Below are 70,666 nucleotides of genomic sequence, written 5' to 3' on the forward strand. Positions count from 1 at the left end.
TTTAATGCCTGATGTTTTATTGTGCTTTTAATTCTGTTGGGAGCCTCCCAGAGTTGCTGGGGAAACCCAGCCAGATGGGTTGGGTATTTGTGTCCCACTCTTCCTCGGTAGAGGGCCCTCGTATTTACGGGACCGCCTCTCCTGGTCTGCCCCACAGAGGACCTTAAGGTCCATGAATAACCATAGGTTAGAGGTCCCCGGCCCTAAAAAAAATCAGATTATCCTCCACCAGGGCCAGGGCCTTCTCAGTGATGGCTCCGACCTGGTGGAATGCTCTGTCCCATGAGACCAGGGCCCTGCAGGATTTAACCTCCTTCCACAGGGCCTGTAAGACAGAGCTATTCCGCCTGGCTTTCAGTTTGAACTTAGTCTGATCTTTTATTCCCCTTCCTTCCCTCCCCCTCCCCTTTTTATGAAGATTCCCCGCTCTGGGATCCCGCAGCTAATTCTCCCCTGATCTCCTCTCTGGCCCAAATAGGACTAACTTAGCCAGCTAGCCCTGGTGATCATCTAACGTTTATTGGATGGATTTTCCTCCTAAATTGATTTTTGAATTCTGAATTTATTGTTATTCACGTTTCATACTGTATTTTATGCTGTTTTTTGTTGCATCAATTAAGTGCTTTAAATTTGTTGTTAGCCGCCCTGAGCCCGGTTTTCTGAAACGGGAAGGGCGGAGTATAAATAAAAAAAAATTATTATTATTATTATGATTAGGCGTCAAAGTGTTTGAGATGGCTTCCACAGCATTTGGTCTAATTCCATAGAATTGTAGAGTTGGAAGGGGTCCCATGTGTCATCTAGTCCAGCCCTCTGCAATGCAGGAGTCATGGCTAAAGCATCCTTATTGTGTTACAAACATGGTGACTCGGGACTGTCACCTTCCCGTGATGAAGGATTGAGGATTGCAGAGGTCGTTTTGTGGTATTATGGCAGAGGACAAAGCTTTTGAATAAATGTGTTTTTAATTAAATATAGAAGTGTCGGCTCCCACAGCTCTTGATTTAGTATAGTTCAAGGCTGCTTTCAAATCTCGTTTTTGAAATGTACAAAAAAAATATGTAATTGATTTGATTTAGGCCATGTAATTATAAAACACACATGCTTTGGGTATGTTTCATGATTGACTCAGTAAATATGCTATCCTTATTCACTGGCAAGTGTGACATCTGATTAAAAAAGCAAATTTTTATTTCGTTTTTTCTGGTTGCTGTTGGTTTTTTGTTTGTTTGTTGTTTTGTTTTGTTTTTTGCTGTACCTGCCTGTCGTTATTAAAACTCAACAAAGATTAAAAAATAATAATAGTAATAAATTGTCCAGTAGCACCTTAAAGACCAACTAAAAAAAGCTTATACGAAAGCTTATACCAGAACAGACTTAGTTGGTCAATCAGGTGCTACTAGTAGAGACATCACCTTGCCAACAAAGGTCCGTATAGTTAAAACTATGGTTTTCCCAGTAATGATGTATGGAAGTGAGAGCTGGACCATAAAGAAGGCTGATCGCCGAAGAATTGAGGCTTTTGAATTGTGGTGCTGGAGGAGACTCTTGAGAGTCCCGTGAACTGCAAGAAGATCAAACCTATTCTGAAGGAAATCAGCCCTGAGTGCTCCCTGGAAGGACAGATCCTGAAGCTGAGGCTCTAATACTTTGGCCACCTCATGAGAAGAGAAGACTCCCTGGAAAAGACCCTGATGTTGGGAAAGATGGAGGGCACAAGGAGAAGGGGATGACAGAGGACGAGATGGTTGGACAGCGTTCTTGAAGCTACGAACATAAGTTTGACCAAACTGCGGGAGGCAGTGGAAGACAGGAGTGCCTGGCGTGCTCTGGTCCAGGGGGTCACGAAGAGTAGGACCAACACAGCTACCTACCTGAAAATAAAAAAATAAAGAATTTGAAGGGAAGGAACTCTGGGTGGCAAACGAGTGATAAAACATTTCATCGTAGCTGTGACTCAGAGCCTCAAAGGAACCTCCATGTTTAGGAACAGTGTATCTCTGAATGTCGCTCCCTGGAGGTGGCGAACAGGCAGAGAACCCTCTTGCCTTGATTACCTGCTTGCCGCTGTTGGGCAGCAGAAGCTGGGCAGGAGGATCTTTGGCCTGATCCTGCACAGTTCTTCTTATGACTCCTGAGATGACCCAAAACCACAGGGCTTTGCATAACTGCACCCCGTTGGAAAGGTCAGCAGGTGTACCGTGATGCTGCAGAGACCTTGCACACCTCTGAGTAGCAATTACTGGAAAAACCACTCCTGCAGCTTCCACAGGGCAGGGCAGGCACCTCAAGCCAGACATTGCACTTCAGTCAATCACAATATCCCAGGACTAGAAGTCGAAGTCGGTGGTGTGATCGTGGTGGGTGAATAAAGCAACCATCCAGGGTATTTTGAAATTCTGCAAATGCCGATTCCCCTCTGGAAAGAAAAGAATCGGAGGATTCAGATTTCAATCTGCTTTAATATTTTAACTTTTGCACATCAGCGGTAATTTTTATTTTATCTTTTGATAAGAAGCTTTTTGGGACGCGGGTGGCGCTGTGGGTTAAACCACAGAGCCTAGGACTTGCCGATCAGAAGGTCGGCGGTTCAAATCCCCGCGACGGGGTGAGCTCCCGTTGCTCGGTCCCTGCTCCTGCCAACCTAGCAGTTCGAAAGCACGTCAAAGTGCAAGTAGATAAATAGGTACCGCTCTGGCGGGAAGGTAAACGGGTTTCCGTGCTCTGCTCTGGTTCGCCAGAAGTGGCTTAGTCATGCTGGCCACATGACCCAGAAGCTGTACGCCGGCTCCCTCGGCCAATAATGTGAGATGAGTGCCGCAACCCCAGAGTCGGCCACGACTGGACCTAATGGTCAGGGGTCCCTTTACCTTTACCTTTTAAGAAGCTTTTGAGGCTGCTGGGTTTTTCTAGCATTTTTACAACCGAGCAGCATTTAGGTTTCCTAAAGTAAATGAATAAAATAAAAGCCACAGCCCCACCCAATGAAGCGATCGCCTCCTTTCAGACCAGGACGAAAGGAGAGATCCCATGAGGTCATTTCAGGCCGTTCCGTGAAACTGACAGGGTGTGGATTCAGGAGAGATTGAAGAAAGGATCCATTTGCTCAGCTTCGTGACTTGCAGAGAGTTTTGTTCGTAGGAACATTGGTAGCTGCCCTACAGTGAATCAGACTATCCATAGGAACATAAGAAGAGCGTGGATGGGGTATAAATCATCATCATCATCACCATCTCCTGGGTGATGTGGATGTAATTAGGTAGTTGAATGTGCATGTGTACTCTGCCCATTTCCCATCCACTCTGTACAGCCCCGGGCACTGGCAACCCATGTTATGCCACTGAAGCCATGCAAGTTTGAGACCACCACTGCCCTCCTGCAGGAGTGAGTTCTGCAGGTTACCTACGCACTGCGTGAAGAAGGGCTTTCTTAGGAGAAAGGAGTGGGAAGCGAGGATGCTGGCACAGATCGCAGTGCATGCATTGCACTCCTTCCTTGCATGTGTCTTTTGGCACCCAGCAACCATTTATTTCCTGGCAAACACAGGCTCGAAGGAACATGTAACAGGCACGCGGCAGTTTCTCGCTCCCAGCAGTTGCATCTGGTTTCACCTCAACAGGTAACATTGCACAAGCGAAGTGTGAATAGCTGAATCAAATCAACACCAAATGTCTCTTTCTTCTTTCATTTATTTCCCCCTGCTTTGGAAGAACATCTAAGCACGACATGAGTCTGCTTTTCTTCTGTCACCAGCATCCTGCATAATACACTGATTTACTTTTACTTTGAACTTTTGTGTTAAGATAAACTTTTGCGTTATGATTCCCCTGGGACGACTGCGTTAGTTAAGAGTTATCAGCAGGGCTGAATCCGAAGAAGGAGCATCAGGATTGCACCCCAAAGTGAGCAATGATCCGCATGAAGCAGCATGTAGAAACCTAGGACTGGATCATCTGGCCCAACCCTCTGCAACGCAGGGATCTTTTCGCCCAACGACCCTGAGATTCAAACCCAGGACCCTGAAATTAAGAGTCGCATCTTGTATAACACTATGGTTATACAACAGAGAAGGAACTTCTAGTGGGTGGACCAGTGTGGGGGTGAAAACGATTTCTGTACCAAGAGGATACCTGCTCATTTCTGGAACAATTAAGAATTCAATGGTTTTGTGAGTTAATTAAGATTTAAGAATCTTTACAACAGCCACCTAATTTATGTTCTGGAAGCTAGAGCAAGCTTTCTTTGGAAGAGTGCTTGTTGCATCCCAAGCTTTTGAATGTGATAAAAAGAAATAGTAAATGGGATGTGATACCATTCCTGTTATACGTTATCATTCCTGCACTGCAGGGGGTTGGACTAGATGACCCTTGGTGCCCTGTCCAACTCTGCAATTCTGTGATTCTATGATCAAACCAAATTCTCATGGGTAAGATTTCAGGCAAGATTTCACATCACACCGAATGCTTGGGGAGAGTAGGGAGGTAGCTACAGACCACAACTGGGTTAACCTGGAAACATTCCTAGTTAAGGTCTGCAGAAAACATGAAAACTCACAGCCTAGGACCCTCGTATCTATGGGACCCCTCTCCTGGCATGCCCCGCGAAGGACCTTAAGGTCCATACATAGCAACACCCTAGAGGTCCTGCGCCCTAAGGAAGTCAGATTAGCCTCAACCAGAGCCAGGGCCTTTTCAACACTGGCCCCGGCCTGGTGGAACGCTCTGTCTCATGAGACCAGGGCCCTGCAGGATCTGATCTCTTTCTGCAGGGCCTGTAAGACAGAGTTGTTCCGCCTGGCCTTTGGCTTGGAATCAACTTTCCCCTCTTTCCTTTCTCCTTCTGTGATGGAACTCCTATTTGGGGACTTCCCTGGCTTTTTTCTGGCCCACGTAGGACCAGTCTGGATAGTTGGCCTTGGTGAAGATTTGACGTTTTCATCCCCAAAAAGTTTTTGATTTGAGTTTCTACTGAAATGAGGCTGCATTTTAATGTTCTGCTTAATCTTGTTTTAAAGTTGTATTTTAATCAATGGTTTTTATACCTGGTGTTAGCCGCCCTGAGCCCGGTCTTGGCTGGGGAGGGCGGGGTATAAATAATTTATTATTATTATTATTATTATTATTATTATTATTATTATTATTTGTTAGCCAAGGTTACAATCTGCCTTTCGGCCGCTCGTGTGCATAAAAATGCATATATTCATGAAAATGACATCCAAAAAATCTTTATACGGGGGGAAGGGAATTGCTTGCAAAAAATGTGTGCGCGTGAGGAAATATGTGATAAAATGTCGATAAAAGTTTTGAGAGGGCTTTTTAAAAATCACAGGCGAATGCAGCAATGCGGAGAACTAAATTTAAGGTTGGGAAAGCGAGGAAACAAGATCGACAGGCTCGTGGATCCCTCTCCAAAAGAGGCCCCAAAGATTGTCAAGCTTACATCCACTTCCCACTACTGGACCCCTGTGTTTTATTGATGAAAACACACTTTTCACACACAGATTATAACCGATCGAGGCTGGGAATTAAAACAAGACTGGAGAATCCTAAGGAGGCTCAAATTTCGTTGTATCAAATCCACAGGACTTTAACTTCAGAGAAAATGCACTTAGGGCAGCAATGTTCCTTTGAAATGCACTTAGAATTCAATTTTCCAGCCCCCGGTGCCCCCTAATGAATGTGATCTATAATTTTATAGCCCCACAAATAGAAAAGGAGAACCATCTGGGTGAAAGTTCTTTGCCTGAAGCTTCAAGGTGCAACCCAGAGAATTGCGCTGGCAAGAGGAACCACGATGGCCAGCTCCACGTTGCCGAGCCACGTTCTGGCTGCTCCGTTCCGGTTGCAAAAGTCTCTCTGGCAGCAGGATGTGGAAACGCCGTGGTGGTTGGTTTCGGTGCATTCCGCCGCGCACGTCTTGGAGACATGTGCCGTGCTTGAGGAGCCTTGATCAATGAAGAAATAGCAAGAGAGAGGGAGGGGAGTTAAGGAGAAGTCTCACCCATTCCTGGTATGCTGTTCTGGCTCCCCACATCCTAATCCATAATCAATAGGCAACCTTGCAGCCTGTGACCTCGTCTGAGAACGGAGGGATGTTGGCACATGTTGTTGCTAGGAAACCAAACCCTACCCAGAAGACTTAATCCTACCGAGAAGTTCCAGAGAAATGTGATCATGCGTTCCAGCTGTCCCCATTGACAAGGATATTCCCTGTTTCCTGATACAGTGGTACCTCGGGTTAAGAACTTAATTCGTTCTGGAGGTCTGTTCTTAACCTGAAACTGTTCTTAACCTGAAGCACCACTTTAGCTAATGGGGCCTCCCACTGCTGCTAAGCCGCTGGAGCACAATTTCTGTTCTCATCCTGAAGCAAATTTCTTAACCTGAGGTACTATTTCTGGGTTAGCAGAGTCTGTAACCTGAAGCGTCTGTAACCTGAAGCATATGTAACCCGAGGTACCACTGTACAGTCATACCCCATGTTACGTTTGCTTCGGGTTGCGCGTTTTCAGGTTGTGTCCTGCGGCGACCCAGAAGTACCGGAAAGGGTTACTTCCGGGTTTCGCCACTCGCGCATGCACAACTGCACAAAATGACACACACATGCGCAGAAGTGGCGAATCGCGACCCGCACGTGTGCAGACGTGCAGATATGGGTTGCGTTCCTTTCAGTTTGCTCTGGAACAGATCCCATTCGCAACCAGAGGTACCACTGTAACTCTCCCTGATGAACCATTGTCTCTACTAGCAAGAGGGGGTTCTGCTGTAGCAGGCCAAGAGCCAGCAAGGGAATTTGACTCTGAGCTTTCAGGACGTTTTTAAAGTAAGTTTCTAGCCCTTGCAGAAGGAAAGTTAGGAAGCAAAAGGTGAAGGCACTATTGGCAGCACCTGCTTACTGAGAAGTGAGCTTGCTCTTCACCCCCTTGTAGTGGGACGTAGGAAGTTGCCGTCTTCTGAGTCAGACCATTGGTCCATCTGACCCAGTATTGTCTACACTGACTGGCAGCTACCAGGAGATGCTGGCAAAGAGTGAACCCGGGACCCTTTGCTTGCAAAGCAGATCCTCTACGATAGTACGATAGTCGTACACACATTCCAAGGAAGATGTAAGCAGTTTCCAAATGACCCAAGACATCCCTTCTCCAGACCATAATGAAGGGACCTCCTGGTTCATTGGTAGTTGTTGTTTTTTCATCTTCTCTCATGGAGAATAATAATAATAATAATAATAATAATAATAATAATAACAACAACAACAACAACAACAACAACAACTTATTATTTATATCCCGCCCATCTGGCTGGGTTTCCCCAGCCACTCTGGGCGGCTTCCAACAAAACACTAAAATACAATACCTGTTAAACATTAAAAGCTTCCCTAAACAGGGCTGCCTTCAGATGTCTTCTAAAAGTTTGAGAAGCGGTTGTTGTACAGGCAAAATAGCCGAGAAACCCAGAATTTAAGTCCAAAATTCCAAAACTTAGCACCAAAGAACAGAGCTCATGTTCATGCAAAAACAAGTTGTTGTTGTTGTTACTACATAAATAAATTTGTACAGTGCTTTTTTTCTTTAAAAAATGTTTAGGGGTACTCTCATTTTGACTCAAGAAAATCACCATTTTACTGTATAGTTCAAACTGGGAAAAGTAAATACAGTAAATGGACAAAAGTACAAAGATTCACAAAATGTTTAGGGGTATGCGTACCCCTGCGTCGCCCCCAGAAAAAAAAGCACTGAATTTGTATACCATTTTTTCTATCCGTAGATCTCAGGGCAGTTCACAATATAAAAAGCACAAAATACATACTAAAAACAAGAACAAAGGAAACGAATTATTATGCTAATGCTAATGCAAATGCAAATGCAAATAAACCCCATCTTTAGCATATCCATGTTGCAAGGAAGGCACCGCTAAGGCAGAGAGTGAGAGCAATGTAAGCCTTGCACTTGCGAAATGTTTAAGACATTTTTATGGCGACGCTGGGCAAGTTCAGTATCAGGTGCCTTGGCTGCTCGCCCCTCTTCCTTACTGCTCATTTCACGTGCTGATATTAGATGCAAACCAGCTGCCGGGAGCATGGCTGCTTTCCCGAAGGCGTGACTCAACTTACCCGTCTCCGATGTCCCAACCGTGGTCTTGCAGTACTTGTCAAGCTCTGAGCACACCGTGGGGACCATGCAGTGGGAGCTGTTGGAATGCGTGCTGCAAGAGTAGCATTTCAGCGAGAGAGCTGGAGAAGGAAGACGAGGAGAATTAATGAAAAGCCCCCCATTGCTCACAGTAAAATATATTGTCGTCCACTAAAGATGTACCTCCACTGACAGGGGCAGTCTACCCCATGAGAACAGGATAACGGACTAGGAGGCCTGATCCAACAGCTCTTCTTACACCACTTGGACTGGGGCTATTATCCTGGTCCAACAGGCTTGCAAACGCTGGATTCTGTCTGCCATGCTCAACCCACTTCTCAATCACCAGATTTCTCCCCGGCAAGAACTCTATCCATAAGTTATCGCATTCTTCCCTGCCTCCAGATTAATTAGATTCCAGTTTTGCTCCGTCTCTCTGACTGCCAGATTCTTCCCCGAATCCACCGCCTTTGAAAAGCTGCGTGTCGGGCAGAAATTCAAACAGGTGAGTCTTTCTCCCACCACATCATCAGGGTTTCTTCAGCTGTGATTTCTGCACTGCATGGGGTTGGACTAGATGACCGCATGGGGTCCCTTCTCAATCCCACAATTCTACGATTCTGTGATCCACGCTGGGAATCATTTTACTTTTTACTCCCTGCTGTGCAGTTCTCAAAGCAAGGCGAGGGATCCTTGTGGCGGTGTGTATGGACAAAGAAAACAGTCTCCTTTCTCACCTTTGCCTGACCAAAGGACGGCAGCCAAAACTGTAACCAGAAGGATCCTCATCTTCTTCTGATGACAAGAGGAAGCTCCTTCGCAGAATATATACAGGCACGCCCTAAATTCAGCTTCGGTCACCGTAAAGTCTGGCGTTCACAGGACCGGGATCTAAATCAGGATTGCATCACTCACAATAGCCTCAGCGTTGCTTTTAAATAGTTTTCGGGTGTCGCGGTCTTCTACAGTCAGCGCCTAATTCCTGCGTCAAGAGATGCTGGGCTCAAGCCTCTCCGGCTATTGCTTGCAAGCCCTTCTCGCTGGTATAATAAAGTCCTTGGAGTCTGTAATTTTTGTTGCTGTCATCAACATCATTATCCTCATTCTTTCATCGCTTTTTACGGTGCCTCGTGCAGGGTAAAAATAGAAACAGGATGCAGAGAGCCCAATATAAAAATACAGCAATAAAACAAGACCCAAAGCGCTCGTCCCAAAATAAAAAAAATGAGAAAATAATGCATCCTCTCTGGAGAGGAGTGGCAAACCAAGCTGTTAAGACTACTCCGAAATGGCAAAACTGACTGGAAAGCTCAGGGACCAAGAATTCAAAAACTTCAAGAAAGAATGGGGGGGGATTATAATTTATTTAGGAAAACACTGTAAGCAGATGAAAACATTGTTGTTTTGTTGTTTAGTCGCTTAGTCGTGTCGGACTCTTTGTGACCCCCTGGACCAGAGCACGCCAGGCACTCCTGTCTTCCACTGCCTCCCGCAGTTTGGTCAAATTCATGCTGGTAGCTTCAAGAACACTGTCCCACCATCTCGTCCTCTGTTGTCCCCTTCTCCTTGTGCCCTCCATCTTTCCCAACATCAGGGTCTTTTCCAGGGAGTCTTCTCTTCTCATGAGGTGGCCAAAGTATTGGAGCCTTAGCTTCAGGATCTGTCCTTCCAGTGAGCACTCAGGGCTGATTTCCTTCAGAATGGAGAGGTTTGATCTTCTTGCAGTCCATGGGACTCTCAAGAGTCTCCTTCAACACCAGAATTCAAAAGCATCCATTCTTCGGCGATCAGCCTTCTTGATGGTCCAGCTCTCACTTCCATACATCACTACTGGGAAAACCATAGCTTGAACTATACGGACCTTTGTTGGCAAGGTGATGTCTCTACATTTTAAGATGCTGTCATTGCTTTTCTCCCAAGAAGCAAGCATCTTTTAATTTCGTGGCTGCTGTCACCATCTGCAGTGAAACATTAGCAGGATTTTAATCACACTTGTAATGTAACAAATACTATGGACGATACGGAGAGATAGAAAATATAGATTATGAAACGCAGTTGCAGAAGTTGACAGTAGGACCCGTGGAGGGGAATGGGGGAGGGGGGAGTCTCGAGATTCAGAGTAATCTCTTTATATGTATTTGGTTTTGTTATAAATTTATATTTGTAAAATCAAATAAAAACGATTTCCAAAAAAAAAAAGGAAAAAGAAAAGAATGAGGAGCCTGGACAGAGGCTGAAGGCATAACTGGTTAACCTCCAAATCAAAGACTGAAGGCCTGTGGGTTTTGTCTGCTGCCTCACAACTGACAATGGGGAAAACGGCATGCTGCCCTGGGGAGCGCATGCACAAGTGCGGGGCCACCACTGAAAAGGCCCTTTCTCAGGTTGCCTCTCTGTGCGTTTCCCTCAAATATCGTGGAGAAGGCAATTGCTCAGGACTTCGGGTTGACCATAATGACCAGGGACCGGTCTCAAGTAGAATCAGGCCCCACATTTCTGCTCTTTGCAATGTGTTTGTGTGTGTCTATGAATTGATATAGGTAAAGGTAAAGGGACCCCTGACTATTAGGTCCAGTCGTGGCAGACTCTAGAGTTGCGGCGCTCATCTCGCTTTATTGGCCAAGGGAGCTGACGTACAGCTTCCGGGTCATGTGGCCAGCAGGACTAAGCCGCTTCTGGCGAACCAGAGCAGTGCACAGAAACGCTGTTTACCTTCCTGCCGGAGTGGTACCTATTTATCTACTTGCACTTTGACGTGCTTTTGAACTGCTAGGTTGGCAGGAGCAGGGACCGAGCAACAGGAGCTTACCCCATCATTGCGGGGATTCGAACCGCCGACCTTCTGATCGGCAAGTCCTAGGCTCTGTGGTTTAACCCACAGCGCCACCCACGTCCCTATGAATTGATATAGCTACATGTATTTATTGCGTTAATATCTCACCTTTAGTCCTCCAAGGAACTCAACGCGGCACTCATGGTTCTGTTGACATTTCCATTCCACCGTAAGGAACAGACATGGGATTGTTACATGTCACATGTCTGTTTACATTCCAGCACAGTATGCTGGGAACTTTCGTTGTGTGTATTGCTTTTACTTTTCCCGTTCTCTCTGAGACGACACGAGAGAGAGACGACATGTTTCTTTGTCCTGATTTATGATTAATAAATCTGTAGTTGTAGTATGCTTCCACAAGCCTCACGCCTATTCCGTGCCGCAGTTCTCTCTGCTGATAGCGTGCCCTGGCTTTGAAGCCCAGGTCGTTGATTTACATCGGAGCACGGGCCGATGGATGGAGACGGCGCAGCTGGGGCTTTCCAGCTGGCCTCCTGGCCCTCTGCATGTCGACAGCTTCTTCTCCTCCCTATTCAGTCCCCACAACAACCTCCCTGCAAGGTAGGATAGGCTGAGAGCGAGTGACTGTCCCAAGGTCACCTGGTGAGCTTCATGGCCGCAGAATTTACACAAAAGTAGACTTACAACGGAGTTCTCCTAGTTTGTTGCCATCTGGCACAGTAGTAAACAGCGCTCCCAAATTCCAGCCAATTTTTGGTTCTGTAAATAAAGATCACCTGGTACAAAAAATAAATTCCTCGAAATCTATTGCTTTTTGTCACTGCGCTGTTCTTTTTTTCTTCATTCCAGTCAATGTCAACATGTTAGGGTTATGGAAAAAAAAGCCCCGTGTGTTTTTTCCATTATATTATTCCATTGTTATTGTTATTGTTTATTTATTGTTATTGTTATTTATTTATTTATTTATTATTCCATTGTTGTTGTTGTTGTTACCTGACTTGCTGGTTTTTAATTTAATTTTTACACATAGAACAAGCTTCCTGCTTTTAATTTTCATGTACAACCCCATGAAGGGCTCTAAACTGGGGAGATACGTCAAGGTACGGTACGACAAATGACTGAGGGGGGAAAAACCTGCCTTCCTTTTTCTTATGTGATATAACAAGAATCCCCTCCCCTAATGAGTCAGAAACTAAGGACTTAAGCTGTGGATTTAAGGCTGTGTGGAGATAAACTTTCGAACCAAAGCAATGTTTCAAGATGAAGCTGGAAAGCTAAGAGTTTTGGAATGACGCAGTTAAAAATGCCGTCGCCATTTTGGGAGGCATTGTTGGAGCTCTTGGGTCTGGGAGGAGAAAGAGAGAAATAGAGTTGTTTACATATCGTGGATCAACTTCTCGGTGGGACTTAAGAGCGACAAATGCCAAATTTATGATGGAAAAAGCGATGTTATCCACGAAGGAGATATATGGAAACCATCTGGACTTAGTGGAGGAACGGGAAATCCACACAGGATTATTATTTTGCTTATCGGCTTAAGGAGACTAACAGAAGAGATCGTAAAGGAAAAATAGAAATTATATGAACAAGATATAATGTGGAAACACCAAGATGAGACTGGATAGAATTATGAATTTTGTTTGGACTGATTGGGACTGATTTGGACATTAACGCAGTAATAAGAAGATGATTTGAATCCCCCTTTGGATCTTGAAGTATGGGTTCCCCCAACAAAATTTAAAAATTTGGCTTTGTAATTTGGAATTTATGTGATGTGATTTAATTTGATGTGATTGGCCAGCTAATAAAAATTATTTAAAAAAAAAATAAACTGGGGAGAGAGTTTACTGACACTCAAGGAGATTCGACACCCAAATAAGGCATAAAGTATTGATGGAAACCAAAGAAAGGTAAGATTTTGGAGCAAGTTGCTCCCACCTTTGGTTTCAGCATTCGAAAAACCCGAAGTCCGTCGTAGACAAAAATACTCATATTTTAATGAACAGCTTTCCAGGCAACATAACATCAAATATACCATAAACAATCCATTACCCAAGAACCTGAGTTCCTTGAATGTGACTTTAGAAAATTACTAGACTCCAGAGCACTTTTGAGAAGCCGGAATTGCGTTACAGGCATGTTTGGTTCATGTGTGGCAAAAAGCACCAGTTACCATTTTGTATGGAAACAAAACTCCATTTGTAGCACCGCACCACTCTCAATTTGTAGGAATACACAAGCAAACTAGAAGTAATATTATCAGGATTGTGGCGTAGTAGTATCATTCTTCCAGTAGAAATCTTTGAACCACACACCGCGATAACGTTTAAATATTATTATTATTATTATTATTATTATTATTATTATTATTATTAAAATAATTTTTATTGAGATTTAAGATCACCCACCAACACCCACCAACACCAATAAAACATCACATCTTATTACATATATCCTACTTTATGCTCCGTAGAGCTGTTGACTTCCGTCCTTCCCTTCCACCAGTTTTCCTATTCCATTCTATAATTCACAGTTTCTTTAATTAGATATTACATGACATAAGATTTACTTCAATCCTGCCAGCGTTTTCAAATTTGTACCGTTCTCACTTATATAAATCAAAAATTTACTCCATTGTTTTTGGTACTTTGTCTCCTGATTGCGAATTCTGTGTGTCAATTTAGCCATCTCAGCGTATTCAACCAGCTTTATCTGCCATTCTCCTATTGTCGGCATCTCCTGTTGCTTCCACTTTTGAGCTATCAGAACTCTAGCTGCTGTTGTTGCATACAGATATAATCTTTGATCAATCTTCTTAATATCTTCTCCCACCAAACCTAGCAAGAATTCTTCTGGCTTTTTGGGAAAGCTATACTTAAACATCTTAACGTCGAAATATTATTTAAGAGTTCTTTGCATGGATAAACTTCCACTCCAGACTGACAGCACTAATCTTTGAAATCACCCTGTTCCCTCCAACCCCAATTTCATGGCTAATGTTGTGCCTGCAAACAGGAATTTTCTGAACAAGGATGCCTTCTTAAATCAAAGCACAATGATTACACTGAAATTGAACCAAGTGCTATAGGTTTTGTCAGTACACAGTGTAAACCAAAGGTTCTTGTGTGATTTCAGGTGACAGCCACCAAATGCTCTGGCAGGTAATGGTGGCGCTTTTCCAACTTTTTCATAAACGTAACTTCTCCTGCCTTCTGGTGCAGGAGGTGGCGATTTGGGCATTTCTTCCTGTGGGGTTTGGAGAAAATTTGTTGTTTCGAAGGACTCTCCTGTCTGCTCTCCATCTTTGCCCAACCGCCTAGAATCTTTTGACTACAGATAGAGTTGCTCACTTCAACATATGCCCTAACACATGGATAGGCAAACTAAGGCCCAGGGGCCGGATCCGGCCCAATCGCCTTCTAAATCCAGCCAGCGGACGGTCTGGGAATCAGTGTGTTTTTACCTGAGTAGAATGTGTGCTTCTATTTAAAATGCATCTCTGGGTTCGTTCTCAGGAATTCGTTCATATTTTTTTTCCAAAATATAGTCCGGCCCCCCACAAGGTCTGAGGGACAGTGGACCGGCCCCCTGCTGGAAAAGTTTGCTGACCCCTACCCTAACAGGACCCAGGAGCTTTCAAAGCACAGCCAGAGATTCCCAAACTTGCAAAATTCGTGAAGCAAGGCATGGGATGAAGAGTATCTCTGATACAGAGGGCACAGACAGGATTAGGAAAACCTAACCAAAGTTTTCGCCAGAGTCTTCTTTCAGAAAACAGTCCCTGCACTATTTCTGGCCAGCTTTAGCGTGCCTCCATTTAAAAAAGGGGGGTAGACTATGCACCCTTTAAAAAGGTCGGATATGTGAGGCTGCTTATGACTCCCACATTCAGAGCCCCCAAAATTTATTGCAACACCCACAACCATAGTCTAAGCAAAATGGTGAAAGCACACTTTTACTCTGGGCTCTCGCAATGACCTGATCATCTCATAAAGTCAGGCAAAATACAGGTGAAACTCGAAAAATTAGAATATTGTGGAAAAGTTCATTTATTTCAGTAATTCAACTTAAAAGGTGAAACTAATATATGAGATAGACTCATGACATGCAAAGCGAGATATGTCAAGCCTTTGTTTGTTATAATTGTGATGACTGAGAGACCATTTAAAGGCTCAGGAACCCAATGCAGGGGTTATGGGTTGAATATCTACTGCACCTTTTCACAATATTCTAATTGTCTAAGATTGTTAATTTGGGGTTTTCATCAGCTGTACGCCATAATCATCACAATTATAACAAATAAAGGCTTGACATATCTTGCTTTGCATGTCATGAGTCTCTCTCATATATTAGTTTCACCTTTTAAGTTGAATTACTGAAATAAATGAACTTTTCCACGATATTCAAATTTTCCGACTTTCACCTGTACAATGGCTAGTGATACCTCTACTGTATCAAAGCATGAATTGGCTTATATCATTATGGCTTCCCTCAAATAACCCTGGGATTATTATTATTATTATTTTCCATGTTTACAGACACACCTCGTCCCCACTGCAGAACTGTACAGTCAAACCTAGGATCCTCAACGCTCTGTTTCAGAATGTTTTGGCTCCCAAACGCCAAAAACCCGAAAGTAAATGCTCCGGTTTTCAAACGTTTTTCAGAAGCCAAACGTCCAACATGGCTTCGGCTGAGTGCAGGAAGCTCCTGAAACCAATCGGAAGCCAAGCCTCAGTTGTAGAACATTTCGGAAGCCGAATTGGCTTCTGGAGCGGATTACGTTTGACAACCGAGGTTCGACTGGATCTGCTAAGGTCTTTTAAGGAGCAGAGGGAGCCACGAGTGGGGGAAATCAGTTTAAATCTGTGCTGCAGAAAGGACCAAAGACCCCCCTGTTGCAGCCGCAGAGCCCCCAAGAAGAGACTGGCAATTTGGCCCCCCATCTTAGACCTTTTTGCACAAAACACAGGCACCACGCCTTCCTTTAGAGATGTATTTTTTGCTTGCAAAAGAAACGAATCGGGTCACAACGAAGGCACGAAAATGAGGTAGCCGGGATCTCCTCAGAATACAAAATCTTCGTCTGCCATATCTATCGCCCACGCAAACTTTTCCCTCTGGGTCTTGTTAAAAATCTTCTCAATGGGCACGCAAAACCTTTTACACCTGTGGGCAGAAAAAGCACGTCAGGGTGCCTTTTTGGTATCAGACCAGGGCTTCTTGGGCTTTGGGTTCAGGTCTCACGCAACCCCCTGCTTTTAAAACAGCTGTGGTGGTTGGAAGTTCATTTCCGGGCCCAATTCAAGATACTCGTATGGGTGTTTGGAAGCCCGGAATAACTCAGGTCCCGAATAACTGAAGGCCGCCTTCTTCCCTTCGGACCCTCTCAGGTGCCGAGATCAGGAGAGGGGGCCCTCTTGGTAGCTCCTCCACCCTCAGAGACTCAGAGGGTGGTGGCCCAGGGGGACAGGGCCTTCTCTGTGGTGGCCCCTAAGCTGTGCAACTCCCTCCCCACAGCATTGCGCCTGGCACCTTCATTGTACAGCTTCCGGAGGATGCTGAAGATGCACCTCTTTGCCCTGGCCTTTGAGGTGTATGTTTTTAGGACCCTGTGCCCGTAAGCTGTTCCAAACAGTTTTTAAGACTGCATTTTAATTGTTGCAACCCGAACCCTGGGACTTTAGGGCGGAGGGCAGGCAAATCCTAGCAATCATGACCGGGCTTCCGCTTTTGTACCAAACTCACAGCAGGACCGTCCTTCCCCAGGCATGTCAACCCACCAGGCCACACTGATGCGCGGGTCCAGGTAATTCAGCTTGGAGGTGCCCAGAGCGATCTGCTTGTTCTCCTCTTTGTCCGTGGCTTGCAGGACCAGCTTCTCCAGCTGCTCTTCCAACTTCTCCACGTGCTTCTGCTTCTTTTCTAAAGCGCTGGTTCGGAAGAGAGGCACCGCTTCACGTGAGAACGCAACAGCGACCGACAAAGCGAGCCACTAGTCCTCATGGTTCGCTACCAGAATAGCTTGGCAGGTTTCCTTATTAACATTCTGACTGTGCCGTCTGTCCCTGTAGTCCAGGCATAGGCAAATTCGGCCCTCCAGCTGTTTGGGGACTACAGTTCCCATCATCCCTGACCACTGGTCCTGTTAGCTAGGGGTGATGGGAGTTGTAGTCCCCAAACAGCTGGAGGGCCGAGTTTGCCTATGCCTGCTATAGTCTAAGATTTCAGGCTGCTTGTCTGTTTATTTATTTAACAAAACTTAAAGGTAAAGGGACCCCTGACCATTAGGTCCAGTCGTGGCCGACTCTTGGGTTGCGGCGCTCATCTTGCTTTATTGGCCGAGGGAGCCGGCGTACAGCTTCCGGGTCATGTAGGCAGCATGACTAAGCCACTTATGGCAAACCAGAGCAGCGCATGGAAACGCCGTTTACCTTCCTGCCGGAGCAGTACCTATTTATCTACTTGCACTTTGAGGTCCTTTCAAACTGCTAGGTTGGCAGGAGCAGGGACCGAGCAACGGGAGCTCACCCCATCGTGGGGATTCGAACCGCTGACCTTCTGATCAGCAAGCCCTGGGCTCTGTGGTTTAACCCACAGCGCCACCCACGTCCCACTAACAAAACTTATATACAGCTTAATTGTAAAAACAAACCGCCACCGCAAAGTAATTTACAAAAATAAAATACCTTTCTAATTTTAAAAGGCCTGTGAAATTAGGACATGGCACGAGGTTCGTAACATTTTGCACAGCAAGCTTGGCTGGCAGCCAATTTAGGATAGATGAAAAGGAGTGGGGTGGTATTCATAAAACACAGGCTTAATTTCTGGAATTCAATCTGCTGAGTTGTGGCGATGAGCGCTGGCTTAGACGAAGGAGGAAAGGTCCACTAACAACCATGAAGGCCATAAAAAACCTCCAGTGTCAGGGGCAGTATACCTGCTGGGAAGCAACAGAAGGGGAGAGGGCGGTGGCTGCCTTCATAACCTGCTTGCTGGTTTCCAGGAGGCATTTGGTTGGCAGGGCACTGGACCAAAAGAGGCCATTGGTCTGATCCAGAATCCTGGCTCTCCTTTTGTTTTGTTTTTCTTTTGTTTTGTTTTTCGTTCAGCCCGGACACTGAGGTCCAGCGGCGAGGGCCTTCCGGCGGTTCCCTCGCTGTGCGAAGCCAAGTTACCTGCCCTGTGGAACGCCCTCCCACCAGATGTCAAAGAGAAAAATAACTACCAAACTTTTAGAAGCCATCTGAAGGCAGCCCTGTTTAAGGAAGCGTTTAATGTTTAATAGGTTGTTGTATTTTAGTGTGGCTGGAGAAACCCAGCCAGATGGGTGGGGTATAAATAATAAATTATTATTATTATTATTATTATTATTATTATTATTATTATTAGGGGAGAGACAACTCTAGCATATAACGTTTATCACATAAGTGACCGCTTTGCCAAGGTTACCCTGCAAGCACCTGCATATGGGAAAAACCACCATCCTGCATTAGTTCCCCACATGCCAGTTCTATGACAAACCTCATAACAGTTAATTGAAAGGATAACCCAGGACGCAAAAGGAACTGGCTTCACTCACGCTTTAGATTTCACATCCCTTTTAGTTCTGCAATCTGCCTTCGCCTTCTTGAGCTCCAGCTTTGCATCGCACAACTGGTCCCTTTTGACGTTGATCTGGAAGGGCAAAAAGCACGGTGGGTTCAGGTCTTGTCTTTGTAGGCAAGCGTGGATGGGCTACAAGTTCTTCTCCGTATTCCTGTCTTGCATCCAGCTTAACTGTCTCACCAGAGTGGTGCATGATCTAGTTATCTCCCGCTTGGGCTATTGCCATGCGCTCTACGTGGGGCTACCTTTGAAGACGAACCGGAAACTGCAACTAATCCAGAACGCGGCAGCTAGACTGGGGACTGGGAGCGGCCGCCGAGAACATATATCACCAGTCTTGAAAGACCTACACTGGCTCCCAGTACGTTTCCGAGCACAATTCAAAGTGTTGGTGCTGACCTTTAAAGCCCTAAACGGCCTTGGTCCAGAATATCTGAAGGAGCGTCTCCACCCCCATCGTTCAGCCCGAACATTGAGGTCCAGCTCCGAGGGCCTTCTGGCGGTTCCCTCCCTGCGAGAAGTGAGATTGCAGGGAACCAGGCAGAGGGCCTTCTCGGTGGTGGCGCCCACCCTGTGGAACGCCCTCCCATCAGATGTCAAGGAAATAAACAACTATCCAACTTTTAGAAGCCATCTGAAGGCAGCCCTGTTTAGGGAAGTTTTTAATGTTTGATGTTTTTAATTTTATCGTGTTTTTAATATTCTATTGGGAGCTGCCCAGAGTGGCCAGATGGATGGGGTATAAATAAATTATTGTTGTTGTTGTTGTTGTTGTTGTTGTTATTATTATTATTATTATTATTATTATTATTATTATTATTATTAGCCACCCAGCTGTTCGGCCCCAACAGCGCACCAGGAAAGCTTTGTGCAAGAAAATCAGGAGGGCTGGATCAGCAAGACAGATGGAGATAAGCCCTTGGATTGTCTCAGCAACCCCCTCTGCTGGGTTACCTTAGCCTGGAGGTTTTGCATGGACTTCTCGAAGGTTTTTGGAGTTGCCCGCTGGTGGTTGCAAAGGATGGCAACTGCGCGGTTGGCTCGGTTGTAGGAGAGGAGCTTGGCAGACATGTTGTCGTCCTCTGTCAGGAACCAAAAGGCAAGTCTGAGGTCGGCATTTGTGTAGGTGTATCTGTGTTTCTGCAGGGACTCGGGTGGTGCTGTGGGTTAAACCACAGAGCCTAGGACTTGCCGATCAGAAGGTCGCAGTTCGAATCCCCGCAACGGGGTGAACTCCCGTTGCTCAGTCCCTGCTCCTGCCAACCTAGCAGTTCGAAAGCACGTCAGAGTGCAAGTAGATAAATAGGTACCACTCCGGCGGGAAGGTAAACGGCATTTCCGTGCGCTGCTCTGGTTCGCCAGAAGCAGCTTAGTCCTGCTGGCCACATGACCTGGAAGCTGTACGCCAGCTCCCTCGGCCAATAAAGCGAGATGAGTGCTGCAACCCCAGAGGTGTCCGTGACTGGACCTAATGGTCAGGGGTCCCTTTACCTTTACCTTTATCTGTGTTTCTGACATAGGGGCTATCAGAAGCCAGCGCTATCGCACCAGGCACCAGCCTCGTTGCAAATGCAAGAATTCATAGGAACACAGGATTTTTTCTGATAAGACCGGTAGTCCCTTCAATGCCAACACTGACTTGCAGCTACAAGGGTCGAGGCTGCAACCTTCCCCATCTATGCCAGGGGCTCTCCCAGTTTCTGACAACAGACCCCACCCTCTTGCGCCTCTGAATACCAGTTGCTCGTAGGGCCGGGCAATATATCGACATATCGTCCCAAACTGGTTTGAAGTCGGTATCGCGAGAACATTTCCTAAACATCTGACCTGGCAAATCGTGGTCTGTGTGTGTGTGTGTGCTATGCAAAAATCGCAATGTGGGGAAAACCGTGAAGCCAGCCAATGCATCGACATGGCTCCATCCTTATTTCAGACCTCGTGATGTATCACAATGTTTAGCTGGTGATATATCGCGATGTTGAAAACCAGGTATCACCTAGTCACTAGGGATCGTAAGATCTCTCCCCTTGTGGCCTTCACAGAGGATAAAGTTCTCAAGGTCTCCTAGTCACAACAGCTACATTCTGCCTTGACTGATGGAGCAGGAATGTTCCCGAAGGCTAGGTTCTGGAAACACAAGCAGGAAAAAGTGATCTTGTGCTCAAACCCTGCTTGGGGGCTTCCCAGAGACATCTGCTTGGCCACGGTGAGGACAGGAGAATGGATCCGATAGGACCTTGTCCTGATCCTGCAGCCAGACCCTTCTTACATTCTCCTAAACTTGAACACCACCAAAATTCAAGAGTGATTTGACGTTGCATTCCCCATTTGGAACAGGAGCACATCTCCCTCCCATCTCAAAAATGTGTGTACAGCGGTACCTCGGGTTATGAACTTAATTTGTTCCGTAGGTCCGTTCTTAACCTGAAACCGTTCTTAACCTGAGGCGCACTTTTGCTAATGGGGCCGGCCACCGCGCGATTTCCGTTCGCATCCTGGGGCAAAGTTCTCAACCTGAGGTACTACTTCCGGGTTAGCGGAGTTTGTAACCCAAAGCGTTTGTAACCCGAAGCGTTTGAAACCCGAGGTACCGCTGTATTAGTATTTACAGTCATACCTTGGGTTACAGCCGCTTCAGGTTGTGTTTTTTCTGGTTATGGACCGCCGAAACCCGGAAGTACCGGAACGGGTTACTTCCAGGATTTGGCGGTCGCGCATGCGCGGAAGTGCTAAATCGCGCTTTGCAGATGCGCAGAAGCGCCGAATTGCAACCCGCACGTGCGCAGACGCAGGTTGCGAACGTGCATCCCGCACGGATCACATTCGCAACCCGAGCGTGCACTGTATTCTGGACGACCCAGCCAGACGGGTGGGGTATTATTATTACTGTTACTAACTACTGCTATTCTAGAGACCCTGCAGAGACTTGCTGGAATTAAATCCAGCCTGTGCAGCAGAAAAGTTTGCCCTGAGCCTGTTTACCATTTGTCAGGGTATCCAGCTGCTCCTGCAGGGTGATGGAGGCATTGTAGGTCCTGAAGACCTTGGCTGTCAAACCTTCCATCAGGTCCTGGAGATGTTTGTTCAGGGTTGAGGTCTGGAAAGGAAAGGAAGTTAGTTAGTTAGTTAGTTAATTGATTGATTGATTGATTGACAAAGTAATAATCATAAATAAATAAGAATAAAAACGTGCTGGCCAAAAGTCCAGAGGTAGCATTATTATCAATTTACGATGGGTGTGGAAGGTTCGCAGGCTATGAAGGTCTCGCTCCCAAATTTATTGACAGCCGCACGAATTATTATAATCCAGGAAGTGGAAGGGGCAAGAAGAATATAAGAATGGAAGAATGGTACAAAGAGGTTTGGGATATAGCTATTAACGATAAATTAACATGTGCCATTAAGGTAAGATGGGGAATACGCAGGGGAAATTATTTTGAGGAGATAATGGAGGGTGTCTGTAGAATTTGTACTGTTGAAAACAGAAAGGGGTTAAACCATCGCAAGGGGTGTTGAAATTTTGGGAGGTTGGATGGTTAGAACGGAATGGTCTCGGTGGTGAGGTGCACATTTTTTATTCAGGATTTGAAGTTTAGGGGGGGAATGGCAGGGGAACTCCACTTAAGGAACTCACAGCAGTGGAAATGGGGTTGTTCCTAAGTCAGGCATCCCCAAACTCAGCCCTCCAGCTGTTTTGGGACTACAATTCCCATCATCCCTGACCACTGGTCCTGTTAGCTAGGGATCACGGGAGCTGTAGTCCGAAAACTGCTGGAGGGCCGAGTTTGGGGGTGCGTGTCCTAAGTGATGACTCATTTATGTGCTGACCAGACCCAGGCTTACTTAGCTTAATAATAGAATTGTAGAGTTTGAAGGGGCTCTGAGCATCCTCCAGTCCAACCGCCTGCAATGCAGGAATCTCATCAAAAGCATCCCTGACAGTTGGCCCTCCAACCTCTGCTTAAAAAGCTCCAAGGAAGGAGAGCCTGCCATCTCTCGTAGGAGTCCATTCCACCGTCGAACAGCTCTTACCGTCAGAAATACTATTATAATAATTTATCACTTGTAGACAGCTTCTTAAAAAGCAGAGACATCACCTTGCCAACAAAGGTCCGTATAGTTAAAGCTATGGTTTTCCCAGTAGTGATGTATGGAAGTGAGAGCTGGACCATCAAGAAGGCTGATCGCCAAAGAATGGATGCTTTTGAATTCTGGTGCTGGAGGAGACTCTTGAGAGTCCCATGGACTGCAAGAAGATCAAACCTCTCCATTCTGAAGGAAATCAGCCCTGAGTGCTCACTGGAAGGACAGATCCTGAAGCTGAGGCCAGAGCACGCCAGGCACTCCTGTGTTCCACTGCCTCCCGCTGTTTGGTCAAACGCATGCTGGTTGCTTCGAGAACACTGTCCCACCATCTTGTCCTCTGTCGTCCCCTTCTCCTGGTGCCCTCCATCTTTCCCAACATCAGGGTCTTTTCCAGGGAGTCTTCTCTTCTCATGAGGTGGCCAAAGTCTTGGAGCCTCAGCTTCAGGATCTGTCTAGGTTTGTCATTGCTTTTCTCCCTCTGCTATTGCCTGGAGAATTTGGGCATTCAAAAATACCCAGGATCAAAACATCCATGAAGGTGAGCTCAAACTTACAGACAGCCTGTCGAAAAGATCGTCCCCAGGTCCTTTGTTCTCCATGAACAGCTGCAAATTCTTGAACACCTGCAATGATCAAGAAGGAAATTCTGAGAGCAAGGTCAGCTCAGGAGAACGGCAGGAGTAAGCAAAGCGACTCACAAGTAAAGGCTGGCAAGAAGGATAGAAGCCAAACATACTTTTGCGGGAGATCACTGGAGCTTTACATCATTTACAAATTATCCAGAAGCCCAAAGGCCAGTTCCAAAGGTTGATACTAACTTGTGGATCACTTAATAAGGGCATTCTTTATAGATGTAAACTGATTTTTTTAAAAAAGGTTTTATTCAGGATTTTCTTTTGTTACAAAACAAGCAAATAAACAAGGAAAAGCACATATAGCATCTCTCTTATAAGTTATGGGGTATGTAGAGGAATAAGGGACGTGGTGGCGCTGTGGGTTAAACCACAGAGCCTAGGACTTGCCGATCAGAAGGTCGGCGGTTCAACAGGGCGAGCTCCCATTGCTCGGTCCCTGCTTCCCTGCTCCTGCCAACCTAGCAGTTCGAAAGCACATCAAAGTGCAAGTAGATAAATAGGTACCGCTCCGGCAGGAAGGTAAACGGCATTTCCATGCGCTGCTCTGGTTCGCCAGAAGCAGCTTAGTCATGCTGGCCACATGACCCGGAAGCTGTGCACCGGCTCCCTCGGCCAATAAAGCAAGATGAGCACCGCAACTCCAGAGTCGGCCACGACTGGACCTAATGGTCAGGGGTCCCTTTACCTTTTCTATGTAGAGGAATACAGGTTTTTTTGTGTCCTCCAGGGAAATTTAAAGAACAAAAATAAGATTTTTTTTTTAAAAAAGAGGACGGGCTTTCTGGGAACACTGTTGTAGAAACAGCTCCAAACGCCTCAAAGGAAAGTCAAATTCACAATCCCCCAACATGAGCAAGACAACTCTGTCATTTTCACTGCTGGGAAGCTGCAAAGAGCTGGGCTTTTAAGGAGATAACTTTCAGCATCTGCATTACAGGTGGTTTTAGATGTTGTAACTGCTTTATCTATTTTATCACCAGGCTATCTGCTTTTTATTATTATTTTTTATCATTGCCTGCATCCCTCCTCTCCAGCGACACTGCCTCTCTCTCACCTGCTTCTCCACAGGCACCAGATTGTAGTAGCGAATGCAGTCCTTGCCCAGGAAGTCAAACTCCACCACGTTCTCCTTCCCGGCCATCCGAGGGTGAAGCCTCAGGTGCTCAACGCGGAGGGAGCAGCAGCCCACTGTATCCGCCGTCTCCCCTTCCTCCTTTTCATTCCCTGCTCTCAGGGCCAGCTGGGGAGGGACACAATAATAATTTATAATAACAATTTATTATTTATTCCCCGCCCAACCGGCTGAGTTTCCCCAGCCACTCTGGGCGGCTCCCAATCGAGTGTTAAAAACAATGCAGCATTAAATATTAAAAGCTTCCCTAAACAGGGCCGCCTTAAGTTGTCTTTTAAAAGTAAAATAGTTGTTTATTTCCTTGACATCTGATGGGAGGGCGTTCCACAGGGTGGGCGCCACCACCGAGAAGGCCCTCTGCCTGGTTCCCTGTAACCTCGCTTCTCGCAGGGAGGGAACCGCCAGAAGGCCCTCAGCCCTGGATCTCAGAGCCATGGGGGGAGCGGGGGCAGTCAGACGCAGGCTGTCTCCAAAACAGTGGCGTAGCGTGGGGGTGCAGGGGGGGCCGGCCGCACCGGGCGCAACATCTGGGGGGGGGCGCTGGCACTCGCAGCTCTCTGCCCCTACCTGGCTCGAGTGCTAAAATCCACGAGTTAGGGGCCGCAAATTACTTGCCTTGCCCCGGGTGCTGACAACCCACGCTACGCCACTGCTCCAAAACACTGCTTCTATCTTGCATTGCAGGGGGGGGCAGATGGGTGACCCCCTAAGGAACCCCTTCCAACGCCACCGTTGCAGCTGAGAGACCAGAAACCTTTGGTGCTTCCCCTCCTCGCGCCTTTGGACCCCATGTCAGGGACTGGACTGAGGAGGAATCGTGGCGACCGCCCCCTTTCTTCCTGCACCTTCCCGAGAAGAGGACACTATAGATTCAAAACAAAGCAGCAGTTTGCAGAAAGTCATAGTTCAGAGGCTACAGAGAGGAGAAGCTGGGAAGTATTGGGAGAGCAGCAGGAAGAAGACGTACCAGCGGAGATAGCCGACACTCAGTGTCTCCAGAAAACATTCCTGACCCCGCCCCTCTCCCAAGACCAGGTGTGCAAAACCAGGCGTGCAAACCCAGGTAGCGGGGCTGCCCTTGAGACTGACCCAGAAACTCTGCCCGCTGCCTCCCCCCAGCTATAGGGCAGCTGCGTGGGATGAGGCAGGCAGACTCCGGAGGCCACGCCCCTGCAGGCAGCTGGCCCCGCCCCCGGGCGCAGGACACATGCGCCGCCCCATGCGTCCAATCGGCTTGCTCCGCCACTGGGTGATGCTAATGCTCTTGAGACAGGCGGGCGCTAACAGCAGCAGCCAACAGTGCATAGCTGCCACTCGGCAGAATCTGTGCTCTCCAGGCGGCGACTGTCCGAAACGGACAGCGAGATGGGAGAAACAGAGGCAGGTTCCTACCCTAGCAGGGCCACAGCTCAGTTAGGGCCCTGAGCTCCACTGCATGTGTTCTGCATGCAGAAGGTCATGCAGAAGGACCAATCCCAAGAAGCTGTTCCAGGCAAGGCTTGGAGCGAAACCCTGTCAGAAATCCTAGAAATCTGGCTCCGAGGGCCTTCTGGAGGTTCCCTAACTGCGAGAAGCGAGGTTACAGGGAACCAGGCAGAGGGCCTTCTTGGTGGTGGCTCCCGCCCTGTGGAATACCCTCCCATCAGATGTCAAGGAAATAAATAACCACCTGACTTTTACAAGACATCTGAAGGCAGTCCTGTTTAGGGAAGCTTTGAATGTTTCAAGTTTTATCGTGTTTTTATTATTTTTATTTTATTATTATTATTATTATTATTATTATTATTATTATTACTACTACTACTACTACTAGAAAGGAATATTCGCAACCGGCTTTAAGAGTGATATTCCCCTGCCCCGGAAAGCAGCCCTTACCTTGTCAATGAAATAAAGGGCCACGGACCTCTGCCGCTTCTTCATCTCCTTCGATTTCCAGTCCGCCCGGTACTGAGCACGAATCTTGCCCACCACCCCTTTCAAGCAGCGAGCAATTTCGTATTTCTGCCAGTCCTTCTCCCCCTGGGAAGAGAAGCAGAACCGGATACAAGTGTATACTTCCGGATTTTGCATCATGCGAATGCGCAGAAGTGCTCTGCGCACCGCACAAGTGCGTAAAGGCGGCGCCTCCAGTTAAGGACTTTTCAGGTTAGGTACGGACCCCCAGAACGAATTTAATTCATATCCGGAGGGTCCACTGTACTCCTGAAGGGAACGCCCCCGTCCCTCACCTTCAGCTTGGAACTGGGGTTCAACATAATGTACTTTATGGCCCCATTAATGTTCTCCGTCCACGACGCCAGCCAGGTCACACTGTTGTCACACCGAACTTCCTTCCACTTGTGCCCAGGAGGGGGTTTCGGGATCTTGGAACCCCTGGACAAAAAATGGGGGAGAAGGGGGGGGAAAGGTTAAGATATCAGAAAGCAGAACAGGAAACCTCACAATCTGGATGGTGAAAATATGCGTTTTGTTCGTATAAGCAACCAAACAACTGAGTTCCCTGGACTGCTTTTACAGGGAATCGGAAATCAGGGTGGATAAAAATCGAAGGTTCTTTTTTTAAAAAAAATCAGATTATTATTTTTTAAATCAGGGGTTTTTTTTTATTTAAATTGGATTTTGAAAATAAAATGCTTTCGGAGGAAAAACCTTTCTAAATATAGCTTTCTATTTAAGTTACATTGTAGTCCAAAGACTATTCATCAGCAAATGAGGATTTAAGTTTTTCATGTGTGCTTAAAACTCAGTCTAAGTTGTTGTTTTTTTATTTAAAAAAAATATGTTTAACCACATCAGTTAACAGACATGGATACATATGCTATAATGTTATTGTTTTAGTTAAATAAATTGTTTAAATTGTTATTAAGGGAATTGTTATTTTTCTCCTTCTGATAAAGGAGGGGGGAAGCCAAAGTTGTCGACCGTTTTTTTTGGGGGGGGTGGGAATCGCTCACCTGTAAAAATGACGCAGAGGAAAAGGGAATATTTGACGCTGCAGAGTAATAGAGCGATGGAGGAGGAGGGCGGGAACTTTTGCTCCATTGCTTTTCACTGCTGCCAATCGAGGGGTCCCCCCAAAAAATTTGGCTCCCGGGTGCCCCGCACCCCCTTGCACCAGGTAAATACGGCCCTGGTTGCACAGGGCGGGTGCCACTACTGAGAAGGCCCTTATAAAAACAGATGAAACCACTGAGAGTGGGACACAGGGGGTTGGACTGTGTCTATGGGTCTATGTCTCCTTAGGTATTCCCTTTATTTAATAATAATAATAATAATAATAATAATAATAATAATAATAATAATAATATCTTTATTGTCATTGCCCCCTCTCAGGGACAACGAAATTACTTGACTGCTCCATAAAAACACTAATTAAAACAATACAGTATAGTACAGCAAGGAAGATTAGATGACTTTCAAAGTCCAGGCTTCCCATTCAGGGCCGAGATCGCTCTGGAGAAGAAGCTGTTCTTAAGACGGCTCGTTCTTGTCTTCATCGTCCTGTATCTCCGTCCCGACGGCAGGAGCTCGAAGAGACAGTGACCAGGATGCGATGGATCTTTTACTATGACCAGTGCCTTCCTATGGCACCTTGTGGCATAAATCTGCTCTAAGGTGGGGAGTGGGCAGCCAACAATGCTCTCTGCTGCCTTAACAACTCTGTACAACCCCATCCTGTCCTGGGTAGTACAGCTTCCGTACCACACACATAAGCCATAAGTGAGCACGCTCTCAATGGCACAGTGATAGAAGGCAAGCAGCAGTTTCTGCGGAAGATGGTTTTTCCTTAAAATTCTCAAAAAGTACAGTCTCTGCTGCGCCTTCTTCACAAGCCCCCTTGTGTTGACACTCCAGGACAGATCCTCTTGTAATTCAATGCCCAAAAATCTGAACGTGGTTACCCTCTCCACACAGACCCCATCAATCAAAAGTGGCTGGACATTGCTCTTCTATTTAATTTCTTTCCTGACTTTCTATTTAATTTCTATTTAATTCTATTTAATTTCTTTCCTGACTTTCGCCAGGACAGGTTCCAGCAATAAATTTAAAAAATGCAATATTGAAAGAAGTTTGAAACAGGCCTCTCTATCTTTGCTCCTCAAGAGATGAACCTCCCTCTGAGCCCAACGTACCCACCCTTCTATGACCCAGGTACCCACTTGCTACAGTTTATGATGACATCTTCGGGCATTATCCTCTTCTTCACCCTCCCCATCTTCGGGTGGTCCCCACGGCCTCGGAAAAGCCCCGGCGGCTCCGTCTTGAAGTTGCCAATCTTCTCCCGGTGCCCGTCAATCGTGCAGTAACCGTATTCCTCTTGTATTCTTTCTGCTTCCTTTTTCAATTTCTGGGTTTTAAAAAAAGGGCAAAAGGAATAAGAATGAGAGGTAAATTAATGTGCGGAACCAGGTGTTATTCCAATAGTTTTAAGTCAGGCTTTGATAATGGTAGAGGAAGATGGAGGGGTATAAACAATAAAATTATTATTATTATTATTATTACAGCCTGTCCCCACCTTCTGGGGGTAGACTAACTGTACAGCCTTCAAGTGTTTGCTAAGGCTAGCCCATGTTGAACGTATGTGCAATAGCCTAACCTTCGAGATTATTCATTTTGATTTCAATGAGTTAGAAAGAGTTAATAAACAGCTTTATCACAGAGGTATCTAAGCAGTGCACATGATCAAACTGCAGACAACACAGAGGCATTAAAAGCATGTACAGTGGTACCTTGGTTCTCAAACGCCTTGGTACTCAAACAACTTGGAACCCAAACACTGCAAACCCAGAAGAAAGTGTTCTGGTTTGCGAACTTTTTTCAGAAGCCAAACTGCTCCATTTTGAAGGTTATGCTTCCATTGTGTTATGCTGAGGTCTGTCTGTTTTTGCTATTTATTTTGCATTTTGTTTTTGCAGCTCTTTTTTTTTGTGACTGTGTAGAACCCAGTCCAGCTGGATTGATTGTGTGACTGCAGTACACTGTTTATTGCAGCCTTTCTCAACCTGTGGGTCCCCAGATATTGTTGAACTACAACTCCCATCACCCCTAGCTAGCAAGGCCAGAGTTCAGGGATGATGGGAGTTGTAGTCCAAAAACATCTGGGGACCCACAGGTCGAGAACCGCTGGCTTATTGCTTTCATTTTATGGATCAATGGTCTTGTTAGATAGTAAAATTCATGTTAAATTGCTGTTTTAGGGGTTGTTTTTAAAAGTCTGGAATGGATTAATCCATTTTGCTTTACTTTCTATGGGAAAGCACGCCTTGGTTTTGGAACCCTTTGGTTTTGGAACGGACTTCTGGAACGGATTAAGTTTGAGAACCAAGGTACCACTGTACGCATAAAATAAATTATGGTTTAAACGCAGATCAAAGTTTTAAAACAACTATAAGTAACTAAATTATATATCTGGGAAGGCTTCCTGAAATACAAAATCCATACAGGCAACCTGCCCAATGTCAAGAGGCAGGGAGTTCCACATGCTGCCACAGTAAAAGATCAACTCCTGAAAACAGACATTTTGAGGCACTTGCAAAAGTTCCACTGAACAAAGTGGTTGAATAATAATAATAATAATAATAATAATAATAATAATAATAATAATAAATGTGGTTGAATAGGTGCATCTGGGGCAAACTGTTCCCTTAAGTTAGGTGGAAATCACAAATCTACGATTGCAGTTGGTGGTGAAGGAGGCCTTGGGTTTTATCAGCTAGCAGGGGTGCGTCTGAACCTGTTTTTCCTCCTTTGGCAGAGCTTTCTGAGCCTCCTGTCTCTCCATGAAATAATCGTGAATCTCTCTGAAGTCGCATTTGTCCAGCTGCTTGATCTTCTTCCTCTCCTCCGACGTCATCTGCTACAGGAAAGCAAGGAGGCAGAGGTTTGAGTTCTAAAGCTGCCTGTCACACCAAGAAATAAGGCACATGAGCCATGAGATTATCGTCAATAACGCCTGCCATCACCCAACGGAGAACCCCAATTAGCTGCGTCCCACAGATTCACGTGTCTGTCTAGGGACGCGGGTGGCGCTGTGCTCTAAACCACGGAGCCTCTTGGGCTTGCCGATCGGAAGGTTGGCAGTTCGAGTCCCCACGATGGAGTGAGCTCCTGTTGCTCTGTCCCTGCTCCTGCCAATCTAGCAGTTCGAAAGCACACCAGTGCAAGTAGATAAATAGATACCACTGTGGCAGGAAGGTAAACGGCATTTCCGTGCGCTCTGGCACTCGTCACAGTGTTCTGTTGCACCAGAAGAGGTTTAGTCCTGCCGGCCACATGACCCGGAAAGCTGCCTGTGGACAAACGCCGGCTCGCTCGGCCTGAAAGCGAGATGAGCGCCGCAATCCCATAGTTATATCTGATTGGACTTAACTGTCCAGGGATCCCTTACCTTTTTTTACCTTTACCTAGGCCAGGAACACCCAAAATGGCTGGTAATGGCTCTTCAGTGGAGCCTCCATGTTGGAGGTAGTCTACCTCCAAGTGCCAGTTTAGGGGGGTGAACCACAAGACCCTCCTCACCACCCTCATCCCCTTGCCTGCCTGATTTCCAGAGTGACTGGACCGAATACTGCCAGAAACCCTATACTTTGCTCTGATCCATCAAGACTGCAATTATTTTCTTATGCATCTGAGGAGGCACCTTAGGGACGTCTCAAGGCCAGCAGGAAATTAGCCTGATACAACGACGACAACAAAAAATGTGTCTAGAATGTCAGTAATATGCAAGTACGGTCATACCTCGGGTTAAAGACGCTTCGGGTTACATCTTTTCAGGTTGCGTCCCATGGCGACCCGGAAGTAACAGAATGGGTTACTTCCGGGTTTCACCGCTCGGGCATGCGCAGACGCTCAAAATGACGTCACGTGCATGCGCAGAAGCAGAGAATCGCGACCTGTGCATGCGCAGACGCAGGTTGCGTTCCTCTGAGGTTGCGGACGGGGCTCTGGAACGGATCCCGTTCGCAACCAGAGGTACCACTGTATATGGTCCCAGGACTTTCCAAATTCCTGGGACCTTCCTGTCTTGTTCTCATTTCTGATCGTTGCTGTTACTTATTTAATGTTTGATTTTACATAGTCGTAGACTGCAATGCAGGAAGAGCAGCTAAATCTATTTGATTCCAGCTATGAATTACTTCATGTAAAGCATCTTAAAGCAATTTAGCAATAAAAACAATTCAACATCTACAAACGATTACAAGCAATTCCACAGATACAAAGGATTAAAAGTGATTACAAAGGTAAAACAGATTTCAAATCCAAGTTAGATGGACTGAGATAAAGATCTCCACTTAAAAGGCTTGCTGAGGCCTCTTGGACATTTTTGGGCCATAGCTGACCTACTGTGGGGCAGTTGCCAGGAGCACAAAAAGCTGCCCACTGGCCCATTGAGCCTAGTTCTGTCTACACTGACTGGCAACATCTTCCCAGGGTTCCAGCTGCCAGCCTCACCTGGACTGATCCTCGGTCTTTCTGCACACCAGGGAGAGGTTCGGCCACTGAGCCACCCCCTCCCCCCTCCCCAGGAAGCCACAGGCAAATACCTCTGTCCAGTCACAGAAAAAATTCTTCTTGAAAATCGCCTTTCTCGTATAGTCGTGATCGAGCATCTTCGCATAGAACGTGGCTATCTCCTCCGTTGCCGGGCTGAGTTTCATAGGCTTGCCTGGAAAGAACAACAGTGGCCCAGCAGGAAGAAACAAAACTGTTTTAGCCATTTTGCGTTCCGCTTTTGAGTTGTAAAAAGGTCAATTACTTTTTTTGTCCTAGAGACAAAAACGATCTCTAAGCAAAGTAGATAAGTAATGCATTCTAAGTAATGCACAGATAAAAACCAGCAGATTTTCAAAGCAAATGCGGACAACTAAATAACATGTTTGGGAAGGCTTGCTAAAGTATTTTTTAAAAAAAGGTTTCCCGTAGGTGCTTGAAATAGTGACGCAGGGGTAGCCGGCCTAACATCACTCTAGCCCAATGGCTGCCATTAATTTGATTTTGAATTGATTTTAAAATGAATTGATTTTAGAATGCTGTGTTACTTTTATTGTTGTTAGCCGCTCTGAGCCCAGCTTCGGCTGGGGAGGGCAGGATATAAATAAAAATTTATTATTATTATTATTATTATTATTATTATTATTATTATTATTATTATCAAGAGGCAGGGATTTCCAAAGGACAGGTGTTGCCATGCTAAAAGAGGCTTCTGAAGAGCATCTGTTTGCACCAGATCTGCTTTTGGACTAATCCGGCAGACTCTTCTTATGTTTTTATGACCCCCTGCAGATGTGGTTAACTGTTCAGACTGAAAAACCTTTACCAAAAACTAAGTTTGTTTTAGTTGACCTTTGCCCAAGACTGTTAAGTTGTGGGCGAACATATCAGACGACACAGCAATTCTTCAAACAGCTCTTGTTTATTCAGAGGCCAGAACAGAACTGAACTGAAGAGCTCAGTCAGCCTGCTTATATAGAGCTCCAGAACAATGTAACTGTTGCCATTTTCTAAAACTATCCAATCACTGAACGTCACTTTTCGATCCTTCATTTGCATACAAAACTATCCAATCACTGAACGCCACTTTTCGATCCTTCATTTGCATAACTATCTACAGTATCCCCCTGCTGGCCCAGGGTGAGAACTTCAGTACATAACAAAGACCTTGCCATCCAGCCATTGCCTGTTTCCTTCACCAACCTGTCCAGCACAGAGGGTTGGCTATGCCAGTAAATAAAGGCCCTTTCAGTCTAGGGTGGGGGTTTTTTTGGGGTGGTTGGGGCATTGCAGGTACAGTCTGAAACATACTATTGATAAAATCATTCTTGGTGGATTTATACTGGACTGTCCACACATGATTCTGTTTTGCTCTGCAACGATTCCACCATATTACTGCATTATTGCCGCCTGGCAGGGGGCATTTTGTGCTATGACACAACCAAAGCGCAACAAAAAATACCCTGACCCGGAACATTTATTGGAACCAAAAGTTGCAGGATTTCAGCAGGGAGCTCTAGGTTGTGCACTGATTGAAAAGGAAGCAGTATCCCAAAACTCTTGCATCAATTGCATATAACCACCCCATTATCATCATGAGCACAAACCGTCACGATTGCACAATAAAAGGGACATCTAGGTAAAGGTAAAGAGACCCCTGACCATTAGGTCCAGTCGTGACCGACTCTGGGGCTGCAGCGCTCATCTCGCTTTATTGGCCGAGGGAGCCGGCGTACAGCTTCCGGGTCATGTGGCCAGCATGACTAAGCCACTTCTGACAAACCAGAGCAGTGCACGGAAACGCCGTTTGCCTTCCCACCGGAGCGGTACCTATTTATCTACTTGCACTTTGACGTGCTTTTAAACTGCTAGGTGGGCAGGAGCAGGGACCGAGCAACGGGAGCTCACCCCGTTGCGGGGATTCGAACCGCCAACCTTCTGATCGGCACGTCCTAGGCTCTGTGGTTTAACCCACAGTGACACCCGCGTCTCTAAATTCCAGAGATTAAGGGTTGCTTAGTGCAGACGGTCAGGGAACAAATATATCCAACTTGGTTAACTTGGAGAGGGTCAAAGGAGGAGCATCTGATCGCTGGCAGGTTTTCTCTTACTCTCCTCCTCTTCAAGCCACAGGCTACAGCTTGTCAGGAGTTCAGCCTACAATTGAGTAGGACCCTGGCAGAGACACACGCCTGACTGGCATGTTCCTCCCTCCTGGTTGTTCATTCGGGAGCTTCAAAAGCTTTCTTCTGCCCGAACATCACAGCAACCGATGCAAACCGACACCGGCACACTTAGGGATCCGCAGAGTTTGTGCATCATGTGTGACAGACCTCAGCAACTCAGCATTTTGGCTAATCTACTTTATTTACGTATAAACACACACGGAGCACTGCAACATGGCTCCCTCTCTCTCTAGCATCAGACAGCAAAGGGAAAAAAAACCAAAGGACAACAGTCCCACTTCATGGAACACAGTGACACAAACCTCCTGTCTCCGTCACTTCCCACTCTGTGGAGTCACAACATATACCGTCATGTGAAAGACAACAATCCCATGACTGCAATCACGGAGCAGGAATTCTAACACAGCCATGCAGTTGCACCATTCCTGAGTGGGTTGTTGTCCCATCTCTTTCTCTCATCCCAGCCCCCCGCCACTCAGGGTGACTTCAGGGAAGCCACGGACCTTGCAGCCCATTCCATACAAATTAAAGGAAAGACTATATCCACCGTTGTAATAGAAGCTGACTCCCCGCGGCAGCCGTTCGTAGGGCGGCGCAAAGTACGGTCCCCTGTGCTCCAGCTGCTGCCACTTCACGCCATTCGCATGCTGCTCCTCTTCCCACCTGGCGAGAGCAAAAGAGGACAAAGAACCAAAGATGACGTTTCCCCTTTCTGCTCAAAGTTAACTCGGATGCCTTTGTTTCTTGTATTTGAAAATCCGGTTATCTTTGTGACAACGGCGGCAAGAGCCTTAATAGCACAAGGATGGAAGAATGAGGAAATCCCGACTAAAGAACTATGGCAAGAGAAATAGATGGACTACGTAGAATTGGCAAAATTGACACACAGACTACATGACAAGGATAACTGTGATTTTAAAGATGAATGGGAACCCTTTACAAAGTATTTAAAGAAACAACAAAATGAACTGGACTCCTTAGCAGGCTTTGAATAAACATTCACAAACTTTTTACCGATAACACTCAGAAAGATGAATTAAGGATCTGTACAGTTTTGTAACATGCAGAAAATAACACAGGTTGATAAACCAGAGAGAGGAGCTGAGGGATGTCTGGTGGGGGAGGAGAGGGTGGGTTATGTTTTGGGGGAGGGGGGAGGGAAAAAACAGAGGGGGGAAATTTAAGGATGGTATTTTTTAAAAAAAAAATGTGATGCTGAAATAATTAATAAAAAATATTTTTTAAAGAAAGAAAATCCGGTTGTTATTATTATTATTTATTTTATTTTAGGCAGGGTAGGAAAGATGCAAGAGTTAAGCTCAGCCCAGGCTTTCCAAAGTCCCTACAGACAGATAGACTCATTATTTTCTTTATATCCAAATTTCATGGGCCCATTCTTACAGAGCCATCATTTGAGACTGCAGGCCATTATTACGGACCCATTACTCATCTCCAAATAAAACAATGGATCCATTATTTTATTTTACTTTCCAAATCTATCACCAAATGTTATTTATTTCCAAAGTGCCAACGGATGGACCCATTATTTTATTTATCTTTATTTCATTTACATAGACGAAGCTGTCATTTTATTTACTCATGCAATAGAGACCTTGTTTGCAAAATGTGAAATTTACAAAGTTTGCAATGGCTGCCCTGTTGCCCATAGCAGGGCCTTCTTTGAGGTGGCTCCCTCTTTCTGGAACGCCCTTGTGGGGGACGAGCACTTGTCTAGCCTCATCATTAACACTGAAGAGGAATTTTAAAACTCTCCTGGCCACCCACGCCGGCCAGGAGACAATGTCCGGCTGAGAGACAATATCCCTGGTAACCTGGAAGCAATTAACTGTGTATGTGGCTATTTCTCACTGTTTTCAGATGTACTTTACAGCTTTAGTTAATAGGTTTTATTTTTAATCGTATTGTTTTGCAGCTGCACTGCTTGTTGCCCTGGACTCCCTTTGAGAGAATGCAAAATGAAATTAGACCTGGTTGGCCACTGTGAGAATAGGACTGGATTGGCTAAACAAGTAAGATAAAATAAAAGTCAATTATAAAATCTTAACCCCCCAAAAACAAAGTTTTCTAGAAAACTCCCTCACCTGCCTCCACCCTAAAGGCACGAGGCTATTTTTTCCCCATGAAGGATTATTTATTACAACAGCAGTCATAAAGAAGAAACATGAAACACACAGGGAAAAAATGAGATATACAGGTTAAATTCCTGTGTTGGCACTTTGCGATAAATAAGTGGGTTGGGTTGCAGTATTATTATTAGTAGTAGTAGTAGTGCAAAACATACAATACAAACAGACAAAAACAATACCACAACGACAACTAAACATTAATTGACTACACATCATCTTACACCACACATATCTTTGACTTCCGAATCACCTCATTGTGTTTTCTAAATATATGTACTCTATTCCTATACACATTTCCTATTATATCTATTACATACCGGGAACAATTTTTACATTTACGATTTCCTTTAACGTTCAAGATCCAGTCTGTACCTGCCAGGAGATTTGCATTTTTCACAGCCCTGTTTTAAATAGTCTTTAGATATTGCCCTTTCTTTGCTAGCTTTCTGAGTGCTGAGTTTCCTCTTATTCTCCGAGGCCATTATTGCAGTTAATTATTATTATTATTGTTGCTGCTGCTGCTGCTGCTGCAAATCTCTCATACCTGATCCTCGAGGTCTTCGCATTCCTGCACGCTGCGTGAAACCGCATGGCATTAAATGTCAAGAAGCGCTGGAGGGATGCTGGAGGGAGCTGGGCATGGAATGGGCATGATGTCCATGCAGCCAGTGAAAGCACATGCTTAAACATTCCAGGATGCCGGGCATGTCAGTCTGCAAAGGCCTGATCCTGCTCTGCCTCCTTGCCTGCTAAGAAGTTCTTGCATCGCATCCCGCAGCCCAGCCACATGGCAACAGCTGAGTGTCACTCCTGCACGACCTTCCACCTGGAACTGCTTTGATCTCCCCCCAGCCCTCTTCAAGCAAGGCTTACAAAAGCAGCAAAAATTAAATGCATGCGTTTCCATGCATGCTTTCCAAAATAATCATCATAATCATTAAGGACAACAATGCATTTATTTTTTTAAAAAATAATAAAAAGCAGGCATGTTTTGATCAGCAGTCCTGGCTACCCACAATGCCAGAGGGCTGAGGGATGATGGGAAATGTAGTTCAGGGAGCTCAGCATCTGCCTCCCTCGCCACGTGACGCAAGCAAAGCGGTTGCTAGGCAGCCTTTCCGTCCGGGCCAGATTCATTTAAAGAGACAGGAGCAACATTAGAGGGTTCCTTGCTAGTTTGGGAGGTTTTTTTGAGTGGAGAAGTTTGGAGACCCAGCCTTCTCCAAGAAGATGCTCTGGCAGATGTTTTTGGACTCCCATCGCTCCCCTCCAGTATTTTAATATGTGGCAAATGACAGTTTCGTTTCTTACTCTTTCTAAAAATAAATATATATATTTTGCAAAAAAGTTTTTAATTAAGTTGGTTTGTATGTTGTTGAAGACAATCGTGGCAATTATCTTTATAGTTTTTGTTTGTTTGTTTTTGCACAGTACAGGAGGAAACATTTGAGAAATCTTGCATTAATACTATTTAAATAAGTGACCTGATCGCAATAAAAGTGGGGTCTTAGCTAGGGTTTTTTTAACCCAAAAATAGTGGCTTTAAGCTTTTTGAGCTGCTTCTGCTGCTTTTTACACCGCGTTGTCGTGAATTTTCCTGACATACGGCAAGCCTAAAGAATACTCCTGGCCCAGAAATGGAAGCAGCAGGAACTTCCTACATTGGAGGAATGGCAGATAAAGATGGTAGAATATGTGGAGATGGCAAAGCTGATGGGGAAGATGCGGAATCGGCGACACAAACTGTTTCAGAAGGACTGGAGCAAATTTATATATGAAAGAAAATTGTAAACATTTGAAAACATTTGTAGGTTTGAATTGAAATGCTTTGTGATGAGAAAATATGGAACTGATTTACATATAAGGAGGTGATTTAAAAAATAAGAAGACGATATAAGGTAAAAAAAGTGGCCATAGAAATGCGAATAATTTGTTAAAAGATGTTGGGAAGTCAGAAAGAGGGAGGGAGGGAAGTCGATGCTGTTGTTGGAGCAGTGCTTTATGTTATAGATCTGTGCAATGAAATGTAATTAAATATGGAAAAATCAATTTAAATTTTTTTTTTAAAAAAAAAGACATATGGCAAACCTAATCTTAGCAAGTACGAGTACAAAGTCAGCAACTGACTTTTTTGGAAGCTGAAATATACTCAGAGTCGCAAAGTGATTTCATGCTCTTTACTCAGCTCATAGTGGTGAGGAGGAATGAATGAAAGTCCCCTCAAGGTATCTGCTTTATATACATTATTTACACAATGGGCTGCACATGATTGGCTAATTCCGGAATTCTACTGTAAGCCAATCAGGTTGTGGATTCACTTCTATCTGGAGCATGATTGGGTGGTTCCTGCCAACCAATCATACTGCTGCATTGTTCTAGGACCAATCAGACTGCTACATTCTGAATCCTATTGTTCTAGGACCAATCAGACTGCTGCCTTTTGGATCCTATTGTTCTAGGACCAATCAGACTGCTGCAGTTTGGATCCTATTCAACTCAGTACGTAACAGAAGCTTACTCAGAAGTAAGTTCCACTGGGTCCAAAAGGGCTTATTACTCTCAATTAAGTGCCTGTAGGATTCCAGCCCCAGCCTATCAATCAATCAATCCAATCCAAACTTCTAAATCTAAAACTATAAATGTTTGATGATAACAGACTCACAGAGTTGAAAGGGACCCGGAAGGATCATCTAGTCCAACCCCACCCCCGTAATGCAAGAATATTTTGCCCAATATGTGGCTTGGACGCACAACCCTGAAATTAAGATGGAGTAAGCTTGTTTTCTCCTGCTCCAGAGGGCAGGAACCCAAACTGATGGATAAAAAAACCAAGAAAGGAGATTGTGACTAAACATTAGGAAGAACTGTCTGAATGTAAAAGCTATTTGGCAGTGGAAAGCGGTGGGCTGTTCTTCCTTGGAGGTTTTTAAGCAAAGGCTGGATGTTACGGAAAAATCTAGGTGTGAGGCTGCTCAGTCACCCAGCTCATCGGGCTGAGCCCGCGGGTCCCTGCGGAATAAAGGAAGGAGTCCAGCCACCAACCGGAGCAAATAGCTGCAGACCAAAGTTTATTGCGCAACAGGTTCAAAGAGGATTTTTGAACCCCGAGGATGGGGTGACTTTTAAAACTTCCCCACCATATCCCAGAATACAGTTCGACATGGCAGGGCAAGACCCAGGTATAAGTTTACCAGAGGCAAACACCTCTGAAGTCCCACCGCCCAAAGTACAATAGAACTTCCTTTGCATGTCTGGATCCCTTGGCAAGTCTGGTGGTGGGATTAGGCTTTCCTTGGCCAACAATCAGCTCAGCAACTGTCACCTCTGGAAACTTCCCGGAGTCCTTTTTCAAGGGGAAAATAGCTTTGGAATGAAGGAAACTGGCAAAGGAGTTGATTTTATATTATTTTTAAAGCTAGGTAACTTCCCTGAGCTGTCAAGTCGAAAGGATACATTCAGGCATAATATTTGTAACATTTAACAACTTTAAAGATGTGCCCCCGCCCCTCCCCCCCTGTAATTTCTGTAACACAGGGATTCTTTAGGATTCCTGCATCACAGGGGGTTGGGCTCCCTTCCAACTCTACAATTCGATGATGATTCAAGATGCTGATTGTAAGACAACTTATGGGCTTCTGTGAAATCAGAACATGAAAATGAATGCTTTATGCTGACACCTAGTGGGCAAATAGATTTAAGCCACAGTATATAGAACATAAGGTCCGTATAGTTTAAGCTCTGGTTTTCCCAGGAGTGATTTATGGAAGTGAGAGCTGGACCATCAAGAAGGCTGATCGCCAAAGAATTGATGCTTTTGAATTCTGGTGCTGGAGGAGACTCTTGAGAGTTCCATGGACTGCAAGAAGATCAGACCTCTCCATTCTGAAGGAAATCAGCCCTGAGTGCTCCCTGGAAGGACAGGTCCTGAAGCTGAGGCTCCAAGAATTTGGCCACCTCATGGGAAGAGAAGACTCCCTGGAAAAGACCCTGATGTGGGCAAAGATGGAGGGCACGAGGAGAAGGGGACGACAGAGGACGAGATGGTTGGACAGTGTTCTCAAAGCGACCAGCATGAGTTTGACCAAACTGCGGGAGGCAGTGGAAGACAGGAGTGCCTGGCGTGCTCTGGTCCATGGAGTCACAAAGAGTTGAACACGACTAAACGACTAAACAACAAGAGTGCAAGCTGATGACTGAGCGATCGTTTTTGCAAAATGGAAAGTAACCAGAGGTAAATAAGCATCTGCAAACACAGTTGACATCAGAAAGAAGTCACCTAAACAAAATTGAACCAATTTGGAAATAATCTGCATAATTGGGTTGAAATTTAGAAAATAATTTTCAAAAATAATATTGGCAAAGACCCCAACCCGAACGTAGCACGTACCACTTCCACTTGTCCTCTTTCCCGCATTCATCCTCCTTCTTCCTTTTCTTCCCCACGCCTCCATCCTCCTCCTTTGCTTTCCTCTTCCTGGAGCCTCCCAAACTCCCAGGTTTGGAGGTGGCTCCTTTTTTCCGGCCTTTATTGGCCGTCTTTCCTCTCATGCCGTCCTCCGAGGCCTCTTCCCCCTGGACCTTCTTCCTCCTGGCCTTCCCGACACCCTCTTTTTGCACCTCAATCTCTCTATCCGACTCTTGCTCGGTCTTCACCTCGCTCTTCTCCCTTTCTTCTGCACCCTCTCCTTCCTTCTCGTCCCTCTCCACTTTTTCCTCCGCTCCCTTTGATCCGTTCAAGTTCTCCTGCTCCGGAGCCCTCGCTTTGCTGGGGCTTCCTGGACTCTCTCCCACCTCCTCCGTCTCCGCTTTTGCACCAGAGACCTTCTTCTTCCTCCTCTTCCTTTCCTCCGCTGAGGTGCTGCCCGTTTCCAAGCAGAGCGGCGTGTTCTCCACCTGCCACCTTGTGACCTGTCCAAAAAGAAAAACGGGGAAAGTGTTTGCCACAAGAAAAGCCATGCGGATGTCCTGTGACTGCGCCACACCAAGAATCGGGAAGGAAAATTGGCCTCCTTGAGATTCTCATCTCTTTACAGCTAAAACACACAAACACGCTTCTCTGGAGCTTAGGACCTCAAAGGTAGGCTTGGAAGCATTCAGGCAAATTTTAAAAAAATCTTGCCGTTTGGAGACAGCAGATAGGGAGATAGTTTGTTCCTTCTCTCCCCAAAACTCAATGGAACGCAAGGCACATACAATTGTACCTTGGTTGTCAAACTTAATCTGTTCCAGGAGTCTGTTCGACTCCCAAAATGGTTCAAAAACCAAGGTGCAGCTTCCGATTGGCTGCAGGAGCTTTCTTCACACAATCAGAAGCTGTGGAGGACATTTGGCTTCCGAAAAACGTTCGCAAAGCCAAAATGTCCGAGTTACCAAGGCATTCAACAACCAAGGGACAACTGCATTAGAGAGTCCTTTTTCACACAATGCATACCGTATTTTTTGCTCTATAAGACTCACCTTTTCCCTCCTAAAAAGTAAGGGGAAATGGGTGTGCGTCTTATGGAGCGAATGCAGGCTGTGCAGCTATCACAGAAGCCAGAACAGCAAGAGGGATTGCTGCTTTCACTGCGCAACGATCCCTCTTGCTGTTCTGGCTTCTGAGATTCAGAGAATTTTTTTTCTTGTTTTCCTCCTCCAAAAACTAGGTGCGTCTTGTGGTCTGGTGCGTCTTATAGAGCAAAAAATATGGTTATTACTTTGCTGGGCAATATCTGGTTTTCAACTTTGTGATGTATATCTCCAGTTAAACATCATGATATGCCGATATATCACAATGTCCAAAATAAAGATGGAGCTATACAGAGGTTGTTTTTACCACACTGTGATTTTTGCATAGCACACACGCATCATGATTCGCAATATATCTCCAGGTCAAAAATTATGAAACCGATATCACGATATGGACTTCAAACCAGTTTTGGACGATATGTTGATATATCACCCAGCCCTAAAATGTATCAGTCACACCTGCAGATTTATTGTGCTGTTTTTGTGATATACAAATGACGTGAGAAGACTCGGCCTATTCATTTGTATCGTTCATTATCCCTATGATCCTCATTTAGAAAACCTAATAAAAAAGTTATTCAAAAGAAAAGAACGGTGTTAGTCAAAAGCTCATCTCATGGAGCTGAGGGATCTACTACTGATGGTTATTGTGGAGCCTCCAGAATCAAAGGCAGTATACCTCTGAATGCCAGTTGCTGGGGGACAAAAAACGCTGGGCGGTTCCCGCTTTCAAGCCCTGCTGGACTAGACGGACCTTTGGTTTGATCTGCAAGACCCCTGCTACATGTTAGAATTCCTGCTCCGTGACTGCAGTCATGGGTTTGTTGTCTTTCACATGACGGTATATGTTTTGACTCCAAAGAGTGGGACGTGACGGAGACAGGATGTTTGTGTTACTGTGTTCCGTGAAGTGGGACTGTTGTCCTTTGTTCTTTTTCTCTTAGCTGTCTGATGCTAGATAGAGAGGGAGCCATGTTGCAGTGCTCCGTGTGTGTTTACAGTGGTACCTCGGGTTACATACGCTTCAGGTTACAGACTCCGCTAACCCAGAAACAGTGCTTCAGGTTAAGAACTTTGCTTCAGGATGAGAACAGAAATTGTGCTCTAGCAGCGCGGCGGCAGCAGGAGGCCCCATTAGCTAAAGTGGTGCTTCAGGTTAAGAACAGTTTCAGGTTAAGAACGGACCTCCAGAATGAATTAAGTACTTAACCCGAGGTACCACTGTATATGTAAATAAAGTAGATTAGCCAAAATGCTGAGTTGCTGCGGTCTGTCAGGCAAGGTGCGCAAACTCTGCAGACCCCTAAGTGTTCTGGTGTCGGTTGGCATCGGTCGCTGTGATGTTCGGGCTGAAGAAAGCTTTTGAAGCTCCCGAACAATCGACCTGGAGGGAGAGAACATGCCAGTCGGGCATGTGTCTCTGCCAGGGTCCTACTCGAGTGTTGGCTGAACTCCTGACACTACATTCTGGCATAGTAAAGCAGCTTAGGTGTGAAATGTTGTTGCAGAAAACCCCATGCTACTCACTGCCTTATTTTCGTCCCTGGATGCGGGCAGTCGTTCCTCTGCTCCCAGCCTAACCTTCTTGGCCAAGGGCTCTTCTCTGAAATGTAAGCACAGCAGAGGCAATGGTTAAACCAGCCTGCCTTAGTTGAGATTCCTACGTTGCAAGGGGTTGGACTAGATGACCCTTAGGGTCCCTTCCTACTCTACAATTCTATGATTCTGTGCTGCATCTTCCAGTGAGGGTCTTGCTGGGCAGGCAACCCCGTTCAACATACCTGAAAGTTGTTCCACCATGATGTCCCTACCAGAGTGGAATGGCAGACCAAGTTGATGGACTACGCAGAGATGGCAAAAACGACCAGGAAAATCAGGCTTTGGATATAATGAATAATCAAATAATTGGAGTGTCTAAAAATATGCAGCAGAAAAGGAAAAGTATGGAACCCATGGAGAGGTGGAGGGAAACCTAATGATTCAAGAGAATCTTGTGTATTTGTTTTATTTGTGATTTTGAACGTAAACATTAATGGGGAAAACCAAATAAAAAATTAAAAATAACAAAAAAAAAATGGAAGTTAGCATGATATAGTAAACAGGGCACAAAAGTTTAAAGCTTTAGTCTCCAATCCCTGCTATTATTTATTTTCCCTAAGCCCAACAGGTCCAAGACAGGCGTCTTTTTAAATCCAAAGTCAGCACTCTCCTTGGGCTTAATAAACCTATTAAGTGATTTCCTCCCCCCCCCTTTGCTACATGCGCACAAAGCACTTTTTAAAGAAGTGCTGCTCTTTCTAAGTGCGTATATATTTTTCTTGGCGAGCATTGTGGCATCCCTTGTATGTCCCTCTCCCTGAGCTTGCTCCCGAAATCTCTTATCACAACTTTACCTCAGATGAGGAACGCCGTGGCTGTTACCCTCTGTCACACAGTCCATGGCACTCTCCAGGCCTCTGGAAAAAGAGAAAAACCCAAGGTTGCCCCCGTTAAGACACGGCGCTAGGTGTGTTTCAGTAGCATTACACCAGGGGTCAGCAAACGTTTTAGCAGGGGGCCGGTCCACTGTCCCTCAGACCTTGTGGAGGGCCAGACTATATTTTGAAGAAGAAAAAAGAACGAATTCCTATGCTCCACAAATAACCCAGAGATGCATTTTAAATAAAAGGACACGCGCTGATTCCTGGACCATCCGCGGGCCGGATTTAGAAGGCAATTGGGCCAGATCCGGCCCCTGGGCCTTAGTTTGCCTACCCATGCATTACACAATCTACAGTTCAACAGAAGAAAGGTTTCGAGACAACACACTAATAATAATAATAATAATAATAATAATAATAATAATAATAATAAATGTTATTTATACCCCGCCCTTCCGCAGCCAGAACCAGGCTCAGGGCGGCTAACACCAGTAAAATTACAATAAAAACATAATGGGGGGGACCAATTTAAAATACAGGTTAAAACGCAATTCAAAATGCAGCCTTATTTTAAAAGTAGCCCATAGATCAAAACCATAAGGGGAGGGAAACATAAGGGTCAGACTGAGTCCAAACCAAAGGCCAGGCAGAACAGCTCTGTCTTGCAGGCCCCGCGGAAAGATGTCAACCCTCCAAAAGATTTCATACCAGGCCAGGGGGGCAGCCTTGGCCAACCTGGTACCCTCCAGAGGTTTCGGACTACAACTGTGGGAGTTGTAGTATGAGAGGCCTGGAGATTGCCAGGCTGGCCAAGGTAGCCCTAGGGCAATTTTGCCACCAGCAAGTCTGGCCCTCGGGATGAGGGAGCGCCAGCCAGGGTGCCCAGGTGCCCACATCCCCTTTAGCGATACTTGCCACCGGGGAAGCACAAAGCGGGACTGACTCCATTTTCTAACAAAGAGCTCTCGCTGGCGGAGTCAGAGCCGGAGTGATGGTGGGAGAAAGGAGAGCACAGTGGTTGCCTAGCAACCGCAGCATCCCTGCCCTTTGGTCCAAGCCGACTTCCAGTCCGCTTCGTTCTGTCCATCCCTCCGTGGAATGGCTGACGCAGGGGCCTTGCGGTCACTTGGAAGGGACACCTCTGGACCCAGGAAGCAGACCTGTGGGTCAGCCCACAGTTCCCACCCCCCATCCACCTTTCCAGGCGAAATTCCACACATTTTAAACACATTTCCAGCAGCATCTTGCTGCATCGCTCTGTCGGTTTGAGCGGATGATGTCAATATAGATTGCAGCTATAACAAAGGCGGCATTTTTCCATCTCCGCCAAGCTAAGCAGTTGGCTCCTTACCTCTCTCGCCCTGACCTAGCCACTGTGATCCACGCGATGGTCACCTCCAGACTGGATTATTGTATCTCGCTCCACGTGGGGCTGCCCTTGAGACTGACCCAGAAACTCCAGCGGGTGCAGAATGCCGCAGCGAGACTCCTTACGGGGTCCTCGCTGCGAGATCACGTTCACCCGGTGATATACCAGCTGCACTGGCTCCCGGTGGAGTACAGGGTCAGGTTCAAGGTGCTGGTTTTAACCTTTAAAGCCCTATACGGCCTAGGACCCTGATACCTACGGAACCGCCTCTCCCTCCCACGGAGGACCTTAGGGTCTTCAAACAAAAACATCTTGGAGGTCCTGGGCCACAGGGAGGTTAGGCTGGCCTCAACCAGAGCCAGGGCTTTTCCGGCTGTGGCCCCGACTTGGTGGAACGCTCTGTCACAAGACACTAGGGCCCTGCGGGACTTGACATCTTTCCGCAGGGCCTGCAAGACAGAGCTGTTCCGCCTGGCCTTTGGCCAAGGCACAGTCTGACCCCCTCCTTCAGTAATCCTCATAGAACTCTAGCCCAATGGTTGACATTAATTTGACTCTGAATTGATTTTAGAATGAATTGATTTTAGAATGCATTTCAATTAATAGATTGTGATTTTATGTAAACTGTGTTACTTTTACTGTTGTTAGCCGCTCTGAGCCCGGCTTCGGCTGGGGAGGGCGGGATATAAATAAAAATTATTATTATTATTATTATTATTATTATTATTATTATTATTATTATAGTGGGTTCCCAGCGGTCAAGAAAGTGGTTTTTGCACCTTCTGTAGACGGAAATTCGGGGCAGATGGGGCTCGGCAACCTGAGAAGGTGGCCCATCTAGGAGAAGGAAAACTCTGACCCCAAACCTCTGCTGCCTTGCAGGATATTTTTGGGACAAGGAAAGGCTCAGGAGTAAACCTGACACAGGTCTGAAGTGGAGTCCCTAAGGCAGTTGGACAGCAGCTTTTGCACCTCTTTCCAGCAACTCCTGCAGCCAAGCTGGTGCCAAACACCTTGCTCTGCTTTCCTTTGGACCAAGAGGGGGTCTGGGCAGCCCAGGACCATAGCTGTCAACCGTCCCTTATTTGGCGGGAAACTCCCTTATCCCAGCGCCGTGTCCCGCTGCTGTCCCTTACTGATGATGTCCCTTAAATTTCCCGGGTTTCAAAGGAAGCAGCTCCTCTCCCTCCCTCCCTGCCGGCCAGGGAGGAGGGAGGCTCCAACTGTGTTGCTTGGCTGCGTTGCTCACCCAATAAGGAGTCTAAGAACGACTGGAGGGTGGAGCTTGCATGCCTTGTGCTGATCAAATCAGCCGCGTTGCCTGGGGACTCGCCTTTGCTCAGCGCTTCCCAGCGGAGAGGTGACGGTGGTTTTCCTTGCTGCATCCCCTTTGCCGGGTTGCTGCGCTGTGGGAACCACCGCTTGAGGCTTCGTTTGGCTGCTGGCTGGGCTTTCTGCCTTTGGCTCAGAGGGGCTCAGAAGTCGAACCTACCTGTGCCCAGAAAATCCCTTATTTTGGCTGCTGACCCCTTATTTTCGAGGCTGCTGGTCCCTTATTTTCAAATCTGTAAGTTGACAGCTATGCCCAGGACCTCCATCCACACTGGCCAGGATTGTGCCCCAGGGAGGTGCTGCTAACACAGTGGTTTGATTTCACCCCTGGAGGCGCACTCCATTGTCTCTTGGGACAGACAGATGCCCAAAACAAGCACCTTGCTCAGGGGTAGGCAAACTAAGGCCCGCGGGCCGGATCCGGCACAATCACCTTCTAAGTCCGGCCCGTGGACGGTCCGGGAATCAGTGTGTTTTTATAGAAGTAGAATGTGTCCTTTTATTTAAAATGCATCTCTGTACCAACTATCGAAGAATGGCAGATGAAGATGATGGATTATATGGAACTTGCCGAACTGACCGGGAGACTCCGAGACCAGAGAGAAGAGACGGTGGAAGAAGATTGGAAGAAGTTTAAGGAATATTTGAAAAAAAATATGTTAACATTTAAATCTTAGAATAGCTTTGGAAGTGGATATAGGCTGTAGGGTTAGAAGTAGAAGATAGTGTATTTTAAAATAGTATTATTTGTAAGTGATAAAATGTGAAGATTTCTATGGTGTGATTAAAAAAAATGGTGAGAAATTATGATATATGTAAAGATGAGGTAAAATGAAAATCAGATAGGGGGGGCTTGGGGAAGCCCACCTAACAATGTTTAGAAAAAATAAGGATAAGACAAGAATTTGTACTGTTTGTTTTTCTGTTTGTGTTGTTTATTTGGGTTATAAAATGAATAAAATTTTTTTGGGGGAAATGCATCTCTGGGTTATTTGTGAGGCATAGGAATTCGTTCATTTCCCCCCCCCCTCAAAAAAAATATAGTCTGGCCCCCCACATGGTCTGAGGGACAGTGAACCGGTCCCCAGCTGAAAAAGGTTGCTGACTCCTGACCTTCCTGCTCCCTTAAATGCTGCTTGTAATCTGGGCCGATATAATATATATATATATATATATATATATATATATATATATATATATATACAGAGAGAGAGAGAGAGTGCATTATTATTATTGTTATTATTATTATTATTATTATTGCAGCCGAACTCGTTGGTGCTCGAAGCAGGCTGCTAGTTTTGCCAGCACATTGAAGACACACAGAATGAGTCCACCTTGCTGAGGCTCTTTAAAAATGGGTCATTAAATAAAGGCTGGAAACCAGAAAAGAGGCTTTCAAAACTGATGGAACCATTTAATTAAAAACTGAAGTTGGATTAATCTGCAATAAATCCCAGGCCTTGGTCTGCTGTCCCCAGCACCCCCACCGCTGCCCCATAACCTCACAGCTGTATCACAAGCGGAATTAAATGCATTCGGCTTCCTGCCCTATAAATAGCATTATTGAGAACAGAAGTCCTGCACAAAGCACCGAGGAAGGTAATAATAGAATTCAAAACAGAAACAATTAATTGCACTCCCTCCCCCCCCCAAAAAAAATCCAATTAAAACTATGTAGTTTAATTAATTCAGCAAGAACTGATGGGCTTGATCCAGTGATAGCAGCTTTCCCACCCTGTGGAACACGCTCCCAGCAGATGTCAAGGAAATAAACAACTATCCGACTTTTAGAAGACATCTCAAGGCAGCCCTGTTTAGGGAAGTTTTTTGTTATGTACTGAGTTGAATAGGATCCAAACTGCAGCAGTCTGATTGGTCCTAGAACAATAGGATCCAAAAGGCAGCAGTCTGATTGGTCCTAGAACAATAGGATTCAGAAGCAGCAGTCTGATTGGTCCTAGAACAATGCAGCAGTATGATTGGTTGGCAGGAACCACCCAATCATGCTCCAGATAGAAGTGAATCCACAACCTGATTGGCTTACAGTAGAATTCCGGAATTAGCCAATCATGTGCAGCCCATTGTGTAAATAATGTATATAAAGCAGATACTTTGAGGGGACATTCATTCATTCCTCCTCACCACTATGAGCTGAATAAAGAGCATGAAATCACTTTGTGACTCTGAGTATATTTCATTTTTAATGTTTGATGTTTTATTCTGTTTTTAATGTTCTGCTGAAAGCCGCCCAGAGTGGCTGAGGAAACCCAGCCCGATGGGCGGGGCAGAAATATTGTTGTTGTTGTTGTTATGTACTGAAGTTCTCACCCTGGGCCAGCAGGGGGATACTGTAGATAGTTATGCAAATGAAGGATCGAAAGTGACGTTCAGTGATTGGATAGTTTTAGAAAGTTGTTACAGTAACAAGGTACTGGAGCTCTATATAAGCAGGCTGGCTGAGCCCTTCAGTTCAGTTCTGGCATCTGAATAAAGAAGAGCTGTTTGAAGAATCGCTGAGTCATCTGATATGTTCGCCCACAACTTAACAATTATTACCACCATCATCAAAGCCTGATTGTCATTTATACCTCCAGCGACACCTTGCAGGTAATTACGTAGTGTGTAAACGCCCCAGAACAAACAGAAAATGCCTACTCACTTCGATGAGCTGTCTTCCTCTTCCCAGGGTGTTTTGGATGGGGTAAAGTTAGCCTTGTCCTGAAATAAAACATTATTATTATTATTATTATTTAGATTCACCCTTCATCTGAAGAGTCTGATCCCAGGGTTTTTCACAACAGAAAAATACATAATACATAATAAAGCAAAAACAAACCAATAACTTGCATCCTACACATTTAAAATCACAGAATATAAATCAGCTGAACGCCTGGTTTTCACCAATGAAGGTGAAGGGGAGAGGGTTCCACGGACAGGGAGCCACCACAAAAAAGACCCATTCTTGTTCTGCCATCCTCTGAACCTCTCATGGAAGACGACCATTACACAAAGAACGCGCAAAGTTTTGGGGAAAAGATGTCTGACATAGCAAAGCAAAGCAAACTTTAGCAACAGCCTCACAGAAGGATTGAAGTGACCTGGGTCCTCAGCTTTCAGCCATTCGTCCATTCGTCCATTTTAAAATCAAGTTTCTAGCCCTTTTGATTAGAGATATGTAAGGCAGCCCAGCACCCAGAGGTTCACTGAGAAGTGAACTTGCTCCCAAACATGGGTGAATTTGCAAACCTTACAAGAGATACCCAACATTAGCTGGCAGTATAATTGCACTTCTCTGCTAACATTCAGCTATTTTCCCAACATCACATCTCATCTTGGCTAACATACCTGATGACATTTTGGCTTCTCTGTCTTCACACTGTTCCCTCCAATTTCCGCTTCCTGGTTTGAGATATCATTCTTCTCCAGCCTGCTTCTTAGCAAAACAAGAGAAGATAACAACGGGATGGATGGAAAAATGACGTTTTGGTATCAAGCCCAGGCCTTGATAACAAAAATGATCTAGGGGTCTTAGTTTGGACTACTGCAATGCGCTCTATGTGGGGTTACCTTTGAAGGTGACCCAGAAACTACAACTAAGCCAGAATGCGGCAGCTAAACTGGTGACTGGGAGCGGCCACCAAGACCACATAACACCAGACTTGAAAGACCTACACTGGCTCCCAGTACGTTTCCGAGCACAATTCAAAGGGTTGGTGCTGACCTTTAAAGCCCTAAACAGCCTTGGCCCAGTAGACCTGAAGGAGCGTCTCCACCCCCATTATCTAACCTGGACCCTGAGGTCCAGCTCCAAGGGCCTTCTGGCGGTTCCCTCGCTGCGAGAAGCCAAGTTACAGGGAACCAGGCAGAGGGCCTTCTCGGTAGTGGCACCCGCCCTGTGGAACACCCTCCCACCACGCTGTGGTATGAATGCTACATTCTTACCTGGAAATAGTATTTTCCTGCAATGGCTTCTTCTTCAAGAGGAGTTTCTTGCTTGGCTTTTCCAAGACACAAGACTACAAGAGACCAGTGCAAATAATGTCTCAGGGCATGGGCAGATCTACCTGCAAACAGGGGTCAGTGCATTGCCCCCAGTTGCTGGGTGAGCTCAGATTTCATCTGCCTCTGTCCCTCAAACAAGGTGTTCAATGTTGTGATCTGCTTCAGCCCTCCCAACAACACTGCAATGAGGTTGTCGGCTTTCGTTTTTGAGAACGTCTCAGGATCGTCCGGCAAGACAGTTGCTTAGTGCATGTGATAACCAACCTATCACATGACAGAAGTACTGTTCTTGGGGGACAGGGGGACGGCTGGTGTGGAGGACTCCCTGGTCCTGAATGGGGCAACTGTACCCCTGAAGGACCGGGTGCGTAGCCTGGGAGTCATTTTAGACTCACAACTGTCCATGGAGGCACAGGTCAAATCTCTGTCCAGGGCAGCTGTTTACCAGCTCCATCTGGTATGCAGGATGAGACCCTACCTGCCCGCAGACTGTCTTGCCAGAGTGGTGCATGCTCTGGTTATCTCCTGCTTGGACTACTGCAATGCGCTCTAAGTGGGGCTACCTTTGAAGGTGACTCAGAAACTGCAACTAATCCAGAATGCGGCAGCTAGACTGATGACTGGGGGCAGCCGCCGAGACCATATAACACTGGTCTTGAAAGACCTACACTGGCTCCCAGTACATTTCCGAGCACAATTCAAAGTGTTGGTGCTGACCTTGAAAGCCCTAAACGGCCTCGGTCCTGTATACCCGAAGGAGCGTCTCCACTCCCATCATCCAGCCCAGACACTGAGATCCAGCGCTGAGGGCCTCCTGGTGGTTCCCTCGCTGCGAGAAGTGAGGTTACAGGGAACCAGGCAAAGGGCCTTCTCAGTGGTGGCGCCTGCCCTGTGGAACGCCCTCCCAGCAGATGTCAAGGCAATGAACAACTATTCTACTTTTAAAAGACAACTGAAGGCGGCCCTGTTTAGGGAAGTTTTTAATGCTGTATTGTTTTTAATATTCAGTTGGAAGCCACCCAGAGTGGCTGGGCAAACCCAGCCAGATAGGCAGGGTATAAATAAATTATTATTATTATTATTATTATTATTATTATTATTAACCTGTTGCCTTCCAGATGTTGTGGACTCCAAAGGCTCATTCACACTTTCTTCCGCCCTGAAATGTTCCATGCATTCAAGGAACGGGTCCAAAAGGCTTTCCTTTTGCTCCACTGCTTTCTCCGGGAAAACCTGCTGTTCACCACTGAACTGGGACGAACGTCAATCAGGTTTTCTGCTGAGCTAGCCACCTATGCTTTATCTGATGAATATTCAAATTAAACTCGGCAAACGCTGCTTTTTACAGATGTTTTACTTTAAACCGCTTTTCTAAGCCACTAGTTCTACTTCTTGTGATTACGCTACAACTTTCTGAGTTCATCACATTCGCAACACTCATTCCAGGCTACAGATCTGATATAGCAAACTCCAAAAGTTGGCTCAGAATTGCAAACAGGTGCAAATGGGAATTCAAGCAGGTGTGAAACAAACCCCAAACTCATTTCACACTGCAAAATTGAATAATTGACAAAATTCTCATTAGAACCGAAACATTTATCCATCCACACAAGAGAAATGCAGTCATCTAACTCGGTCTTTGCTAACCTGGTGCCCTGTGGACTACAATTCCCATGGGCACAGCACAGCCATAAGATTCTGGGGCAGATGGGAGTTGTAGTCCAAAGTGTCTCAGTATCCACCCACCTGTTCATCATGCTGAATATCTTGCTGCCCATTGGCGCAAGCTTCTCCCCTTTGTTTCTTCAGCCTTTTGGATACCTCTGATATGAGATTCTGCTTCTTATTCCTTGGGGGGGGGGGAGTACACAAAATATGATTAAGTAGAAAAGGCCGGTCAATAGAACACAAGACTCTTAAATCTCAGGGTTGTGGGTTCGAATCCCACGTTGGGTAAAAATATTCCTGCATTGCAGGGGCTGGACTAGATGTGCTGAATTTTTAAATAAAAATTATTATTATTATTATTATTATTATTATCATCATCATCATCGCTAGCAGAGAGCATCACCTGTAGCTGCTGCCTTCCAGCGCCTCCTTTAGCAAAGCATCCTTAGCATTCTCCATTGTCCGCACAGCCGGCTGTTCCCAATCGGTCATTTTGCAAACTTACATCTGCAAGAAAGAAAGAAGGGGGGGGGAGGCATGAGATAGAACGAGCCGTCCCTGCTCTCCACCCCACTGCCCTGAAAATGCTCTACTCATTTAATTGAAATATACATTCTTTAAAAAACCAGAAGCGTTTTTACTTGGTATTATAGGCCAAGACATTAATAGGCAAGATGTCAAACTGTTTTTATATGCAACAACAGCGGCAAGAGTATCGTTATTCCAGAAATGGAAGCAAGAAGAGATTCCGACGAAAGAAGAATGGAAGACGAAATTAATGCACTACGCAGAATTGGACAAAATGACAGGAAGGATCAGTGGCGTAGCGTGGGGGGTGCAGGGGGGCCGGCCGCACCGGGCGCAACATCTGGGGGTTAGGGTTAGGGGGCGCAAATCCACGGGTTAGGAGGCGCAAATCCACGGGTTAGGGGGCGCAAATTACTTGCCTTGCCCCGGGTGCTGACAACCCACGCTACGCCACTGGGAAGGATTCTAAACCTGCGGGACCAGAGATTTACAGAAGATTGGAATAAGTAGATGAATTACTTGAAGAGCAACTATAATCAACAAATTACACTAGTAGGACTATGAAGAGTTTTGTAAGGAGAAATATACTTAGTATTGCAAAGTAGAAAAAGATAGAGGTATTGGTTATGAGTTCGAAATGTAATAGGGAAAATAAGAAATGTATACTAAGAGATTAGATTGGAAATTTTTCAGACAGGACTGATGGAAGTCAAAAAAATGGAATAAGATGTAAACGTATGTTTAATTACTGTTGAAAATGGTATGTTAAAAAACTAATAAAATTATATATATATATATATATATATATATATATATATATATATTGCTCTACTCATATGATCTGATCACACACTAACAGTGGCTTCGCCCATCATGTCTTGGGAAGATACTTACATTCTGAAGGCCCTCAACTTGAGAAATTCCAACCTTTCAGATGTTATTGGCTCTACCATTGCCCAGTCTCAAATGGGATTGGGGGAGAGCCCTGTGACATCGGCAGCTGGCTAAACCAATCGCTTTTGCTCTCCCTGCTAAGCCACTATGACATAAGACAGCCTGTGATTACACCATTAAGCTATTGTTCCTAGACCTTTGCTTCTTCTTCTTCTAATGCCCCTTTCCCCACACCCCAGAAGAAGAAGAAATCAGAATTATACCCAAAGCTCTAGGGAGCAGCACTTTCCCCTCCTCCTCCTCCCTGCACCCCTCCCCAATCTTCCCCAGAGGTTCCCCCACTTTCCAGAGCTGAGGGTGCAGTAGCTGAAAGGGAAAGAAGTTCCTCTGCAAAAGCGCAAACCGCTTGCACCAGCAGAAGAGGAACAATGCATATGGCCCCGAATAAATAACCCTAAACTCTGTTGCTATGACCAGGTCTAAGGCCAGCATGATTTAAATAGTTCCTTGTGTATTTAAACCATTTCTGTGCTTGTCTGGTCGCCTGTGGCGCAGAAGGATCGCCACCAGGTGATCAGGCACCAAAGAATTATGGACATTGGTTCTTTCAGGGCAACAAATTGTCAACAGTGCATGGATCGTAGGAAGCACTGTTTAAAGAAACAACAACATGGCCTTCCAATTCTTCTGGGTGGTTGCGCAAATAATGCTTATAATTGCTTAAAATAATTGCTTATAATATACTGTAGGAATAGCAGAAAATGGCTTCTGGATATCCAATGGTCTGACTCCGTATGAGGCAACTTCCGATGTCCTTACATTGCAGCTCTTGTTGGTATGTCAATACAAACAATCTCTCTCTCTGCACACACAAGGAGGAAGAAGAGGTCACTTCTGCATTCAATGGCTCAGGAGTGATGCTGTCATCAGTCGGACATGCAAGCCAGCTCCAGGGGATGGTGGTTGTGGGTTGGCCTGTATCACTTCTGTCCCAGAGGTGAGGAAGCTGTGGGCCTCCGGATCTCGTTGGGCTCCAACTCCCACCAACCCCAACCCCCATGATCAATGGTCAAGTTGTGGGAATGTTCAGGGATGCAGGAGAGGATATATTGTTTGATTATAGCCTTTCCAACTTGTGTTAACAAGTTCACAATTTAGCAGAGTAACATTCCCCCTTTTTAAACTCGCAGTGGATGCATTTGCTCAGGCTCGCTAAAGCCTCTATGATAACTGTTCTAGTATTTCCCCCTTTATTCCCTCATAAAAGATAAGACACGACACAGTCTTCTATAAAGGTATAAAAAGGTTTACTCACACATCATTCTGTTCACAATAGGATCCCAGAAGGCAGTCTTAGCTTAGAAATGTAACATATACCTGGAAACTATCTCATAAGAAGAAAGTCCCTTTGTCCTCTCTTGGCTGGAGCCAAGAGAGCATCTTTGGCTAAGCAGATGTTGTTTCTTCGATGCATGTAGTCAAAGAGAGAGAGATGGCTGCCCTGCCCTCTGCTTTTGTCGTTACCTGCACAGGTGAGGCCACGCCCACCTCTAGTCACATGCAGAGGAAGTCTGTCCCAGCCCAGAAGGAAACAGGAAGTATACCTGCTGGCTGGACAAACATTCCTCCCCATGTGTAAATATGTTCAATCTAGGAATGTTGTACTTGACTGCTCCTGTGTTTCACATCCCACACAAGTACAGTAGGGTCTGTAGGGCCACAGCTCCTCTGTCCCTGCCCTGTCCCATGAGCTGATTTCTCAACACTTGAGGTAAAGGTAAAGGACCCTGGACGGCTAAGTCCAGTCAAAGGTGACTATGGTGTTGCTGCGCTCATCTCACTTTCAGGCCAAGGGAGCCAGTGTTTGTCCACAGACAGCTTTCTGGGTCATGTGGCCAGCAGGACTAAACCGCTTCTGGCACAACAGAACACCATGACGGAAACCAGAGCGCACGGAAACGCTGTTTACCTTCCCGCTGCAGTGGTACCTATTTGTCTACTCGCACTGGCATGCTTTTGAACTGCTAGGTTGGCAGGAGCTGGGACAGAGCAACAGGAGCTCACCCCGTCATGGGGATTCGAACCGCTGACCTAACTGGCAAGCTCAAGAGGCTCAGTGGTTTAGACCACAGAGGCATCCGCGTCCAACTTGAGGATAAACCAGTTGGATGCATGAACTGGCCCCACTGGTGATCATGGAGGGGACATCAAGACCTTTGATGGCTCATTGACATGGGTAGGCAAACCAAGGCCCGGGGGCCAGATGCGGCCCAATCGCCTTCTCAATCCAGCCTGCGGACGGTCCAGGAATCAGCATGTATTTTCATGAGTAGAATGTGTCCTTTTATTTAAAATGCATCTCTGGGTTATTTGTGGGGCATAGGAATTTGTTCATTATTTTTTTTCAAAATATAGTCCGGCCCCCCACAAGGTCTGAGGGACAGGCCCCCTGCTGAAAAGGTTTGCTGACCCCTGATGTAAGGGCTTGCACACCTTTGTCCGGGGTCCTCCTCCTCTCTCTTGCGTGTGAAGGGGGCACCCCGTTGCAACAGCTTTAATAAAGATCAGGCTTATAGCCGCTTTGCTTTCTTATATCCTGGTCTGGTCTCTGTTTTCCAACCGGTTTGAGCCTTAAAAGGTACACTCTCTCTGAAGGTCCAGTCTTCCTTAAGAAGCTCAATATTGAAGGCACCCCTCAATATTCCTATTTCAGAAGTTGATTCGAAGCAACCCTGTGCCGTTTATTTACTGTATCCTAAAAACTTAATAAAATCCCTGTTGCTTGCTGCCGCCATTCCCCTACCCCCATTTGAGATATCTCAAAAACTTGCTTGGTTATTAAAACCCCCATCTGGAAGCCCCACATATTGGATTTCCCTCTTGGAAGGATAATTCCAGATTAAACAGTGAGTAGGGTGCCTGAAATCTTGTAGACATTGCAAAAAACCTGCGTGCATTAGGAGCACAATAAGGACTTGTCTGAATGATTTGTTTATTAAATTTGTATAGCACCCTTCATCCATAGATCTCAGTGCAGTTCACAACACAAAATCACAATATAAAAAAACACAAAACACATAATAGAAATAAGAGCAAAACAAACACAAACCGTTACTCTCCCCCACGCAGACTTCCTCTCCTCTTGCAGCTGCAAAACTCCTGGGAACTGCAGTTTGCCCACAACAGGGCTAGAATTCCCAGCAGCCTTAGCAAACTATAGATCCCAGGATACGGGGGGGGGGGGGAGCCATGTGTTTTAAATGAACAGTGTAGCTATGACCACCGTCTTTTGTTGTTTGCTACAATTAACTTTCTCTTAAAAACACAGGACTTCTGTTATGTACTGAGTTGAATAGGATCCAAAATGCAGCAGTTTGGTCCTAGAACAATAGGATTCAGAATGCAGCACTCTGATTGGTCCTAGAACAATGCAGCAGTCTGATTGGTCCGCAGGAGCCACCCAATCCAGCTCCAGGTGGAAGTGAATCCGCAACCTGATTGGCCTACAGGAGAATCCCGGAATTAGCCAATCACGTGGGGCCCATTGTGTAAATAATATATATAAAGCAGACATTCTGGGGGAACTTCCATTCCTCACTACTATGAGCTGAATAAAGAGCATGAAATCCACTCTCGACTCTGATTATATTTTAACTTCCTTTCCTACAGCAGAACCCAAACTGTCTTTGCAGGCAAAGACGCTTCTCCCTCTGCATGTTTCAACGGGCTTTGAACATGTGTTGATTTACACAAACACGTCATTTTATTTGTATTCTGCCTTTCCATAGTCAAAACTATGCTCAAGGCGACTTTCAACATGAAAAAATGCATAATTACAAATCTGACAACAATGGTCAAACAGCACACAAACGTACACAACCAAATTGAGCAATTTCCACATTGAATCATAATAAGATCTAAAAGCAGAGACAACAACCCCATCTGCCCCTAACAATCCCACACTAAACAGTTCCCCAACCCAATATTACTATTCTTACATGTGAGTATGTGGCCTTTTAAAATATATACTGCATTTTGTTATATTGTGCCCTGATAGCTTTTGTCAACTGCTAATTTTGGGGATTTATAATGTTATTTAATACTATTTTTTCCACGCGTATTAGTGGCCTCATTAGAACACAGATGTTCGGGTTGATGTATTTTGTAAAAGGTGGTGTACAAGCAACAATAAGCGGGGGGCCACTAGGGGGCGCATTGGAAGATGGCTGACAATAACATCTCTCCGACCCACACGAGGTAATTTGGAGGCTGTGATGGGGGTAATTAGCCTCCTTAACCCCCCCAGGATTGTGGGGGGGACGGCCCTTGCCTGCTGTGCCGTATACCACCCCCGAATTTGTGGGAATGGGGGCACTAGGCACAAAGCCCTCCTGTGGGATTTCGGCTCTCCTGGCCGCCGTCCCTGATTCGCGCCACTAGCTGCAAGAACTTCAAAAGAAACAATTTGGACGAGATAAATTGCACATACTTCAAGGAAGAAGGGGGAGTAAAGACTGCTGACAGAAGAGATCTCTGATAAAACAAGACAAGAATAAAACATGAGAAGATACGTCAAGATACGGTACGGCAAATGACTGATGGGGGAGGGGGGAAAAAACCTTTCCTTTCCTTTTCTATGTGATTAAACAAGAATCCCCTCCCCTTATGAGTCAGAAATGTCGTTTTAAGGACTTAAGCTGTGGATTTAAGGCTGTGTGGAGATAAACTTTCGAACCAAAGCATGTTTCAAGAAGAGCCTGGAAGGTATAAGAGCTTTGGAATGACGCAGTTAAAAATGCCGTCACCATTTTGGGAAGCTCTGTCGGAGCTCTTGAGTCTGGGAGGAGAAAGAGAGAAACAAAGCTGTTTATATATTGTGGATTAAACTCCTCAGTGGGACTTAAGAGCGACAGTTTCGTAAGATTATGATGGAAAGAGCGATGTTATCTATGAAGGAGATGATATATGGAAACCATCTCGATTTGAGGATTGGAAGAACGGAAAATTCACACAGGACTATTATTACTATTGGTGTTTATCGGCTTAAGGAGACTATCGGAAGAGATCATAAAGAAAAAAGAGAAAATATATGAACAAGATGTGATGTGGAAACAGCAAGATAAGATGGGATAGAATTACGAACTCTGTCTGGACTGATTTGGACTGATTTGGACATTAACGCAGCAGCAAGAAGATGATCAGAATTCCCCTTTGGATCTTGAAGTATGGGTCCCCCCAACAAAATTTAAAATTTGGCTTTGTAATTCGGAATTTATGTGATGTGATTTAATTTGATGTGATTGGCCAGTTAATAAAAATTATTTAAAAAAAAAACAAAAACAAGCAACAATAAGCAAACCCAGCTCCCATGTGGCATTTATGTTGTTTTAATGGTTGTGATTGCCAATTTGCCAGGCAGAAATCCAACAGGTGCAGATATACCTGGCTGGACGCTACCGGTTGAACTACCGCCTCTTTCGCTCCCCTGGTTTTTGCACTTTCCAAGGAGAGCCCGGGCACTATGTTGCAAGTAGCTCGCGCCCCATCCAGACTTGATCCTATGCAGTAGGCACGTCTTATTCGGAAGCGCGCTCCGTTGAGGTCTTCTTGTTGTTGTTGTTTAGTTGTTTAGTCGTGTCCGACTCTTCGTGACCCCCTGGACCAGAGCACGCCAGGCACTCCTGTCTTCCACTGCCTCCCCCAGTTTGGTCAAACTCATGATGGTAGCTTCGAGAACACTGTCCCACCATCTTGTCCTCTGTCGTCCCCTTCTCCTTGTGCCCTCCATCTTTCCCAACATCAGGGTCTTTTCCAGGGAGTCTTCTCTTCTCATGAGGTGGCCAAAGTATTGGAGCCTCAGCTTCAGGATCTGTCCTTCCAGTGAGCACTCAGGGCTGATTTCCTTCAGAATGGAGAGGTTTGATCTTCTTGCAGTCCATGGGACTCTCAAGAGTCTCCTCCAGCACCAGAATTCAAAAGCATCAATTCTTCGGCCATCAGCCTTCTTTATGGTCCAGCTCTCACTTCCATACATCACTACTGGGAAAACCATAGCTTGAACTATACGGGCTTTTGTCGTCAAGGTGATGTCTCTGCTTTTTAAGATGCTGTCCAGGTTTGTCATTGCTTTTCTCCCAAGAAGCAGGCATCTTTTAATTCCATGACTGCTGTCACCATCTGCAGTGATCATGGAGCCCAAGAAAGTAAAATCTCTCACTGCCTCCATTTCTTCCCCTTCTATTTGCCAGGAGGTGATGGGTCCAGTGGTCATGATCTTCGTTTTTTTGAAGATCGCTGAGGTCTACTCTCGAGCAACTAGGCATGCGGCTGCTGCTGATCCTCAAGGAGCTTTCAGTAGCCACAACTGTCGCTTAAAGACAGGAGCGGGGGGAGCACAGCAGGGGACACGCTCTTGATAGTTTTAGCCTCAATCTGGTATGGATTAAGTTTTGCAAGAGGTCATTGCATTCTGGATTAAGTTTGCAAGAGATTATTTACATTTTTTTAAAAAAGGAACTCTCCAGTTCTGTATTTGAATGCTTCACGCGCGTAAATTCGCAAGAGATTATTTGCATTTAAAAAGATCTCTCCAATAACGGATTTAAAAGCTCCACGCGTGTTAATGTACAAGCGATTGTTTGCATTAAGAAAGAAAGAAAAAGACCTCCAATTCCGGATTTTAAAACTCCACGCATGTAAATTTGCAAGAGATTATTTGAAGAAGAAAAAAAGTTTTTAGAGGGCTGTCCCTTCTCGCGTTTAAAAATCTCATTCGGCTAGATTTGCAAGAGATAGATATTTAAAAATAATTTTTAAAACTTTTCAAACTGGGATTTAAAAAATTCCCTCGTGCAAATTTGCAAGAGGTTATTTACATTTTTTAAAAAAAATTGGAATTTGAAAACTTCGCTTGCGAGCGGGGGCCGCGCATGGCTCCCCGGAATGAACCCCCCCCCCCCGCCTTGCAGAAGATGAAGTTTTTGCAAAACTCCTTTTTTTCCCTCCCCCTCGGGGCACCGCCTCCCCGTGACGTCACCCGCGTTCTAATTCCCACGGTTGCCACGGGCGACCGCCTCGCTCGGCTCCTCCCCGCCTTTCCCTTCAATCATTCAGAAAAGGAGGAAAAAAAGAAAAGTGTAGAGGTGGGTGGGCGGTGCCGGAAGGAAAGCCCCGCCCACTTTCCCAGGACTCTTACTCCCTAGTGGCTAAGCGCCCTGCCATTCCAGGACCCTGCGCTTCCCTATTGGCCGGGGGCTCCTCCCTTGCTCTCCGCTGCTGATCTGAGTTGCAAAAGCCTGAATGTGATTATTGTCTTTGGGGATCCCAAAGTGGCGGCGACGGCGGCAGGAGCAGCAGACTCAGCCTTCACTCTGCTTTTTATTTTTATTTTTCAAAGAGGTTTGGGGGCTAAGGAAAGGGGGACCAGGGACACATCTTCCCCCCATCTTCTTAGGGGGAGCATCTGGGTGCAAGAGGGAGGGAAGGGTAGCTAGGGGCTCCCCCCAAAAAACACACCCCAGCCTCCTTTTGAGAGATTTGGACCCCCCCAGGTGGAGATCCGGAAACAGGTGCTCAGGATTTTGGAGATTTCCAGGCTATACAGGTGGTGAATCAAAGGGGTGTGTCTTAGGGCACAGAGTGGGGGTGCAAGACTAGAGAAGACACCCCCTTTCAGACAGGCGTTGAGGACCCATGCAAGATCCCGCAGGTAAATCTTGCACAGGAAACAGCTCAAGGTAGATCTCTGCCCCCGCCAGCCTGTAGATTCTGAGAAAGAATTTGGATCCGACAGGTGGGCACACGCCTGAAAAGGCAAGCAGGTGCTTAGAAGCACCTGAACGAAGCTGGTGTGTGTGTCTCCCAGTGAGGAGCCCTCAGGATCCGGCCCTGGGGAGTTAAGGCGCTGCGGGGAGATGTCCAGGTTCTGCAGAAGACCTCGCAGCATCCTGAGCCGGTGAGCTTTGCCAGGATCGCAACCCAGAGCTGTGGCACACCTGCGGCTGCCCGACAGATGCCCACCGGCCGGCCGTTATGATCCCAGAAGAAGAGAGCCCCCCCGGAGGGGAAGCGGACGCCGACAGAGGGCTCCCCCTCCTGCTGCTGCCCTGCGACGGGGGCAGCGTGCGGAAGGTGAGCTGTGGGGTGAGGGGACGGGTGCGACGGGCTGGCATTGCCACCGACCGGCCTGGGAGTGGGTGGCAGAGCCGGGTATTCTCATTGCCCACTGTGTGCTTGTATTGGGTACCTTTGTTTATTTGATGTGTCGTTCAAGATCCACAGTCACTTCTCATATAATGTTGCCGGTTCTTCCTATGAAATGCCAGGGCTTTGCACAAATGAGGTCCTTCTCTAGGCGCCTTTGCTGAGGGTGGTGTGGAACGTGCGAACGGGGCCTTTTCGGTGGTGGCTCCCTGCTTCTGGAATGCTAGGGAGGCATGTCTGGTGTCGTCCCTGGTTACTTTTTGGCACCCGTCGAAAGCATTTCTTTTCAGCCTCTTGGCCTTTAACTGAAAGAGCTTTAGATATTGTGGCCTCTTTTAGTAGGTGGGTTTTATCAGACCTCCTTCTGTGTTTCCGAATGTTTTTAGCTTCTGTCCAGCTTTAGTTTTATATTGATTTTAATTTTGATATTATATCGTAAGTTGTGTTTGCTTTTTGGTTAGATAAGCGATTAATAATTGAAATACAAAAATCAGTTTTAAAATTGGACCTGGGATAGAATAATAATAATCTTATTATATATATGTTGCCTATCTGACGGGGTTGCCCCAGCCACTCTGGGCGGCTCCCAACAGAACATTAAAAACACAGTGTAACGTCAACCATTAAAAACTTCCCTGAACAGGGCTTCCTTCAGATGTCTTCTAAAAGTCAAATAGTTGTTTAACGCAGACTGGATGTTAACCTTGCTCAATGCGTTTTGCAACCTACTTTGCAGTGGATAAAGCACAAGATGTGGGGAGATGGCTTGGAGGGAAGTGGGACTGAGAGCCAGGAGGTTCAAGTCCCCAGGAAGTGAGAGAAGAGGGGGAGTGAGCTCTGCAAAACCCACCTACCAGAAATAATAATAATAATAATAATAATAATAATAATAATAATAATAATTTATTTTTATTTATACCCCGCCCTTCCCGGTTCAAAAACCGGGCTCACAACAAATTTAAAACACTTTAAAACACTTAATTATCAAAGCAGTATAAAAACACGAATAAAAATAAAATTCAAAAATCAATTAGATAATCCCCAGGGCTAGCTGGCTGAATTGGTCCTACTTGGGCCAGCGAGGAGGCCAGGGGAGAATTAGCTGTGGGGTCTCAGAGCAGGTGATCTTCATAAAAGGAGAGGGGGAGGGAAGAGAAGGGAAATAAAAGATCAGGCTGAATTCAAATTAAAGGCCATGCGGAATAGCTCTGTCTTACAGGCCCTGCGGAAGGAAGTTAAATCCTGCAGGGCCCTGGTCTCGTGGGACAGAGCATTCCACCAGGTCGGAGCCATCACTGAAAAGGCCCTGGCCCTGGTGGAGGATAGTCTGACTTCCTTAGGGCCCAGGACCTCTAAACTGTGGTTATTCATGGACCTTAAGGTCCTCTGCGGGGCATACCAGGAGAGGCGGTCCCGTAGATACGAGGGCCCTAAGCCACAAAGGGCTTTAAAGGTCAAAACCAGCACCTTGAACCTGACCCGCTACTCCACCGGGAGCCAGTGCAACTGGTAAAGCACTGGGTGAATATGCTCCCATGGCAGGGACCCCGTGAGGACCCTCGCTGCAGCATTTTGCGGCAGTGGTAAATCAAGATGTGGCAAATGAAGTGTGACCCAAGCGCACCTGTACGGGAAAGGTATAGCTCAGTGGCAATGACTCTGCGAAGCATTCAGACTCTCCCAGTTCCGTTCTCTGGCATCTCCAGCGAGATTTGGGAATCCCACCTGCCTGGAACCCTATTCAGCTGCCCATCTGTGTAGACAGCACTGAACTCAATTGAACCCAGGTTTGACTTGCTGGAAGGCAGCTTCTCCTGCTTCAAGCCAGCTCCAGCTCCAAATTAAAGGTAAACGTAAAGGGACCCCTGACCATTAGGTCCAGTCGTGACCAACTCTGGGGTTGCGGCGCTCATCTCGCTTTACTGGCCGAGGGAGCTGGCGTACAGCTTCTGGGTCATGTGGCCAGCAGGACTAAGCCGCTTCTGGCGAACCAGAGCAGCGCACGGAAACACCGTTTACCTTCCCGCTGGAGTGGTACCTATTTATCTACTTGCACTTTGACGTGCTTTCAAACTGCCAGGTTGGCAGGAGCTGGGACTGAGCAATGGGAGCTCAACCCGGCGCGGGGATTCAAACCACCAACCTTCTGATCGGCAAGTCCTAGGCTCTGTGGTTTAACCCACAGCGCCACCCGTGTCCCCGCAGCTCCAAATTGTTGTTGTTTAGTCGTTTAGTCGTGTCCGACTCTTCGTGGACCAGAGCACGCCAGGCACTCCTGTCTTCCGCTGCCTCCCGCAGTTTGGTCAAACTCATGTTGGTCTCTTCGAGAACACTGTCCCACCATCTCGCCCCCTGTCGTCCCCTTCTCCCTGTGCCCTCAATCTTTCCCAACATCAGGGCCTTTTCCAGGGAGTCTTCTCTTCTCATGAGGTGGCCAAAGTCTTGGAGCCTCAGCTTCAGGATCTGTCCTTCCAGTGAGCAGCTCCAAATTAGTTATGCTTTAAAGTGAAACCCACAGTCCTTCTCCTTCTCTCTCTCTCTTTCTGTCTCTCTGCCGCCCTCTGATCCCTCTCCAACTGGCTTAGGCTAATGTTTTGTGCTAGAGTTTCTTTCCTCAGGCTGGGTGACGGCTGTGTTTTTGGCAGCGATTTGTGTCTGTTAATAAAAGAGTCCCGGCCAAAAAAAAAAAAAGAGTGAGGTGCACATGGCTGGTCTGTGGCCGGGCTCTCCAAGAGGAAGTTTCTGGTTTGGCGAAGCAAATGGCTTCAGAACTGCAACCCAGCTACCCGGGAGGCCCGTGTGGGTTGAAGCCTGGTGGGAAAGGCCACGGAGGCCATCCTCTTCCTCTCATTCCATGGTTCCACTTGTAAACACGTTGCTTAATGCTTGGCTTCCAAACAGCTTTTGGAAATTCCAAGGGTGCCTATTTTGCTTTCTCTGTCTGGTTATTGGCATGCATACTTCTTCTTCTTTACATTTGCTGACATACATGCACGGGGAAAATCACTTTCCGTGGCCACGTTTGCTGCGTCAGATTCATTTCTGAGAACTGTATTCTCTCCTTCCTGGCTTCTGCCACCTTCATTCCCTGCAGTGATGCTTTCCTCCCCTTCCCTGTACGGCTGTACCTCTCTGCAAACCCTTTCTTAGCATGTCGGGGGAAGACATTGTGCATGACCCAGAGGCAAGGCTGCATTTGGTGCACTCGGACAGGGAGCTGCCGTCAACCCTGGTTCCACAATGATCCACCTGGTACGCAGGCTGAGACCCTACCTGCCCGCAGACTGTCTCACCGGAGTGGTGCATGCTCTGGTTATCTCTTGCTTGGACTACTGCAATGCGCTCTACGTGGGGCTACTTTTGAAGGTGACTTGGAAACTGCAATTAATCCAGAATGCAGCAGCTAGACTGGTGACTGGGAGTGGCCACCGAGACCACATAACACCGGTCTTGAAAGACCTATATTGGCTCCCAGTACATTTCTGAGCACAATTCAAAGTGTTGGTGCTGACCTTTAAAGCCCTAAACGGCCTCGGTCCAATATATCTGAAGGAGCATCTCCACCCCAATCGTTCTACCCGGACACGGAGGTCCAGCGCCAAGGGCCTTCTGGCGGTTCCCGCCAAGTTAGAGGGAACCAGGCAGAGGGCCTTCTTGGTGGTGGCACCCACCCTGTGGAACGCCCTCCCAGCAGATGTCAAAGAGAACAACAACTACCAAACTTTTGGAACACATCTGAAGGCATCCCTCTTTAGGGAAGCTTTTAAGGTTTGATGCCTTACTGTATTTTAATATTTGGTTGGAAGCCGCCTAGAGTGGCTGGAAAAGGCCAGCCAGATGGGCGGGGTATAAATAAATTATTATTATTATTATTATTATTATTATACACAAGCATGCTTGCCTCATTTTTAGTGGTTCATTTAAGCTAGGCTTTCCCAAAAGTTGTTTTGGGACTACAGTTCCCATCATCCCTGACCACTGCTCCTGCTAGTTAGGGATGATGGGAGTTGTAGTCCAAAGACAGCTGGAGACCTAAGTTTGGGAAATCGTGACTTAAGTCATCTTAAAGCGGGTTTTTGAATTGTGTGAAGTGGTTTTAGCAGCACGATCCTGCGCAGCAAGATTACAGAGGGGTAATAATTAGGAACGTCGGAAACTGACCTCTTTCCCAAGTCAAACCATTGGTCCATCTTGTTCAGGATTGCCCACACTGATTGGCAGCAGCTCTCCAGGGTTTTCATCGAAATCTCAATTTTCTAGCATTTCCAGGTAAAGCAGGAAATGTCTGGAGAACTGCTTCCAATCCACTGTACAGTCGTACCTCGGAAGTCGAACGGAATCTGTTCCGGAAGTCTGTTCGACTTCCAAAACGTTTGGCAACCAAGGCGCGGCTTCTGATTGGCTCCAGGAAGTTCCTGCAGCCAATCGGAAGCCGCAAAACCCCCGTCGGACGTTCAGGTTCCAAAGAATGTTCACAAACTGGAACACTCACTCCCGGCTTTGCAGCGTCCGGGAGCCGAAACGTTCAACTCACAAGACATTTGACTTCCAAGGTACAACTATATTGTACTAGATGGACCAAAAAAATGTCAGCTTCCATGATTCCTGTATCAGCTACATGTTTGTTTACTGTTTATATTGCCAACTTTCTTAACAGCAGGTGGACAAAATCTAAAGGAAACGCTCCAAACAGGAATAACTTTTCAGTATACGTAACATGCCTCCGGTGGGATTTTGGGTGTGTTCCAAATTCAGAGTTTCTCCAGCTACTGGCAATTACGAAAACACAAGTAACTTAAGACAATTTTCAGAGCTAACATTTCCCTAAGTCACCAACCTGTTGGTTTAGTGGCGGCGGCTGATGTTGTCTCCCAACTGGTTTACGTTAGATTTTTTTTTTTTTAACTTGTTCCCTGGTGACTCAAGCAGAAATTACAAGGAGAGAAGCACACACAAGTTCACGCAGCCCTCGGCAACCCATCCGGGTGCTTTAATATTTCCTGCCTTAGCAGTGAACGGTGTTGGTTGAATCCATGAACCTGCCTGGACTTGCAAGGCGACTTGTCTCTCAGGCCCTTTCCGTTTAAAAAAACCCACAGAAGGCTCGTGGGGAATCAGATTATTCACTTGCGTGTTTTGTTTTCCGGTTGGTATCGGGCGCAGTTGCTGTTTCGGGGAATAATAACGCAAGGAAGAAAAGGCAGAAGGTCACAAGGACCCATGGAACTTGCAGGGGAGAGAGAGGCAAGAGATGATTGTGAGTGGCTGCATTGCTGTGATTGGGGACAAGGGCTGATAGGATATGTCAAAGGCTTTGCAAATGCCACACACATACTGAGATCACGCATGCAGGCTTGCAGTGTTTTGACTCGCCTTCCCATGAGATCTGCATCTAGGCAGTCATGAAAATGAATTGGAATCCACTGCCCAAGGAGCACCAGGTGTTGATGAAAGGATGGCGGGGTTTCCTGTCCAATAATAATAATAATAATTTTTTATTTATACCCCGCCCTTTCCGGTTCAAAAACCGGGCTCAGGGCAGCTAACAACAAATTTAAAACACTTAATTATAAAAGCAGCATAAAATACAGTATAAAAACATGAATAACAATAAAATTCAAAAAATTAGGGGAAATAAGCATTAGATAATCCCCAGGGCTAGCTGGCTGAATTGGTCCTGCTTGGGCCAGCGAGGAGGCCAGGGGAGAATTAGCTGTGGGGTCTCAGAACGGGTGATCTTCATAAAAGGGGAGAGGGAGGGAAGGAAGGGGAATAAAAGATCGGACTGAATTCAAATTAAAGGCCAGGTGGAATAGCTCTGTCTTACCGCCCTGACGGAAGGAGGTTAAATCCTGAAGGGCCCTGGTCTCATGCGACAGAGCATTCCACCAGGTTGGAGCCATCACTGAGAAGGCCCTGGCCCTGGTGGAGGATAGTCTGGCTCCCTTAGGGCCCGGGACCTCTAAACTATGGTTATTCATGGACCTTAAGCTCCTTTGCGGGACGTTATAATTTACTGAATTATATCCCGCCTTTTTCTCCAAGGAGCTCTAGGTAGTGTACCTGGATTTCCCCTTCCTCATTTATTCCCCACAACAACCTTGTGAGGTAGGTTAGGCTGTGAGGCAGCGACTGACCTGAGGCCACCCAGTGAGTTTCATGGCAGGCTGTGGGATTCGAACCCGGGTCCCCCCAGGTCCTAGTCTGACACTGATAACTGCTGTGCCATACCGACTGTCAGTATTACGGGAGTTGAAGAAAATTCAGGGAAAGTACCCAAGCTTAGTGAAGTATGAGTCCTGAAGCCTTTTCCTGTGCTAGGTGGAAAAAAATCAATAGAATCATAGTTTTGCAGAGTTGAAAGGGACCCCCAAGGATAATCTAATCCACCCCCCAGCGCCCCTGCAATGCAGGAAATGATTTCTTTCGAAACAAATCATCAAATCCTCTCGAAGGAGTTTGAAGATTCGCAAGTGGACTGCATCTTGCATAACAGAAAAGCTGTTGTCGTCTTTCCTCGTTTTGTTTTGCGGGTGCGAATCTGAAGCCAAACCCCGTTGTTGCAGACTGGGCGGTCGGATCTTAAAAAGGCGGAAGGCCACTCAGTTTGAAAGAAACAACTATATGTGACTTTTAGAAGACAACTGAAGGCGGCCCTGTGTTGGGAAGTTTCTAATCTTTGACGTTTTAGTATGTTCTATGAGCGGCTCAGAGCAGATGGGGAAACCAAGCCAGATGTGCGCGGTTTTTGTTGTTTAGTCATTTAGTCGTGTCCGACTCTTCGTGACCCCCTGGACCAGAGCACGCCAGGCATTCCTGTCTTCCACTACCTCCCGCACTTTGGTCAGACTCATGTTTGTAGCTTCGAAGACACTATCCAACTATCTCGTCCTCTGTCGTCCCCTTCTCCTTGTGCCCTCCCAACATCAGGGTCTTTTCCAGGGAGTCTTCTCTTCTCATGAGGTGGCCAAAGTCTTGGAGCCTCAGCTTCAGGATCCGTCCTTCCAGTGAGCACTCAGGGCTGATTTCCTTCAGAATGGAGAGGTTTGATCTTCTTGCAGTCCATGGGACTCTCAAGAGTCTCCTCCCGCACCAGAATTCAAAAGCATCAATTCTTCGGCCATCAGCCTTCTTTATGGTCCAGCTCTCACTTCCATACATCACTACTGGGAAAACCGCAGCTTTAACTATACGGACCTTTGTTGGCAAGGTGAAAGTATTATTATTTATTTGCATTGTGCATGCAAATATAAGGAAATCTTCCAGTCCTTCCGAGATAGATAGATAGATAGATAGATAGATAGATAGATAGATAGATTTTAAAGGGCATTTCACATTTCAAAAGCTGCAGTGGAAGATACGATCCTTGCATGCACATATAAGAGGGATGGAGGCAGCGGCTGCAGCCGGCCAGATTGCATGCATTGTGGTTCAGATAGGGTTGCTATGGAGACTCCAACAAGTGGAGTGGGGGACTTGTGATAGGGCCCATTACCGTTATCTCCCTGGCTGGATAACGCTGTTTTGTCACCGAGGCCTTAATACATCTGTTTCCTCTGCACGTTTCTCCATCTTGGCTCTCTGCCTGCCACAAGCTAGCTCTTGTTTTTCCAGGTTGGGAACAGACACAGACTGGGCTTCTCCTCTCATCGGTCCATTTGTGAGCTCTGAGCTGTGGTTCTTTTAGCTTGGGGGTCAGGAACCAGTGGCTGTCCAGAAATCGTAAAGTCGGAAGGGGGACCCCCAGCGTTCATCTAGTCCAACCCCTTTGCAATGCAGGGATCTCATCCGTGAGGCCACGCAACCTCTGCTAAAAAATTTCCAGGGAGGGAAAGTCCACAACATCCCAAGGGAAGCCTGTTCCCCTGTCGAACGGCTCTTTTGCTGTCAAAAAGTTGTTCCTAATGTTTCGTTGGAGTCTCCTTTCTAGTAAATTGAAGCCATGGGTTCAGGTCCTGCCCTGCAGAGCAGCAGAAAACAGGCTTGCTCCATGTGGCACTTCTTCTGTGGGGTGTTAGGTATTGGGGAAATACCGTATTTTTTGCTCTATAAGACGCACCGGACCACAAGAGGCACCTAGTTTTTGGAGGAGGAAAACAAGAAAACAAATATTCTGAATCTCAGAAGTCAGAACAGCAAGAGGAATCGCTGCGCAGTGAAAGCAGCGATCCCTCTTGCTGTTCTGGCTTGTGGGATAGCTGCGCAGTCTGCATTCGCTCCATAAGACGCACACACATTTCCCCTTACTTTTTAGGAGGGAAAAAGCGAGTCTTATAGAGCAAAAAATACGGTACCTTGCTTGCGCTTGAGCAAGCACCTGTTATAAGAATTTTAAGGTCTTAGATAGGTAAAAAATGTTCATGGATGTACCAAGCAAACACGTACATAAATATATAAACCACATGTCTGAAACCCCACAGAAAAAATGTCTTGAACAAATTGACCTCAAATATTTCTCTGCAAGGCCAAAGTGGGAAACTTCCCCAGTGTCTCTTTCCTCACAAATCCTGTCTTAAGGGCACATTTAAGATAT

The 70,666-nt window shown here is 46.1% G+C and overlaps 3 protein-coding genes across 6 annotated transcripts in view; 1 reads left to right on the top strand and 2 right to left on the bottom strand.

The window, feature by feature from the left end:
- Positions 1-5,435: 5,435 nt before the first annotated feature.
- On the bottom strand, positions 5,436-9,481 carry LOC310766273 (lymphocyte antigen 6E-like). Its single transcript, XM_083622385.1, has 3 exons — positions 8,869-9,481; positions 8,113-8,232; positions 5,436-5,944 (listed from the first exon to the last, which is right to left on the bottom strand). Exons 1-3 carry the CDS (start codon positions 8,918-8,920, stop codon positions 5,751-5,753), a joined length of 366 nt encoding a protein of 121 aa, XP_083478511.1. The 5' UTR covers positions 8,921-9,481; the 3' UTR covers positions 5,436-5,750.
- A 6,426-nt stretch (positions 9,482-15,907) lies between these two features.
- TOP1MT (DNA topoisomerase I mitochondrial) lies at positions 15,908-54,015 on the bottom strand. 4 transcript variants are annotated; one of them, XM_083621945.1, is made up of 22 exons: positions 53,932-54,015; positions 52,913-53,016; positions 52,588-52,690; positions 50,782-50,855; positions 50,185-50,266; positions 49,499-49,557; positions 44,112-44,174; positions 43,246-43,321; positions 40,598-41,118; positions 34,611-34,726; positions 31,931-32,052; positions 30,121-30,243; positions 28,547-28,734; positions 26,615-26,759; positions 26,262-26,405; positions 24,309-24,494; positions 23,174-23,242; positions 21,516-21,630; positions 19,488-19,615; positions 18,508-18,602; positions 16,709-16,858; positions 15,908-16,094 (listed from the first exon to the last, which is right to left on the bottom strand). In XM_083621945.1, exons 2-22 carry the CDS (start codon positions 52,999-53,001, stop codon positions 15,992-15,994), a joined length of 2,751 nt encoding a protein of 916 aa, XP_083478071.1. In that variant the 5' UTR covers positions 53,002-53,016; positions 53,932-54,015; the 3' UTR covers positions 15,908-15,991. The 4 variants fall into 4 exon arrangements, with proteins under 4 accessions (XP_083478071.1, XP_083478073.1, XP_083478074.1 ...); XM_083621947.1 differs by lacking the exons at positions 52,588-52,690; positions 53,932-54,015 and having other exon boundaries at positions 50,185-50,269; positions 52,913-53,011; XM_083621948.1 differs by lacking the exons at positions 49,499-49,557; positions 50,185-50,266; positions 50,782-50,855; ... (1 more) ...; positions 52,913-53,016; positions 53,932-54,015 and adding an exon at positions 49,428-49,451.
- A 7,199-nt stretch (positions 54,016-61,214) lies between these two features.
- Positions 61,215-70,666, top strand: part of RHPN1 (rhophilin Rho GTPase binding protein 1) — a 52,007-nt gene continuing 42,555 nt past the window's right edge. Inside the window, exon 1 of the mRNA XM_083624263.1 lies at positions 61,215-62,061. Within this exon, the coding sequence (XP_083480389.1) occupies positions 61,963-62,061 (99 nt within the window). The 5' untranslated portion in view covers positions 61,215-61,962. The remainder of the gene's footprint in view (positions 62,062-70,666) is intronic.

The sequence above is a fragment of the Podarcis filfolensis genome, assembly GCF_964270895.1.
Source record: "Podarcis filfolensis genome assembly, chromosome: 7".
In the NCBI taxonomy this organism is placed as follows: domain Eukaryota; kingdom Metazoa; phylum Chordata; class Lepidosauria; order Squamata; family Lacertidae; genus Podarcis; species Podarcis filfolensis.

Bases quoted from the DNA above. Each gene is read 5' to 3' on its own strand.
- LOC310766273 (XM_083622385.1), bottom strand. From the start codon at position 8,920: ATGAGGATCCTTCTGGTTACAGTTTTGGCTGCCGTCCTTTGGTCAGGC. The intron at 8,233-8,868 runs GTGAGAAAGGAG...TTCCTTCTCCAG, and splicing joins CGTCCTTTGGTCAGGCAAAG to CTCTCTCGCTGAAATGCTAC. The intron at 5,945-8,112 runs GTAAGTTGAGTC...TCATTGATCAAG, and splicing joins GGTTGGGACATCGGAGACGG to GCTCCTCAAGCACGGCACAT.
- TOP1MT (XM_083621945.1), bottom strand. From the start codon at position 53,001: ATGACCGATTGGGAACAGCCGGCTGTGCGGACAATGGAGAATGCTAAG. The intron at 34,727-40,597 runs GTACGTGCTACG...TGCTCTCGCCAG, and splicing joins AAAGAGGACAAGTGGAAGTG to GTGGGAAGAGGAGCAGCATG. The intron at 30,244-31,930 runs GTATTTGCCTGT...GCTTTCCTGTAG, and splicing joins TTTTCTGTGACTGGACAGAG to CAGATGACGTCGGAGGAGAG.